The sequence below is a fragment of the Vanessa atalanta genome, chromosome 20, assembly GCF_905147765.1.
Source record: "Vanessa atalanta chromosome 20, ilVanAtal1.2, whole genome shotgun sequence".
Lineage (NCBI taxonomy): Eukaryota > Metazoa > Arthropoda > Insecta > Lepidoptera > Nymphalidae > Vanessa > Vanessa atalanta.
Genome location: NC_061890.1, coordinates 25,001 through 77,527, shown reverse-complemented (window position 1 = coordinate 77,527; position 52,527 = coordinate 25,001). Strand labels below are relative to the sequence as shown.

General features: G+C 39.0%; 2 protein-coding genes across 4 annotated transcripts; both read left to right on the top strand.

Annotated features, from left to right (window-relative positions):
* The first annotated feature begins 7,084 nt into the window (after positions 1-7,084).
* LOC125072138 lies at positions 7,085-39,710 on the top strand. Of its 3 annotated transcripts, none has more exons than XM_047682656.1 (2): positions 7,085-7,348; positions 38,000-39,710. In XM_047682656.1, exon 2 carries the CDS (start codon positions 38,003-38,005, stop codon positions 39,644-39,646), a length of 1,644 nt encoding a protein of 547 aa, XP_047538612.1. In that variant the 5' UTR covers positions 7,085-7,348; positions 38,000-38,002; the 3' UTR covers positions 39,647-39,710. The 3 variants fall into 3 exon arrangements, with proteins under 3 accessions (XP_047538612.1, XP_047538611.1, XP_047538613.1); XM_047682655.1 differs by lacking the exon at positions 7,085-7,348 and adding an exon at positions 13,454-13,656; XM_047682657.1 differs by lacking the exon at positions 7,085-7,348 and adding an exon at positions 37,819-37,918.
* Positions 39,711-49,133: 9,423 nt separating this feature from the next.
* Positions 49,134-50,653, top strand: LOC125072143 (apolipophorin-3-like). The gene is made up of 4 exons (XM_047682665.1): positions 49,134-49,293; positions 49,386-49,592; positions 49,981-50,139; positions 50,435-50,653. The coding sequence occupies exons 1-4, from the start codon at positions 49,252-49,254 to the stop codon at positions 50,582-50,584; spliced, it is 558 nt and encodes a 185-aa protein (XP_047538621.1). The 5' UTR covers positions 49,134-49,251; the 3' UTR covers positions 50,585-50,653.
* Positions 50,654-52,527: the final 1,874 nt, after the last annotated feature.

The following is a 52,527-nucleotide window of genomic DNA, read 5'->3' as shown; positions in this document are numbered from 1 at the left end:
TATGTATATTTGAGTCCCTAGGTAACCATCCAGGGACTCAAATATACATAAAAAAATCATCAAATCAAATTTAGTTACCTACGTGTGTATGTAACTAAATTTGATTATATAGACAGATTATACAGAACATTTGTATATATAAAGAGCTTAAGTGCAACTCATATCTTAACTGAAGATGGGTGCGGTTCAAGTTGGAACCAGCACTACTTAGTTTTTATGCACATTATTTGTGTTTTGTACAAGAGGAGAGGACTCGGCCCTACAATGGGACATTACTTAGGTAGAAGGTTGAAAGTGGGTTACCTGAGTTGAGGTATCTGCGAAATTTGAATTTAAAAGCTACTGATGTTATTCTTGGACCAGTACCAGTACCTATAAACCATCTGTATTCATGACTTCTGTGTCTATATAAAGATGAACATTAAAAAGTGACTTCTTCTTTGAACAATGTATAAGACAAAATTGGAAGCTAAAAGTATTACAGGAATTAAAAGTAGTTTGAGAAAATAGTCAGAAACGACTTCTCATCAACCTTTTTGTCGACTTACTAGTTTTATAAACATTAAACGAAGACACGACATCAAGCCGTGACTATGCGCGGTACAAACGCACGGTGGTATTTCTTATAGTGCTAATATCTGTAAGCGGTACCACTTACCACCAGGTGGCTCATTTTAACATCTGCATTCCAATTATGAATTTGAAATCTGTTTCATATTCATAATTGGAATTTAAATTTAAGATAGTAGCTTAACGGCGTAACGATTATCACGTAAAGTTTTCCTCAACAAGCGGATAGGAAGTCAGAATATGAATAATTTCGAAGGGAATTTAGGTCAAGTTTCATGTTAGACGCACACTCGCACACACGTACCGAGAATAAGGTACAGTACACTCCTGTGTACTCGGAATAGTGGTGCCCCTACTCGCGGAAGGAGGACACGTCTCCCTCCGATGTTTGCTGACCAGATTAGCGTTCTTCCGGAACATCTGCGCATGCGCACGCATCTTGCACGCGATGCGTACTAATATTAGAGAACGCTACCGGTTAACGATTCTGTTTTAATGTAAAATGTTAATACTATGTTATTGACATAGTTTTGCGGTATTTTATAATTGGATTTGACGTATATTTGGTGATTATTCAAATAACTAGTCAATAAACATTATTTAAATCATTAAATGTTTGATTTGTATAAATGGTATAAATTCATTATTATGTGCCGGTCGGACCGTCTGCGCTGGACGCATGTCATCATAATTATAATACCGCCTGCCTATCTATATGTCTTACGCTATTTGTATCGTAATAGTTCCGTTTGAATCGGAACTCAGTAAAATAAAATATTGCCACTAAGTGATTATTAAGTCTCTATATCAAAAAGCAACGTGTACTTGGTAAACCTCCTACAATATGACTGTGAACTCGAATACATTGAGCCTATTATTGTATATATACAATTATTTATTAATAACAAATGCGAATGAAAGTTCATCTATTTATATGAGTATTCGCGTAGGCCTGTGACAAGGCCGGGGAATAATAATGAAGACAGACTGATATCTTCCGCTGAGCGACGGCGCCACCTCCTACGAGACCGATTCTTGGCACACGACTCGTAAGCCTCGCCGTCCACCGAGACTATCTCATACATCCTTACACACCGATATAAAAAGGCAAAGACGAAACAGTTCACGTTTTTAACCAGTATTTACTAACAATATAGATATTAGGACTACTACTAGTAGACTGATATTTAAATCAAACTACCCACATACTATTCGTTTGCCTGTCCTTTGAAGATGTTACTCATTCAGTGGTTTCTGCATGATATGCGTTTCAATATAAGTATTATAAGTTTAGATTAAGTGAAAAGTAATATTTAATTGCGATTTTTTTATTTGTCGCTAAATTGAATTTGAAAGTAATTTTATGTAGAGTTGACAGACGGCAGGGGCTCACGTTAAGGTGGAGTGAGATGAGACCTAAGGAGAACAAAGGTGTAGATACATATATCTATATTATGTACTCGTATAAAAATAAGTTCATGGTTTATTTGAACTACAATATAACAAACGTGATTTATTCTATTATTAATAGTTTGAATTAGAAAAATAACATTTCCCTCATCTATAACAACATTATAAATGCGAACGTAACTCTGTCTGTCTGTGGTTCTTTCACCAAACCACTGAGCGAGTTTAATGAAATTTAGTAAGAAGCAGGCTTCAAGGAAGGTCATATGCTACTTTTTTATGCCTAATGTCGGACGAACGACCGCAACCGCGGGCGACAACTAGCAGCTTATTTATTTAACAGTTAATGTTGATAAAAATATTTATAACTATAAATAAGACCCTGTTGGTAGCAGTATCAATCTTTATACCTTTGAAAGTTTCGGTAGCTTGCGTGGTCGCTGCACCGAAACGATTTAAACTTCGCATTTGTTTTAAATTTTAATGAAATCCTTCTTCAAATATTTATATCGCTGTTTTTATTCTCAGCTGTTGAAAGCACTACGTCGCCAGCTATCACTCGTATACTCGTGACACGATGATTTAATTGTAGATTTTGAAATAAAACTTACCACGCACTTGGTTTCAATAATCTTAACCACTAAATTTTTATTTAATTTTGACATTAAATGTGACTAAATGTTTAAAACCACTTCACAGTCAATACTCTGGGCGTAGTTTTGTGTTATTTTATTGATTTGTGTAACTTTGTAGGCACAATAACCAGAAATAACTTCTAAGCCAGAGACGTGATTGTTCCGGCCGGCCCTTCTTGTTAATGTTGAAGTAGACTCGTTAAACCAGCTTTATGCTCAACAGTCGCCCGTTAACCGGTTCCCGGCGCTGCACAGCCCGACGCTGCTATGTTTAGTTTAATCGCCAACTTGCACATGCGCAGTGCGTCCATTTATGAAAATGAATCTTCCATCATTTACTAATTTATTAAACAAAGTCCCTGTAGTAGAAAAAAAGAATCCCACTGAGGAGGAGGTTTGGATCTTATACGTTATCCGCCGCGCCACTTCAATGGGTTGGTGGTTACACATTTGCTACTTTTTTTATCCAAAACACGCAGGTTTCCTCGATGTTTTCTTTCACCGTCAAGCCTGAGAGAGGTTACAAAACTATGAAAGTTAGTTGATCTTACTAATTTTGGATAAAAAAATAATTATAAAATCGATAAGAACTAACGAGCATTTAACGAGAGGAATGTTGGCAACTAGAAGATGGATGCTTTGTGAAATACGTGACTAATGCCTATGGGATTTGACAACAGACCGCCCGTTACACATTTCGTGTTATATTAGTGCATATCTACATAAGTCTAGCGTCCCTTAGACACCATATCACAACTATATAGGTAAATTAAACACAGTCCACAGACATCGGAGTTTTAAGAAATAATTTCCATTCTTACATAGGCAATGCGCCTCTCACCTTGGGCACGAACATGTGTGCCTGTAGTTAAACACACACATACCAACACGTGAAGTTGAAAATATAGCTGACGAACACAACAAATAAAGCTATTATAATAAGATGATGGCGCCAATATCATGATTGATGGCATTAACAGATCTTGATTATTATCTTCTTCGCTCGTTATAACTCTCGCAGGCTATTCACCTTGTATGTTTTTGTATAGCTCAAGTAGCCGTGGTTCCCGAGGTCTTGGATTCAAGCCCCAATCGGAAAATCCATTTTATTTTATTGGAGTTTCTGGCAAGTAATTCACAGCATGCGCCTCTCATCTAGAAATCGGTCCTACGCATGAACTCTTCCGGTCGAGTCAGATTTTGAGTTTCTTCGTGATGGAAAAGAAAAAAGACAATGGCCTTATGTTTGCGCATGTGCCTGTGCACTATTGTATATTCTCTGCAGATGACTGGTTTCGCTTGACAACGGCCGCCTTGTGCTAATATATTTCTAATGTATATAAGAGAATTCTTACCACCATCACACGCGGTCATTTTCGACCGTAGCGTTTCCAAGTTTTGATTTGTATAGGTTTATTTATATCAATACAAACAATTATTATGTAAATAAACGCAGTGGGTGTCGGCTTAATGGCAGAGTCCGCGAATGTGCCTTTCTATTTGATTAGCTATTTATAAATGACGCCATCTTGTCTCCGTTCCTATGACAACAACATATAAAAACTTTGGCTGGTAATACCTGAACTAAAGTAAAATATTTATGTCTGTCTATAATATATTTTGGTAACAATTCGTAAAACGACATAATCTCATATGTTTGTCTGTGAGAAAGTAGTTTCAAATAGTGCACTATTTCAGACTTGAGCACTTTTGTCCAGGATACACGATAATAGTTCACAAGATTTCTTGTTTTACAGAACGTTGGGTACTTGATATCTTAACTTCTCATTTACTCTTTTATAAACGGGTGTTTCACACTGCGCAGCCGTCATTATACGCTTGTTGTTACAGCCAACGGGGGACGAAGGCAAATAGCGAGCTCATATAGATAGCTGCTAGAGATAAAAAATAGTTAATACAATGCTCATATTGTGATAATATAAAGTGGAGAATCCCGCTTCGATTAACGTAATTGAGCCCCGACGCGACGCAGCGTGTATAAAAAGTTTATAAAAGGTTAATTTGTATCAAAGCCATTACAGACGCCGATAGAACAATATCCGGTCAAACGAATTATTATCGCTGAGCCTACGAGAACATAAAACATATTTTTTTGATTTTACATATTTGACAATAGGAAACAAAAATTATTTCAATACACAATCAATACATGAGACAAACTATTTGTAATTTTGATTTGGTACGTTGCACTGATCCTCATATTAATCAGCTTAAATTATTTTTCCTTTCAACACATTCAGTGTTGGAATAATCAACAAACCTCTTCAAGATGAACATGGCTTTTATTCTTAGTTCCCTTTAAACATTTTTACCTGCTGTATTTATTATATGAACTCGCATAATAAGAAGTATTAAACAAATAAAACAGTTTTATATGACCAACCTATTGAAGATATATCCCGAGCCGGGCCATCAAAATTTACCAGGTTTTTTGTCAATAAGTACCATCTCAGTTCCTGGTTATCGAAACTTGGATAATGTTAATTTTTTAGTGAATAAATTGTTACCACCTCCGCGGTAATTTCGTCATCACTACAACAATTGCAAATACAATAATTAGCGTAATTTCCTCATTTACGTAGTAAATATGTGTGCGCGATAATGACAACCATGTAATTATATTTTACTTTCTTCATTAGTTTATGAGTACATTTTTGTTTATACAAGAAACACATTACGCAAGGCAACGAAAATCGTCAACATAAAGTAAGTAACGTATTCTCTAAAATCGAAAATGTGTTACAACGAGCCAGTAGTAAACAGTTTTTTCTCTATCAAGTACCTAATCGCTCGTATAAATCGAAATTAGATTTCAATACGTATTAGTTGTAATTTGTAGTTTCCGGCAATGTCTAAGCGCTAATTACTGAAGATTATAGATCGCAATGCTCGGCATCACTCTACAAACGCTTGAGCTTTGATTCCACTTATTAAATTTATAAAACTCCTTATGTACTTACTAAGTATCTCGTAGTTTTCTAACATCAATTAACACATAGAAAAACAGCAATAACAAAAATGACGTTCATTTGAATTGAATAATAAGTAGGTCTCACTGTCAATAAACTCTGTTGTATTCTTTCCGTATATCTACATTTAGGATTGTTTGGTTAAAAATCAATAAAATTATTCAGTATAAGAATTTAACCGAAATTAAACCTTACTGTGTTCTTCATTTTCAGTATTTATTCTAATGCGATTATATAATTACACTTAAGCGTAAATAAGATTCATAATGGCTTGAATTTGTTTTAGTTTTAATACATAGTGTTCTTGCGTGGATGTAATTGAAAACGTGGCTAATTTCTTGTTTCGTGTTTCTCAGAATAATTTGAGAAGTGGTGGCGTTATATGTTAATCATTGTTCAGCTTTACATAAATTACATTTTAGAAAATGTTTAAAGGACGATGATTATTAGTTTTTGTAGTGCATGTGGTGTAGATGAATCTATCACGTATATTTAATCTCTAGAGAACGATTTAACTCCTCATCGGTTGCTCACACGCTTTGCTGGTTTATGTTTCGCTGAACCTAGAACAGTTCCTCAGAAGTAAAATAAACGAAATAAAAAGTTTTCTGTTCTCACAATACACGCGTCACTCAGTTTCATAAAATGGCAAAGCTGCGCTACTCTTCTGGTTTTTTATACAGTATCGGGTGAATGTTTTAGGGACGCATAGAGGCCAAACATACAACAACATCGTTCATCTTTATTTATTACGACGCCTACCACTGCCTACCGTCGACACATAATGCTTATGTACTTCTTTGAGCGACTACAAAATAAAAATGCATGAAAACCCGTAATTCCAAAATAATTATTATTCGCCCAAAATGTTTTTTTTTTGGTAAATGTCAACATTTCGTAATTTCTTTTAAAATTTTAGTAATCAGGAAATATAATATATTTTGTGCTGTTTACTATTGGTATTAATAAATATTCTATTATTTAAAAGAATATTCTTTTAAGTAAGTCTAGATTTGAATCCCAATATTCTTTGTTCAAAATTAGTCAACAGTTGAAGAGAGATATTAACCGAAACACTGAGTCAATTACTAGCTATATATATACTTGTTCCTTGTAGCGCTTCAATCTCCTTATTCCATCAATATTAACTCTCTAAAACTCTCTTAAACTCTTAAATCGTTAATTCTTACAATATGTAATGCATAAGACTATAAGATAATGCTCGTCCAATTGATTATTTTAAATAAAGATGGCACTAACGTTGTTGGCACTAATGTTCCAACGTTAGGAATATTTGCAGACTGCAAATTGCAGTTGAGCGAGTGCTTTATAATTTATATTATCCTGATTCAAGTTGACATTTACATAAACAGTAACGAATTATTGTAATTCAACTGTGGGATCGACACACGCTACCTGACTTAAAAGAACCCGAGGGTCTCCGATGTTTGCATGCGGACGCGCCGCGCCGGGACCCGACCGTCTCGGTCCTCGCCGGCGCAGGAGCGGTGAGGGTGTGGGCGCGCGGGGGGCGGTCAAGGCCGCGGGCGCACGCGGCGCTGGCGACGACGGCCGTCGCGCGACTAGTCCGCTCCGCACTCTCGCAACCATCGCTCGTGTTCAGTGGTGTCAGTGTGTGCCGTGCTTCCTTGCTTGCTAAACAGTTAGCCGCCAGGTCGTCGACCGCGCTAGCATGAGCGCGAGCCCACCGTCTGCCCTCAAACAGCTTTGACCAAAACCCACCAGGTGAGTCCCTGTTGCACTCCTAATACTTAATGGGACAGCAGATACGGCCCCGCATTAGATTGGCTCTTCCATCAATTGACTTAAAAGCGCAATTTGCTAATAAGCAAGTCTGTTTGATCGCAGTGATGGATTGTACTTGTCAGGAATATAAAACATGGAAACATTAAAAGCGGGTCAAAATCGTGTATTAGGAATACATTTCTAGCTAACTAATGTCATTTTCTCGAAGTTCAATTTCAAAGTCATTAATAACTATTTAAAGAGCAGGTTACCTTAGCAGATATTAATAGGTCAGTCAACAGATATTTCGACATCATAACAAGACACTGGTTGAGTCATTACGTGCCTGAAAGACACTTGTATTAAATTTTTTATTAATCTAAATAACGTCGCAGCCAAAACGATATTTTCATTTATGATTAAAATATCAAAAATTTGATAAAATTTTATAATTACATTAATGTTAATAAGACAACACGTTCAATGAAAACGGGTTTTAGTATAAACTCGTTGATACAGAAAGGAACTAAACTTGATTTCGAATGCATAAAAGGAATTTATTTATTTTATAGACTTAATTTAAACATCTATATTTCGCTTGGACTTGCACAACAATTAGCTTTGACAGCGAACGATAGTATCGTAAGTGATGATGTAAGGCAGCGAGCAACGAAAGCGATGGGCGAAGGCTTTGAGATGCGCGGCGATTGTGAGATCCGTTCGGAGATGAAGTGTATCGTCACACTCTTCACAGCAGATATAATGATATAACATTAATTGGGGTCAAATTTTTAAGCTTTGTTGACAATAAAAATAACAATTTAACAAATAATTCCGTAATAAGTAGCCAGGAAGGGAAAGGATAAGGAACTAAGCGTTTATTTTGCTTCCTTCTCTCTCTTTGATCTCTCTTCTTCATGAAGCTTTGTTCATTCATTTACTCATAAGTTTTCTTATTTTTCAATATACGAGAGCTTCAATTATATTTGACACGAAACATTACAAATATTTTATGTATAACCGTTGCACTTTAATGTTGTTCCACAATGCGCGTGCGGTTAAACTTATCTCATTTCAAACGTGTGGATGAATCACACAACTTCCTTAAGAGTATAATTCGTATTTGTTAAAATATCCGAACAACACACTAGAATAACAAACACCAATATTCAATTACATGCGACGGCATTATACAGATGTTATAGAAACAGTTTGACGGTTCATTGTAAAAAATAAACATTAGAAGTCGCTTCGAAGGGAATAGATACGAGGTTACAATAAATGGAGACATCTTGGAATGCGACTTAAAGTCGGGATTGCGTCTGTTGTCATTCGTTAGGAAATAATTAAGCGCTGTGCGAAACGCGTATCAAGATAGAATTAACATTTGCGTCGTGCTATTAACAATACGCCGGCCTCAGCTAATGAATTGACAACAATCTCTCCCCCACGTCGGAGCCGCGCAGACAATACATTATGTATTACGCGCTGCCCCGGCTCTCGCTCGAGGACGCTCTTCCAGTGAAAATATTAATAATCACCGATCGTGAGAACTATTAGCGATAACTCTGTTAAGAAATCTACGCAAGCTAGGATTAAAAAACAAAAGTCGATCATCAATTTCGGTCACAAGTATATCTAATATATAATTCGTTAATTTGCATACAGAGGGCTGGCCAGCAGCGGCAGCGGTCGCGTATTTCCGCGGTACGTCGATATGCGTAACGAACGCGCGGCGCCGCGGCCGCCGCCGGTGCGTGACCTGCTGATGTGTCCAATAACGATCAAACTGCACTGTTGTTACGATACCGCTGTTCGGTTTAATCGTTGTATCGATTCTATTAGAAACGTACTAAGCGTATGCTTCATTAGGCTTTTTCGCACTACCTGCGTATTAGCCTCCATTAAAATCTTATTCTTTCTTACTTTGTATTATATTTTACACATTATTGACGTGTAATTAGCCATAAAATTTAAATGAAGCAAGCAAAACCGCAAAGCTTGAACAAATGAAACAATAATAATATTAACATGGATTAAATTGCCGCGAGCGCCTCTAACGCGCCGCGGCCGTAGCGATAGCGACCAAACAATGGCGTGCGATGGTGAGATTATATTTGCCTTTCGTTCCTTACATTAAAAGTAAATGAAACAACAAAGATCAATTTATGGGTATTAATATATTCATTTGAAAACAACAAGCAAAAATGAAGATATATTTTTCGAGAAAATTATCATCGACACAAAAAACTCATTTAATAGGTACATAAATTAAATCTGAGCGTGTAAATATGTAAAAACTCGAAATATAGATTTCCAATTAGAAATCGGAGAGACCTCATGAAGTGGCAAGTTTTATAACTTAGATATTAGCGATACATTACCGATAACCAAAATCAACGCGAGTGCGGAGTGGTGACGTTCGATCGAGTTTTCGAAGAAACGGTGATTGATAACGATCGTGTCAAGCACGATTTGCGGTGATAAGTAACAAAGGGCAAAGCGTCTTTGACGTTTCTATCTACGGCGTCTTAATACACAAATAAATTTGTTGCAATTATTGTTTCCGTTCTACATTCGGAAAAAGAAATATTGTATAGCATTGATCCTCGTGTGTTTATTGAAATGTCACATGATATTACATTACGCAAGTAGTACCTGCTGTATCGGCGGCACCAACGTTATAGGTCACGGACATTTTAGACATACACACTCGTGTAATGGTCAGTACTCAAGTTGACGGGCGAGGCGGTGCTGGGTGCACACAAAGCAGCGCGTCCTGCCAGGATCGGATAACTCTTCAACCTGACACCGTCATGATGTAGGATCGCTCTATGAATGGTAGAATTGTTTTCGTTTTAAGTGATCAAATAATGTTAAAACGAGTTATGCCGCGAGATGCTCAGGCGCAGGCAGTGAAATGTTTGTTTTCTCTGCGGGAGAAACTGCACGCGCTCGGCGACGACTGTCCGTATTGAGTCTGCAATTGGATACCTCTATTACGTTACGTTCACAGTTGTTACTGCATTTCCACATTTGTATAATACCGAGTGCAAGCTGACAGGCGATACGCAAACGTCATGACGCGAACAGTCTCCATTTGCATCCATTTGTAAATATGAATTAATAGCACTTTCAAAGCGATACGATTGCCTGATTCGAAAGTTTCGCGCATCACTTTATTCTCATATTATGTACAAATTCGACTGAAATAAATTAAGATTGTGTTGGGGGCCAAGTGCGCTTTCTCTAAGAATTATAAGAATTTAAACAGCTTGAAAATAAATCACAAAGGAAGCGACACAATGAAAGAGCCGTAGAACAACAGTGTTGGTTGAAACAATAGTGGTCGCCACGAGGCCGCGCCGCTGTTGCGATGTGCGTGGCGTCTCAACTGGAGACGTGCCTTCTACAAGACTAGCAGACGCAGCATCCTCGGCGTGTGCGGTTTTAGATCAGATCCATCCGAGATATATTACCTCTTCTATCAGTGAAATGTACGGACAATACTCTTAAAATTTTATACAAATTAACTTCAATTCTTGAATATGTATACATTTAAAGTCGTTCAGTCTTTGCGACGACATATGTTTTAAAAATGATTCCTTGTACAAACAAGTCTCTGATTAATGATGAATTAAACAATGATGATGGGAGCTAGTAATTTAGATTTCATAAAAATTTAGTTAGAGCAACTTTAATAGTTGTATATTTTAAAAATATCTTTAACAATAATAGTGCGCGTGCTCCTTGTGAAGTAAATGGAGGAGATAAAAGAATTGTTATGAGGTGTAGTGGCCTTTCTCGATCGAGGCCTTCGCAGAGAGGATTGTTACCGCCCGCCGGCCACAGACAGACACCGCGGCCGATCTCTGTATTAGGGTTGATAATCATTACACTATTTCTGAGACATCTGTATCTATTCTATAAAAGCATTTTTATGTGCAGGAAACTGTATTCTTAAATAACAATGTCAACTTCTTGTCTTCAATTAGTATTAGTATTTTCTTATTCGCGTAAGTTTGCGTAAAAACCAAAGCCAAGAAACGCTCACACATTCCGAAATACTTCGATAAATAATATATCGCCTACTGCGAAATTAGATTATGATTTATTGATTGTCATCGTATGTACATTAAATGTGTCAGCCCTAGGCGTGTGTAAGTGTGCCGCTGTCGGTGCGCCCGCGCAGCTCGCTAGCCGCTCTACATCCAGTGTCGAGTTTCAGTCATTTAATTAAACCTCGTAACTGTTATACTTCACTCACCGCAGTGGTCTGCGGCGACCGGGGCTCGTGTGACTCACGATTGCATGCATCTATCGATCGTTTATTTATCTAAATATATGTATTTTTATTTTAATGGAAGTATACACAATTTTTGAAAAATCTCAAGAAACCATTGTTAAATATAAAGTGCGATAATGAGCTTGCCTCAGAGACATCAGTAGGAACAAGATAAGCTAACATCACAAAATCATGTAAAGTACATGATTTTGATGATGATGATGAAAAAGAGATGGACAGAAGCGAAAGGCCATTAATTATGTTACCTATATACATAAAATGCATGAAACGACACAAAACGGCTCAATCTGAATTGAAATTGTATGGTGTAGCATTTGTCGACGCCCGTTGTTTACAAGTACAAGATTTATAGTCACTTTTACATATACATACAAAAACAATCTTCCGTCCGTTTACTTAACGCTTTCTCCGAGTCCCGCTCAACCTTTGACTTTTTGCTATTTGAGATCGCAAGCGATAATGACCCGTCAACCGTCGGGTTACCGACGAAATTCGAATATTCGCAAACGTCGTGGTGGCATTTCTAACGCGTCTTCCGGGACATATCACGATTAACGCTTCGATCGGCGCTACACAAGTGTATATCGATCTATCTATCGACGCGCTTGAGAAATGTTGAAATATTAGTTAATGCTCTCCTCACACACGAGCCGGCATTTCATTATAGCCTTTGCTTCTTAAAGCGACCTATTCCCAGAATGCTTGTTCTCGATAAGTTCTAAAGAGTCACTTTCGTTTTTATTCGTAATGTCTTGTGCATAAATTGAATCCATAGTGTGACTATCTGGGATCGGCGCAGGAAACCACCAAAATTTTACATGTCTGCAAACACAAACACCAGCTGATAACGGATCCCGCGTCGCTGTGTGCGGGCGTGTAGTGCGGGCATAGTGTGTTAAACAAATGTTATCACAGTTTCATTAATTCTACTATCAAATGTTTTCACGAGTGCATTAGAGGTGATAGGCGCTGACAACGTGTCGTACATTTTCGGATAACATCCGTTGATAACGGTGACAAGATTTTTTACTTAAGTAACGTGTTATGATGTTTGATATAGAAGAATGTTATTGATCGAGCAAACTCCGAAATTAAAAATGACCGACTTAAACACGCGGCTTCGCCGGCATGACGTCTCGTCAGTGCCAGACATTGTTTCAAGTGGACCACGACATTATCTCGACAATGCAATCATTAAAATAACCTCCTATTTCATCTTCTTAGGCTTTAAATTTTAAAATATTGTCTGGAGTTCATTTCCGTAATCCAGCTCCATACAATCAGAGCGGCTATACGAAACCTTTTCGCCGGTCTAGTGACAAGCGTGCACGGCCTCAGGTCTTAAGATCCCGTATTTGGATCGCAGCACAGGATGGGATTGTTTCCAAAAATTATCAGCTTCTATTCAGTCCAGAGGTAGAAAAGGCTGGTTGTTACAATCCGCATCACGGAAAGCACATTAGAGTAGAAATCCTGAGATGAGTAACTGACTAACAGGGCGGCAACAAAGAGTGCGCCATTGTTTGTCCGCACGCTTGTGTTAGGTTTGGTTAAGAGAATATAAAAATAGTTTATAAATTCGTCAAAAGTGTTATTTCGTCGAATAATAGTAATAATTTTATATATGTCATTTAAAATGAACGAGCGAGGACGAATAATGAAAGTCATAATGTCGCGAAGCCATTCTCGAGCATCGTATATGTTAGACACACTAATTTGTTTCATTAGCAAACCAAATTACATTCACGATAAGCGCTGATAATACATCTGATAAAGATAAAACGTAACGCTCTGCGCCGGCTCAGTCGGAGTCCGGTGCTGAATATGTGCAGAAGACTGCCGTGCAGACGACCGACGTGCAGAATACTGCCGCGCGCAAAAGTTTCGGGGAAGCGGTCTGACAAGCAAGCTACCTGAGCAAACAAGTAGAAAAATATCCTTACATTCTCGTTTACCCGGTGTGTGTTCGTTCGTGATGGAGCCTGTCAACCCCGGCGCCCCCGTAAGTTGCACTCTAACATACTTTACGTTTTCAATAGCATTGTGCTGTTCCTGTTCCGCAGCGGATTCCTCGTTAAGTTCTAATTAGTTCGGTATGTTTATTTTATCTGATGTCCATGTTTTTCAATTTATTACTTTTATCTGATTAAATGTGAAGGTTACTTTTGTAATTAAAATGTTTTTTGTTCATTTCTGTGTGTCGGCGTTGGCGAAATAAACACATATTTGAATTTAGTTAAATATTTTAAATAACCAATTTGAGCCATAGATTATAAACTCCAAGTCCACGTGGAACAGTGACTAATGACTTACACCGACCGACATGCAGCCGACGACAGCCGCGGGTGCTGTCCCTGATAACATTGATGAGAATCGCTCCATCCGTTATTGTTTTTATCGGAGTACTTAATTTAGAATCATAATGAAAGTAGAAATATATGTGAAAATTACTGATTTGGCCCTCGTGTTACTTTGACCTGGCATGGTGACGTCGACGTCGACAGGTGGCCCGCGAGTCGTTACGGATAATGATTTAAAAAAAAGCAAGACCTCGAGACGAGTAGTAATTAAATAAAATTGTGCATCCATTGTAACTTAGGCCTCGTAGTTGCAGATAGTTCGTAATTGGCGAATATAGTTATTAATGTGTTATAAAAATTTCATTGTATTTGGTTTCTTTTAAGTCCAAAATTTCCAGTTAGATTTTCTTGATTGCGGTTCGTATATAGTGATGATTATCAAACATACTTTTCGTTCAGTCGTCTGAAGTGTAAGTCGCTGTGAGCGCGCGCTACTTTTCTCAATATATGTATTAACATAACTAGTTCGCCGGTAAGTGCCGGCAGCGATTAGAGCGCTCGTGTTAAGCGGGTTCAGCTACGAATGAGCGCGAAGCCTACTTCCGCGGAACTGGAACGCAGTTAGTCTTCACTGCGCGAGCGCATCTCACATTTCTAATTTTTTTTATTATATAATGACTAAAAATAAACCTCGACGAATACATTACTAGGATGAATTTAGATCGCTACGTCAATTTTCTGGAAAACCATCTCTAGTAAATCTCGGCTCAATGAATGCGACGACAAACTGTTAAAGATTGGTTCAGCGCCGCACGCTCAGTGCACGTAAATATATGCACTTACATATTTGCTATCACTCTGAGCTGTTTAATGACATTTTAATGAAATGCCTCGTAAATTCCTAATTGCTATTTGCTCGCATGAACTGGACGCCGACGTGAAGGCCGCGGCGTTTCCAAGTAACGCGCATCACTCACCTATAGTAAGATCTACGTCTTTATCGGTCGATTTGTAGAATTGTTTGTCTGTGTGCGCGCCGTTATCGACGATTTAATCGTTTAATCGTGTTAAATAAATTGTCGATAGCGGAAATAAAAATAAACAGCAATAAAACTATATACCTAGACTACCTAATGTTTATTTCATATTCAAGAACAAAAATCGTCATTCATTTTATCGATATATTGTATGAACTTAATGAGATTAAAAGCGAACCAAACAATAATTTCATCAGTAAAATTGTTAAGCTAACGATCGCTGAGGAAACGGCTAGTTAAATATTCTGTGATATTTAAAAAAACATGTGTCTAATAGTATACAATACTTTTGAAATCACTTTACGATTATAACAAATAGAGTTTTATTGGTGAATGTTCATTGAACGTCGTCGCGATGTGGTTTACTTTGTGTTCGTGTAATTAATACGATATAAACTTGAGTGTAGGTACAATCTCATAGTTGTTGCAAGTGCTCGCGTATCTCGTGGGTTATTTTGTGATGAATCACCAACCGGTCCGACTCACACGAAGTGTCGATGTCGACGAGGAACACGTGAACAACCGAATTCCAACCTCACTGATAGGAAGTGTAGGAAACGAATTCCTGCTCTACAGCAAAACTATGACCGTAACATCGGTCGTTTGTGCTCTCGCTCGGCACGACTGACGATTTTTTTAAACAAAGGTCGCGTCCAAGTTTTTATTTGTCGAACAAAAGACTCTGGCCTGACTGACTGAATATCAACAAACAGCTCAACTTACACTTGAAACTTGGCCTTCGGGTAGATTTCGGTATGGACACTATTAAACAGTATATAATTGATAATGGTCGCTGCTTGCTCGAAATATTCGTTATATTTATAGCGACCACCGACCGCTATTAACGAACTAACGAAGGACTAATGTCAAGTTTTAAGTATCATGTAAGAATTGACATTGACGCTCTCGACTGTGTGACGTGCGCTCGGCGCAGTTGATACGTTGGAAGATAAAAGATAAGGTGTAGTCTCAAATATAGAAATAGACGACATAACAAAAAAGTCCGATAAAAACGCGAATCACACCACACACACACATGTAACGAAATCCGTGATAATTACAGTTTCGGTTTCAAATCTCACCAACCATCGATATGTACACATGGCAAAGCTGGCTACATTCATCTACATATATATAATACATAGAGGATTAAATACAGTATATTTGTTCTTTTTTTACTGTATAACTCTTGACCGCGTGGAATGGTGGCAAGAATGTCACTTGTCAATTGAATCGCTGTTCCATTCTCTGGACGCATAATGAATCAGCCCTCGTGTCACCAGAAAATAATACCACAGACAGAGAAGCGCCCGCCACCTACCACTGCGTGTCTAACTCGCAATGGAGTGCTGGTCATTGTCATTGTGGACCAAGTATATAAGCTAACAAGAGGAATGTCTTCGTCTGCTGTAGTAGTAGTATGATGGTATGGAATTACATACATACTAGTATTGAAGTTACATAATTCTCAAAGCAATGATAATAAAATTAACAAATGGTATATTCATCGTTAAAAGTTATCTTGTGTCGATACTCCGCGTTTACCGACAGCGATACACTATATTATGAGTGCCGATGTACGTAATGCTGTACGTGCGGTAACAAAGTATATTACGGGCTAGCCAGTCGATGCGAAATGTAATCACTATGAAGGTACAATCGTTAACAAACCGACAGCCGTGAACTCGCTGTCACATACTAGCGCCCCGTCCCCGGCGTCGCTCGCGGGTATAATATAAATGAAAGCAATATTCTGTAACCTTGCAATTTATTTAATCATCAACAGTTCAGAGATTTATTAACGTTTCATTTAAACATACAATGTGTAAGTTTTAAAAATATTTTTCTATGCTAACGTATCTTCTGCAATTCATGTTTTTAAGAAGCGTTGTATGTCCGGGTGTCGTTTGTATGTGTATGTGTTAGTTATTTAAATGTTTTAAAGCAACAGCAAATAAGGTAAAACGGGTATAGGCAAAAAAGTATCGCTTAGTTCGGTAGTTTCGTACAAAAAGTAAGTCAGACCAAAGACGTAAAGGAATATGTCGATAAACGTTAGAAGGTGGTTTTTTATAATGAGTCAGAACACCGTCTCAGCCCGCGCCGCGCCGCGCCGGCACTTGGGAGTAGACTCAGACGAGCGCAGGGCTACGACAACCGGGACAGCACGCCTTGTTTGTAGGTTATGAATTATTTAGTTAATACAAAAAATATATACTCAAATCTATAAAAATTAGAAAGTTTTATGTTTGTTGATAGTTATAAAAGTGCCAACAAGGTCTTAATAAAAATATAAATTGCTATATTTAAGTAGACTCTTTCAAAAGGTTTTAAACTGACATTTAAAAAATTTAAAAGGTAAAATGTAGGTAAATCTACAATCTGTCCGAAATGTACATTATACCGAGATGACATGAAATAACACGAAAGTCAAATATTTCATCTCTTTCTCTCAGTAGGTTACAAAAGGAGATGCAAATATTAAAATGTTATTTTGTTTTGTAGACGGCAACCCTAAGCGAGCGGCTCTCGTGACGCGTCGTTGGCGAGTGTCCTAAACTAAGGTCATTGATTTTAGCAAATATTTAACAAACTTAACCGTACACTCGACTCGGAAGTCTTGGTTTCATTTTCACTAATAGAGATAAATAAGTTAAAACAAATGCGATGGATTACCTTGATTGAAAATGACTGTTTTTATAATAATTTACTCGTAATACATTAACAACAAACCAGAGAACGTCATAGAGATTAGGATGATGGAAACCAAACAAAATCGTAGTTTTATTCTTGAATGTTGGTTATTTTTTATATTTTATTTCCTCTTGTTATAAGACATTATTACTTATATTTTAAGCAATTAATCACGTCTATAGATCATACGGCAATACGCATGAGATACATACATATCTCACGTACTAGTAATCACTCATATCATTTCTGAGTAAAGTTGTTCGGTACGTATTATGCTGGTGAACTTTATATTTTCGGTTTCAATGAAGTATGAACGATGTATTTCAAATATTGAGCTTTTGTTCAGTAACGCCCGCCTGGAGCGAGAGGTCGCGTTACCGACAAGCGAGAGGGGCGCATGGTGTAAGGGGGAGGGACGAGGACAGATGGAGGTCTATTTGCGGCCGCTGCAGCTTCACGGCCACGACATGACAGTCAGCGTTAGGGGTGATGCGGTTTATACCGAAATTGTTCAAATAATATATTTAAAAGCCCATGAGCACAAATTGTAACTACACGCGGAATATAATTATATACGTAGTAAAAGCCATTTTGTCTCCGGTAAAAACGAATTGTTGCAATTATTTTCCAAATATAAAATGAAGTTCAATTACCTTTCATAAATCAGGTTACAATGTTCAGTGTTTACAATTCCGTTACATTTACTAATGTTTATCTCTTGTGGTATTACCGCACGCCGGCGCCGCCAGCCCTGCGCTACTCCCGCGCAAGCGCAGGCGCAGCCATAGCGACTGCAATGCGATCTGTTGTATAGACTCGACGCTCAGCAGTCGAACATAAAATATTCTTTGATCACCCACTACGAGAACGGTAGGGATACTTCGTCTTCCGTGTGATGTTGTGGCGTATGATTCTTTTACATGTCGATAGTTTTTGATTGAAGTTCTGCTTCGATGATTTACATCATTATAATTTCAAACAATAAAAAATAATAATAATAATAAACTACCAAAACAAGTATTATTCGTGTAAATCGACTTTTAAACTTTCTCTTGACAAAACGAATTAAATTTTAAGCTAGGCCTGATTAGAGTGTAGACTCCAGTGAGAACAACCAGCAAGCAACTCGGTGGCTACTTTTGGTAATACGAGTACAATTATTAAATCGACCCTTTCGTTTGAGATGAGTTCGGTATATACGTATTAGATATACATACTTATATGAACTAAATCTGGTCTCGATCAACTGCTTTTTATGTCGGAAACCTGATCGAAATTCCTTCATACACGTTTAGAGTGGTGTTTTTTTCTGCCTAGCGAGCAAAAATCAAAGGAATTGCAATCGTCTGACGAACACGTCACATCCGGTCGTTCACTGCTCATTAGATATAATAAATGTCGTGTCGTGGTAGCTGTCCGCAATTACACTGCAAATTAAATAATTTCGCATTTGCATCATTGTGTACGTACATGAAACCAGATATGTAAACGTTTAATATATATTTAAGTATATAAGCAAAGTAACACACACACACTTAGGTCCATAGACCGCCCGCTACTGTAAATCCGGGCCCGGTCCCTTTCAATTTTATTTTCGGTACAACGTGAGTAAATGTTGTACACCTTGTGTCGATTGACAAGCCGATATTCAACTAAAACTACAACTTAAGCCGAGTGTTTAAATTAGTGTTTGAAAATAAGTATCAACACAATAACTTGTCTCGAACGATAACGATGTAATTGTACACGCGGGCTGAGGTTCTGAGCCGGTCGGGTGAACGTTAAACGTCATTTATTGGTTTTGGCGTCACAGCGGTGTGTCATTTGACGGAGTGGCTCTGCTTGCGTTTAAATATAAACCGTTCGCTGTTTAATTTCCTTTACGAGTACACGGTTACAAAAGCCGCAAGAACTCTTCCCGCCCGCTCGCGGTTACTGCAGTCTCGAACCTGCTAACAATGTATGAGAACTGTTTCATGCTCTTAACGATAACAATTATTATTGTAAAGTTTCAGTTAAGTTTCATGTTATTTACCTTACAAACTGAAGCGCTGTTTTGTTATGAATTCGCTGTGAGCGCGCGTAGGCCCGGATTACGTTGTAAATAACTCTAATATTTATTAGACGCACACGCGTCCTACTCGCTGAATTTGATAACAATGCTATGGACCTGCGGACTGCAGTGCTGTTGCTGCAGTGCTGTACGAACTCGTTCGCGTATCATTCGTGAAATGTTAAAAGCGACTAACGCTGAGCCGCCTTTTGAATTGCGAATCTATATGAAGCCTTCAAATGGTAACATTTGTTATAAATATGGACAGCGGCATATTTTAATTAATGTCCAAACACTCGCCGTTCGTCGTTTGGACTTAAAATGTATTAATGTATGATTCTCACATCTGACTTTTGCATGAATTATATTTAATGTGCCTCGGACGGATCGTGACCTTACTGGACGAGAACGGGTCCAACTATTTAAATATATTTTTCCACCTTTGGCAAATACTTTCCATTCTCATAAAATGTATCTCTTCCGGGTAAATAAATGTATTTAACAAAAACAAAACAATTTGTCTTAAACTTTTAGGTCACTAATTGGTTTTAATAGATTTCAGTTTTATTAACCACACAGACCTTCGATAGACTTTATCACGAACGAAAAACTTGGATCACACTCGTAGGATGCGCAAGACTAACACTTAATGCTGTTATCAGACATTAAAAAATAAAAACAAAACAAAAATACCAGGAAGTAGGTCCACTTGTTCTTATTGTAAGACCTGCCGACGTTTCGTCTTGAATATCAACGACTTGTATCAAATGTCAACGCGTGACTTATTACAACGAGTCGCTGCCTACTTACGTTATTAGTCAATCAAATATTCAAATTTTGTCTTTTATGTCAAGACAGCTTTTGAATTTTACGTTCCTTAACCTTTGATGTTAGATTAATGAATATCGATATATTAATTATTTAAAACGATATAAAAAATGATCCCCTATTAAGAGTGGTCGCTTCTTCATTTGACATTTAATTAAAATGCTAAACATGCGCCAATACGCATCGTCGTAATGTTATCCTTTGCGACGGAATGTAACGGCTATAAATTAAAATTGCGTCGTGGAAGTGAAATAAATTGTAGACTGTCTAATATTGCGCGCGCATAGTAAGCAAACCGGCGTGCGCGTGCGCCATGTGCGAAGCGTGTAACACCGATGATACTTCTAAACCTTCCAATTTTGCGTCAGAGTTTTTTTCTGCTCACTGTACTTAAGTGTACTTTAATTAAAAATATAAATGAGAATGTGTTCCGAGGTAGGGATAACAGTGGTATCAATATACTTTATCAAGATAAGTTACAATTTTTTAATCAACGATTGTGGCTTTCGAGGAATTAGGTTTCGGTTACTTTATTGACGCAATTAATATTTAATGTAGAATGTTTCGAATATCGGCGTGTGACGTTCTCTGAGATCGTCTTCAATATGAAATTCCCCTGTATAATTACAGATGGCCTCAGTACCCGAGTACAATGGCGGACAAAAGATCCAATACAGAAGTATATTGTTACAGTTAGTGGATGTCGCAAGCGCATGCGCCCGCGCCGCCGGCGCCGCCGTCCAGCGAGAGGCAACGATCGGCCTCTCATCTTCATTGTTCTACATCTCGATTCGCGATACATTCGTCCATCCATCTCGCGGACGTAGTTCGGTTCGTAAAACATCAAAAACGCAAACATCGTGCAACACTTGCTTTCATAAGTCTGTATGCTCTAGACAGTATCTAACTTCCCGATTGAGCAATCATCCTTACGCCGTCAAAGTGTCGCTAACCATAGAATCTGAGATCTTTGATACTGAACTGGTTCACTCACTTTTAAAACTGGACTACAATGACACAAAATATTGATGTTTGGCGGTAGTATTGCGGAGTTGGGGTTGTGGCCTGGCGGCCATCTGGCCACTACCACCGGCGACCGATGTTTTAACAGATGCGTATTAAACGACACATGTCACAGACGTGTCTGGCTCGGCGCCGGCGTCGGCGTCGTCCCTCTGTATTGTCAAGTTGTTTGTAAACATAATTGTGATGTTTACTCAACATTATCAGTACATATGAATTTAAAATAATTAATTAAAATAAATAAAATAAACTAATTAATTAGACATTTACTGAATTACACTTTCATGTTAAATATTTATTTAAATGTTAGACGATGAAATACCTACATACCTGTTATAAATGTGTTAATAGTACTATAATTCAAACGTGTTTGAGCTTTGATTTAATTTGAGTATTATAATTAATTTAATTTCAGTATATTTTTGCAAGATTACCCCCCGGTACAATGAAATTTTTTTGCTAAAACGACAACTTCTTGTTTGTATTCACTGGAAAAACATAATTGCTCGTGTCGCCGAATACTTTTGCGTTCGGTCCTTTCGAAGTGCTCCTCGGGACCGCTTGTGTATACTCGTACAACCATATCACCCCGAGGGAAAACGACAACCTCCTCTAACCAATACCGATCCCGATCGCTGATTCCCTGCGCTTTGCATCCTGCCTAGTGCCTACTGAACGTACTCAGTTACATGATTACGGTCACTTCTTTGATACCCTATCAAGGTAACAAGATCGTTTTTTTTCTCAGAACTCCTCGCCGACCGGACCCCACCGGTTCCACCGGTTACGGTAAGAAAACCTAGAGCGAAGTAGACGATGCGACTACGTTATAGTAGTTACATCTTTTTAAATTGTTGACTTTTAGGTTAATTTCACATTTAACCGACTTTTTTATAAATGATGTGTTGTCGCCTCGATTCTAAAAAAAACGAATATATTTATAACTAATTTCTAGAAATAACAATCGGTTTAGTTTCAGATAAGACCCAAAATAAATTGTCGACACTCTTAAAATAGTTCTGTATTTGTTATTAACGTGTCTGATAAGAGATAACGAGATAACACCATATCGAGCTTTAAATGTTTTATTGCACGTTTGTTATTATAACTCAGTAGTAGATAAGATTATTTGATTAACTGCCTCGCTGGTCTAATGGCTAGCTCAATAGGCATATATAATGCAGATCCCGGGTTCGGTCCCTAGATTTTGTCATTCAAAAATCGGTCAGTCAGTCAGTCAGTTGAAAGCATTTACGAGTGCACGATCTAACACAAACATGTAATTGCTTTTTTCTAATAATGGTTATTCAATATGAATAGTATAGTTATTCTTTAGTATTTTAGTCGGTATATAATTTATTTTGTATGTTAGACTGCGGAACTCGCCTGTAACTGTTATTGTATCAGGCGATCGTTAAGTAACGGTGACAGTAACCGTCTCCGAAGTCGCCAAGACTAATCACAGATGCCACAGATGAACTCAGTGCGAGTATATTGGCATTGGATCAAAATTTCAGGGGATTGGTTACATGTTTGGCCCAAAATTTACTCACCAATAGTGAAGAAACATATTTAAATTATGGAAGTAATTGTCAGTTAACAACAACAATAGTAAAACAAATAACAAACCTTACATGTCCCGCTTCTGGTCGAAGGCCTTCTCCTCTCCTAAGGAGAGCTGTTACACACTGCGGGGAGATTATTTCGTCACACATGACAGTCTTATTTATATATTTGTTATTTATATTCACGTGAAAACTCTTTGGTGTTGGATCGTAGCTCGGGATCGTGTCCACGGTCGGTTACGACTTACGATCCATGTGCTCGCCCTGTGGATCACCTCGTTGATGTTTATAGATGACGCATAAATATAATTGTATTTGACATTACATGTAAAACGTTTTAGATTAAAAATGGGTAAGTAACGAGATTTTGCCGTTTCTTCTCGGTAGAATCAATATTCCGAATAAAATTAATTTTGTCAAATAACGATTTAAAAGTGCTTGTAGGAGCCTACCTAAATAAAATATATTTTGATTTAAATTTGCCTAAATTCCAAAAAGGACGACTGTAAACGGGTCGATTGGATGGAGGTTCAGATGGGGAGGTCAGTGCCCTCTTAAAACAAAAAAATCGTAAATATGTCGCTCAGATCACTTCTGCGCTACGAAACGTAGTTTTGACATGTTTGATCTCGGTAATTGTAAAGGCTTATGCAATAAGTAAAAGGACAACTATATTTAACTGCCAATAACCTACATTATATTTGTGTGACGTTGTGTAAGGAGTAGAGCTCATGCCGTTGGGAAACAGTATCAAACTGATGTGAGCGATGCCGACAGAGTCGATGTTATCTAACGGAAGCAATCACTCCTGGGCTGCAACACCGCTCGCACTCTGCTGAAGTGCTCTCGCATAACACAACCGATGAGGAGAGAACCTATGAAGCTAATGTTGTTTAATAAATTAAAATTCTGAACCATACACCGGGTGATTTTATCAATGACTGACAATAACATTAAATTTACGTTTAAATAATTAATCGATACGAACCAAAAAAAACACTTATTATTTGTATAAGACTAGCGAGTCCCTGCAGACGTTGCTCAGCCTGTGTATATAGCGCTTATATTGATTGTGAAGGCAATCGTTTCAAAAGGATATAAAAGTTGATTTGCTGCAGCGCCTACAAGTGACGCGCCAAAACAAAATACATATTAGGAAAGCCTTCAACACGAAAAAGTATAATATATCAGACGACTTTATACATGGTGATGGTCTGATGACCTCGAGCACACGCCCTACCCTACTACTACTCTGAGGGTGTCGCTTCCACACCTTCAATCAGATGTATTTCCTTTGATAGAATTTACTCGACAATCGTATGGCGCCGTGAATATTGTCAATACTGGTTGTGTGGCGGTTGTCTGACCGTGGCGCTCGTTGAGTTAGAACTTACCGTTGTGGCCGGCGGCGGCCGATGTGGGCCGCTAACTGTACCGTTTGAATATATCTGACGTCGAATAATCGCCTTTACCGGCATCACAATAAGATTTATATGCATTACATTGCTTGTTATTAAAATTGATTATAGAATATACAGTTGTTTCGCTCCGAGACTCGGAGGAAGGTTGCGAGTTGAAAAACCAAATAATACGAATACAGGAAATAGACCAAAGTACGATTAGAAGGGCTTTGTGACACACGCACAACCGAACGATTAACGTAGTACGTAACAAAATACGCTAAGTACTTGTATATAAAACGATAACAGAGGAAAACTGGAGAAATAAATACTGACTAAAGCTTTTATCACTGATTTCCCTTAGGTTGTACTCAAAACCTCAGGATCTGCATCCCTAAAAGGTAACCTTAGACCAAAGAAGCAGTCGAATCACTTAAACTAGTGATAAATATTATTCGCATCAGTTGCACGAAATAATAGTTTTAAACGAAGATTATGGGAAAACCGATTCCATTTGAATGGTAACTTATTTTATTTCATTAGTAACGTATATGTATATGACTTCATCGTCGGTCTACTGCCGATGAAACATCGCCGACAGCGTCGACGTCACGCCTGTTGGGAATCGCCACGCGCGTAGACAATAGGTGCAAGTGTTTCCCGCGACTTCGCCCGCGTCAAATTTATTTATTTCGTAATTCGTATGTCCAGTAATTTACACACATAGACTCGGTGGTGTAGCCGTAGATAGGTAACATACGCACAGAGTAACTTTCGAATTTATATTTACACAGCAAATTCAGCTTAGTTTGTGTTCTTCTATATAATAGTGCATATAGCCTTTAATGCACTTGGAAGTTATGTGTGTCAAAACATCATCGAGCTCGACGATGCAGCCTAGCGTCAAGCTTTCAAGTTACATAAGCGCTGCGCATGCGCCGCAATGAGCTTCGTGAAAGTTCGCACAGAACTTCGTATCTACGAGTCATATTGCTAAATAAACAATCTTATCTGAAAGGTTATTTTATTACAGTTCACGCAATTTAATGTTTTTGTGACGAAATATGTATTAATAAGGAGTACAACATTTGACAGAAGGTAGCGATACAAAATATAATTTTTAACATTCAACACCAACGTGTGCTCGAGTTGATTATTTTTTGTTTTAAACATTGGTACAAACGTTCGCCACGACTCGGATGCGCCGAGATACGATTACATGTTTCGTTAACGATATATTGTTGCAGTGCGATACTATCTACACCGCGATTGTGTCGTCTTGTGTGACCCGCGAGCGCGGCCGCCGCCCGAAGCGGAAGTTTATTTTTTCTCACGTTGGTTCTTTTTGTTAGGCGATGTTACACATAATTAAATCACTATCGAAACAAGCTCAGCTTTAGTAATTAATTCATTGAAGTATTGTTAAATTTATACGTAATATGATGATGCGCGACGGTCAAAAGATCGACTTCTGTCGCGCAACGGAGATTGGCCGACTTGGAGGTATTCAGTGGATACTTGTGCGCGCAGACGTATAACAAAGCAAAGTCTTGTGCAAGTTGGCTAAAATTTGACGGTGACTGTTGAAGAGGTCGATCACGTTGAGTTGGGAGTGGACTTAAAGGTACCTAGTGGTTATGTATATAAATGTCCCACTGCTTTGCATGCCTCTTCGAACAGATAACCGCGAGGGTCGTCTTCTTGCCGAAAACAAATTAAACAAAGGACAATCTTATTCAATGTATCGGACATTAGGTTAATCGGGTCCGCTGAATGCAAATCCGCGCTCCGGCGTATCGTGTGTAATAGCGAGAGACCAGGGACGCGGTAGAGCGGGGTGCTTGGCTGATATGGATAACATGGCTAATTGGTTGAGCGACGTAGCGTGTAGTCGGTGGAGGGTCAGCAAACACGGTTATGTGTTACGCTGAATATTGAGCTCCATTCATCATCGAACTCAACAAACGCTGCCGATGCGCGTGCGCGGACTCGCTGTGTACTACGCAATGGGGCGACAGCGGCCATCACCCCTCCACTCGATACATCACCACCTATCGATTTGAAAACTTATCTTATCTTCCTGCTGTTTGTTCAGCTCGACTATGTAAACCCACCTCGCGATTCTTATTAAACCTACATTACTGTAGGTAGCTATTGTTCCAGCTAACATTATAACCATTTTATATTGAATTAATTAATTAAAGAAAAATATATTTTAGTTAACTGGAAAACTATAAATCCTCATAAGAATAAATAACATTAGTATTTTATATTTCAGAACTTTAAATATTTGATACACTACGTTTTATGTACATAAATATTGCCTACACTTTGCGATTCGAACCAGTTTAATAAACGTTACGAGATATTTAAATAAACTTGTAAAAGTTACTCAGTGCGTGTTGTACGTTGCAATAAATAGCAGAGCGCGGCACACAGACCGCTCGGCGAGTGCTTACATCTCTTTGTTTGAAAAATGGCACGGGATGAAATCGTCGTTATAACCGCGCGATGTCGCGTCCGCTAACTAGAGTAGAGTTTATCACCGGGCGCACTGTCCGTTCGTACGTCATGCACAATAGCAACATCGACCGGTTGAACTAACTTCTGATGATTATGTTTTAACTCGTTATCTAAGTACGAAGTACGGCTGAAATAAAAACAGGAACGTGTGTAGTTTGGGCTTATGTAACTGATTTCGAGTTCGGTAGCCGTGGGAGTCGAGAATTCAGTTGCATTTCGATTATTTCATCGTCAGCATTATATCACTTATAGAGAGAGCTGTTGAAACACGTTGAGCGCAAAGCAAATACCAGATACCCCGAATAGAACTATCGCGCTCCGGATTGACGCAGTTTGAGTATTATTTTTAGTATTTGCATATTTTTTGTATCGTGTGGGCTCATTAAAATTAGGTCAACACTGAGTACATTCAAGGGATAGAGGCAGATCCAAAAATTTTTTAAGGGACCCTTCGGTTTTACGTATACCTGGAGGCTAACCGCTCAAGCTAAATTAATTCTCATTCCGAATTTTGTATTGTAGAGTCTGGCAACCATGAAACCACGAGTTTCTCACACATCGGGCAATTGTCTCTATAGTCTCACACAATAAGTAAAATCTTCGCGTTTGACCGACGTGGCCGCGACCCTGACCACTGTCTCGCGAGGTGGAGGCTCAGGTCTGAGTGCGGACTACGGACTGTACGGAGCACAAGGAGCGTCTACACACCGCAGTTGAACGTTCGCGCACGCTTGTATTTATCTCGAATAGAACGCGATTTCAGCGCGATTATCTATCGCACAAACGACATTGCCTGTTGTGTTTACATATTCGGTTACCCAGGCAACAAACACTAACAAACGAGATAACTGTATCCTGATATTTTCTATATTTTGTCAATTTGTATGACGCAAGGCGACCGGCAAATAGGTCACGTGACAACAATTGGTACCTCCTTGGACGCCGGCGCTGTCGCTTAGGAGTTCGTATACAGACCATTATTTACACCGTGGACGTGTCATCAACCACGGAATCTATGTTGTTGTACCCCTTATGCCTCTAATAAAACTGACTCTCAACTCTCGGTTTTAATAAAGTAACATAAAATTATTTTAATTAAAATACTCATACACACACGCGTTGCATTCTAAAGTAATCAAATCCGGCTGGTACGAACTAATTGCAACTACAGAGAACTAACAAGAGCTAACTAATTCTATTTAGAAATTTGCGGCTTTCATTGTCAGCAAATAAATAGTTGTTAAAAAATGCAAGAGTTGGCGCGTGTTATAGTCACGTCATATTATCCCACTGACACAGTTGGCGCGATCTTCCATATTGCAACATCCGCTCCGACTGCAGCCGACACGCATCACAACTTCTCATCTTCGATATTCTCTAATTCCTAACTGCAACAGTCGGTACGATTGATGCTCGGCTGTTTGATCGCGGCCCACAAGAGTCTAGCTGAACTATACGAAATAAATATATAAAGATGTATAAAATCTGCCAAACACTGATAATACAACCGTCAGACAGGATTGTGCAACGCGCCGGCCAGTATCGAGGAGTACACACGACCACTGTATAGAACTTAAATGCGCTTATAATATTTGTCAATACTGCGTCATCTTTGTGTACTCAGCGGAACCCGCGGTGCGCGGTAATGGCGTTTATCGTAAATCATTCGCAGACGTTCGCCTATTTCGCAAACCGTTGCGCACTTCAAACATCGCGTTATACTGCAAATTGTTCCTCAAAGGACATGTGCGGCTTGACTGAAGTCGACGATCGATAAGTAGACTGTTTATTAATTTTTATTAATAAAACGGCACCGGCGTGTCTGATCCACAGCGCCTCTACTAAGAGAGACACAGATGCGATGCCAGTCGTATTTTCTTAGGCTTTTTGCGATTGTTGTCAGCACTGAAAGCAATCCTTTAAACACGTCGGACTACCCCATGTTTGTGTTACTACGCGCTGTTGAGTTTAACTGCGCTGGTCTAGCAAGCTGACAGCACTGACACTTATTCTTGAGATAAGTAGATTAGTTACTACGATTTTTAGTTTTCTAAATAATGTTATTTATGATAAAAATTATTTTCTCCGAATCGTTGTAAATATTGGATTAACATGATTTTTGAATTGATGTTCTCTGAAGCTGTTAGTTTAACAGCCTGGGTTACGCTATTGCGGGAAACTGAATCTGGTGGACTTTATTGGTGGTTCGACCGATACCCGTAAGTTTCTTCGCGATGTTTTTCTACATCAATGCGAGTGGCATGGAATTCAAGTCCGTCGGCCATTCTGAAGTCATTATTATTATCGCTATCTCACTGCAAGTCACTTGTCTCTGTACGCTGGAATTGTCGATTGCCTTGCGCGGGCGCGGACTTCGTACACGTCTATATATTTTGACTACTTTCTGTACAGTACCTGCATTAGCGTACATGCGTTATGCGACGCAAGGTATAACTCGTTTAGCAAAATATCGCGGGTTTCACAACGGCCAGTTCGAACGGCGCAGAGTCGAAGGCTACCGCTGGTCCACTGTATTTTCTTTTGTTCTATATTTAGCCACGATCGACCTCCTTTCAGACGCAATAGATGACTTTGGTAATGTCGATTGTCGAGTGAACGCGTGTCTAGCGTCTCATGAACGAAACCTATCTGTTTTCTTCTTAAAATCTTTATCATAATTTGAAGAAAGCTTAATTTTCAATTAAAGGACTTTTAGTAACTGACAAATTGTCAATTATGATATTTTTATTTCACAAGAAATTACCTGAAAAAACGTAATTGTTAGAATAACGGTCAATCCGCTTTTGCCCATGGGAGGGGGGGGGACAAGTTCAGTGACAAAATCGCCCCGAGGCCGAACAATTGATCACACGAGGTGCGCGGACGCAGAAAAACAGACGTAACTGTCTGCGGCCGTTCGGAATGAGGACGATCAACTGGACGCATTGTAACTAAATGACAATGTAACGAATTGATTCCCCGACTTCGATCGAGTCGACAATGAAAGATCGCGGATGCTTTCGGCGTCGCTACAAACGCCGTGTTTTTATCGATCGATTTAGAATACCGATAGCGCGAAATATCTCATTTTGGTGTCGTCTTCTATACTTAATATCAAAAAGTTACTACTTATAGAATTGTATTTGGCGTAAGCTGAGAATGTTTATTCCAGTAACGACAAACACCTACACATTCATAAATAAAGTTATATAAAGTATTTCTTCACTTCAATTTTTTACACTAGAATAGAATAACGAAATACTTTAATTCATATCGATATTTCTTTCAATTACTAGTAAATAAAACGGATGGCCATTTTCTTGACATTCAAGTCGAACAATGACGGTGCCGGGTGTGGAGTGGAGTTGCATTCGCTTCGCTGCCTCTGCTCACCCGACGCTCGACGACGCTCGCGGGAGTTCCGCTCTTAGTGTCGTTGCCATCTGACCTTTCCTCCCCGACTAGCTCGAGTCGCTCCTTAAAAGGAATGTCAAAGGTCGAGAGCGTACCTTCCTCGCGTTCCCGGTAACTAGTTCAGGCTGTTTAGTACACGTAGTTTAGAAACGAGCCGTTAGCAGTGTAATGTTTCAGGTTTCTGTAAAGCACAAACGACATACGACATAATATGTTATAGAGTAATAGATATGGCACGTGCAGTAGAATTATTTAATTTATAATGATGTGCTTATCGTCAAAGATAATAGTTTAAGTACTGAATTAATTAAACTGCAGGATTACGCTTTTCAGTAGATTAGTCATCTCACTTCAAAACAACTTAAAGACCTTCGAGGAGACGGGTAGAGACTTTTATTTATACGGTAAGTTGCTAATCTATCTTTATATGCTATTAAAATACGTGATGATTATGTGGCCTGAGTTACCTGTGAAAAAATTAATTAAAGTAATTTGTTGGGAAAAACGAATTGACTTTCCGAACAATCGAATAAGTAATGAGTATCAAGTGGTCACGCAAAGACTACGTACTATATAACCGGACAGCGGTGCAGTACAGTGGATGGACACCCACAGCCGAGTTTGAAAGCGATAGGCTCAGGTCACGGTGCGTTCATGTTTTATATTGAGCCTTTATTTCTTTACGATATAAACAAGTCGTGGTCGGAGGGGAGACGCGGAATTTCTCTAAAGAATTCTTGCAATTCCGTTTCTCGGTCGTCATCGTCAATCTCTCGTTAATGGCATGTTTGCGAGCGCACTATAGACGTCACAGAGCTCAACGCCCACCGAAACATAGCGCCACACATCAAAGTCACCAACCACGTTATTGTTCACGAAAACTACTCATGTTTCAAAGTTTAAAAATTATAAAAGTCAGCCACGCTAACCAGAATTTATTTAATAAAAACAAGACAGCACGAGGCGCCCTCACAAAGCGCATCGTTTATCGCTTGGTATAGAACAGGTATCGCACTGTAAGTGGACATCTGGTGTTACAATCTCGGCGTTGGCCCCGATCACCGCCTTCTCGCCAGCGTGTCTGCGAGCTCGGCGGTTCCTAGGTTCACGTTCTTATGATGATAATCACAAATATGTCATGACGCTAGATTTAGTTGGTACAGTAACTAGCTAATGCCCGGACTGCGTTGCTACTCTCAACCACCTGTTGTATGGCGGTGGTATTGTGTCAGCTAGCTTACTTTACCTTATCTTGTGCCTGCAACGACTGGCCAAAGTTTCAACACAATCGAATTAACGCATAGAATACGCATAAAGTAAAATCAAGCAAGTTATATGTATGTAATATACATTTTCTGGAAAGCCTAAACTTATTTCTGTATACTGAGGCTGCAGTTAATAGACGTAGGAATGTGATTATTTTTCACGCTATGGTCGAGTAGTTCGCCGTTACCGCTGCGCCGGCGCAGTGGATTCCTTTGTGTGTACATTAACAGCATTGACATGGTGCGCCACGTGCGATAGCGATCTGAGGGAGTGATTGAAGAATTGGTCATTACCGACGCGCGCGCGGCATCCGCTGCGGCTCCGGCTCCCCTCGTTGGCTCTTTAGTCATTCGATGCGATTTTAATTCCATTGGCCCGTCGCCAATCTGTTTGATGCGCGTCTCTCAGTTGATCCTTAACACTCAGGATATGCGTCAGTTGATGTTTTTTTGGTCCTGCGAATGCGTCACCCTAGGGTGCTATTTCGGTTGAAGAGCTTGTTGGTTTTATTTTAGTTCGGACGCGCACGTTTGCGTAACGTTGCATCACTGCGCAAACGCCAGCGCAGTTTTGGCAGGTTTTTAGGACAGCGCCTTGCAGTCGAAAAAATATTTGCATACTTACGATTGTATTATATATAATCGTGTCAATTTTGTCTTTAATTCTACAACATTGTATAATAATTTAAAATGCCACTTAAATATTCTTTAATAGTGCGGTTTTATAAATATAAGGGGACGATATTGTTTTGTAACAAGCAATAAACCCGAACGAGTCGCCGGAGGGAGCGCGGCCGCAAGCTGTTCCCGGCAAATCTTAACAAAACCGCGAAGTTGTTTTCCGCCGTCTCCTCGACGCCCGTTCTTGTATTTCCAGTCTGACGTGTTTTGTTTTAGGAAAAGGCTTAGGGTGAAGGGAAAGGTGGTTAGACGCGGAGACGCGGACCGGTTCAGAGCTGCCAACGTTTCACACGACGGCTTGGATTCGATATCGCGAAGGGTCTCATATGTACGTCTTTCGGTTTTAATGTTTCGAAATTTCACATTCACCTAGCAATTATTACAACAGTAAGCAATATTTTCCTGTTGTATGTCATAAAAATGCAGAATCCGTTACGTCACGTCACGTCACGTCACGTCAATATAACTGAGAAAACCTATCACAATGTCTCTCTTTGTTGCGTTTTATATAAAGTATTCAGGGCATCTTCAAATCAGCACATTTTGAAGAGTACGTCGAATGTTTGTTGAATGTTGTTAAAATAAATGTATTATGTTTCTAAATTAAGATAAACTAACCACTGAAATGTTACGAACTAACGCAGCCACGTTCACATTAAATGAAAATCAACTGATGAATTAATTCTAATTACGGGTAAAGTCTAACTACCGTGTTTCAGACCCGGCTGACAATGAGCTTTCACGCGTCTAATTAATGCTTATAATTCACGTCCTCGTTTGGCGGAGTAAGTGCCAAACCGTCTCGACAAGAGGGGGCGGGAGGGGGGCTGTTGCTCAGCTGTGGGACAGCTGCCGTTGCAACGAGCTGTTAGTTTATAACAAAACAAATACAAATTATATAAGATAATGATAATAATGCTTTTCTCTTTGTGGATATTCAGTATTAACGCGTCTCCGTTTAAACAAATACAAACGATATGCAAACATTTGCGTGTAAAAGTGAAAACGATATTAATATCGATGTCGTGACGTAAGCATGACGTCGACATCACGCTTTAGTTTGGTGAATTAACAAAACACAATCTCTCCTTCTGTGTAAGAGTAGGAATTCATTGTTGAAAGGTTTAAGTGATGAAAATCGAAATATATTTCAAGTAGGCTGTTGCGGACGCTTTTGAATCGTTATGCGAAAGAATTAAATATCAAAATCGATATATTATTTATTCAAGGAGGCCCATAGAGGCACTCATGAATCATGAAAATAAATTAGAATCGTCATGTTACAGTGTTGAATAAAATTTTACATTTACCGTCGGTTCGGAAAGTAGATTCTACCGAGAAGAACCGGCAAGTAAGTAGTTACTCTTTGAAGGTAAAGCCTCCGCTGCTTCGGAATGCAGATGTCACCGAGGATAACCGACCAGAAAGTTAGCCGCCATTATTTTGCTTCAATTAAATACCTAAAATTTAATTAAATTTACATTGCCTGTATAGAATATCAACAAATACTTCTTTTGATGTTGTTTTGAACATAACGCACATCATATCGTCACAGTATTTAATTAACGTAAATATATAATGAAATTATAATATCTGATAAGCTACAAATAGCTACAAATTGAGTAATAATTCCACGTAATTGCGCTGTGCAGCGCGCAGGCGCATGCGACTTGCATAATGAAAACGAGCCCCCGCGGGTACATCGACCCCGCCAGAGCCTCCTCTTTGTCCTCTCGCATAGTCCATAATGCATAATATACTATAGTATATACAATACATGGTCAAGACCTCCCCGCGCCTCGCTTTAGTTCAGTTATTTCAAATAACTGCCGGAATGTTATGCACACATCTCTCTTTAATAGCATGATGGCAAATAATACGTGTTGGGATATTATATACGTATATAAATGTTTGTTGTAAAATATAATACCGGTAACAAAAAAGGTTCAATAAATAAGTTTTGAAGTAAAATTCTGAGATGCATGTTTTCGAGTAGATTGTTACGAAAGACGCAACAAGGATATGATATCACTGCCCGTAGCGGCTCCACCTGTCTCGGCATCACGGTAATCGTGACGCGACGAGCTGCTGTGCGGAGCCATTAGCGCTCCTTCACGATCATCACGAGGCATGTGATCATCGTCTACTAATTGCGATCGATCCGACAAAACGTCCGTAATTCAAGGTTTCCGGGTCGTTAAGTTGCGCCCAAACTTCGGAGTTTTACCGAACAAAAACTTTAATGCGTCTCCGAGGCGGATAAAGTATCCAAATTGCCTTTGAACTTGTTTTGGTAATTCTTAATCGGGTTTTCCTAGAATTTTTTATCGCTTTCTTTAATATATCATTGACATGATCACGATTGTGTTTTTGTTCGTTTATAAGGATCGATATCGACGGCGATGAGCATTTATATATTTTTTGTAAAGGAATTGCTCAGTTTAGTACTACGATGTATGCATTATTGCGTTTTTGTAACGAGCGTTCCTCCGAGCAGTTTTCCGTTTGAAGTTCACTCGAACGTGTTCATGTAGCCGTCTTCGAAGGCGACGTGTGTCATCTTGGCACGTAAAAGGTATTAAGGAGTTAAAGATTATTTCAATAAATATTGTTAAGAGCCCATGAACATTATTCGCATATTTTATTAGTCGTTTAGTCTTTATCGAGATGTCCAAACTTCGCACACGTAAAAATACTTCACTTCGCGCTGTATAATCTGAGATATATAAACATAATCCTACCGATTTATTCTTCCGTATTTCCGTACTGCGCTCACTGCTCGCTCATCTGTACGTTTTATTTAAGTATTTCATAATATTTTTAAATCGGGTTCGAATTGAAAAGTCTAAATGGCAAATATATATAAACATAGATATGCCGCCGCTGAGTGTTCCGAAGATATTTTAGACACTGCCAAAAGTCTCCTGCTTTTTTGTATCTGTTTTAGTAGCGATCGCTTCAAAAGCGCCGGCCGAGCTGAATCTGTGGAGCAAGAGCAGAAAATAAGAAGAAATCCAATTATATATATATCTGTATCAATGTCATGTATGTTTGTATATACAGCAACGTAGACTGTTTGTATTTTGATGGTATTCACATGAACGTGATAACAGTCGATCTAACGTTAGGCTTCGCGTCGCGCGTGCAGGTTGATGTGTCGGCGAGAGTTACGTAGGCGCGTTAGTAAATATGTTATTCATTTATTAAGTAGTTTTATGTAGTAAGTATAATCGATGGCGCGGCGATAATCTCGTGTCTTTTACCGGCTGCGGGATATTTACGACTGTTTTTGTTTTTTTTTTTGCAGAATCGACTATTTTTAACAAACATCGACGCTTAAGCTTACTGATACGTGTAAACGACGCAAATTACAAACACACTTAGAAATAAAGCGCGCCGTCTTTGTAAGCGGTACGAATGCAACTCCGTAATATGATAGTGTTATGTCCTCGTCGCGACCGGGGCCACTTCGCTTACTTAGAATTCTAACTAGATAATTTACAAACTATTATAGACGCTGTGTCCTACATAAAACGGAACATAATCGCCTGTGTCATAAATCACTTGATTCAATTTCGCCGCGTGTACGCCACCGACCGTGACCGTTCCGTGTGAGCTGTTCGACGTGAGGCCGAAACATCTTTAAATCATAACCAAATTATCCTTCAGTCATTTTTAAACGAAATTACGTACATTGGCTCGAATACAGTCGTCAATCGCAACAGAGTGGTCGTGTTCATTATACGGCTAAGGTAAAAAAAAAAAGAAATATATGGCGTCGACGCAAATATACTCATCATAAAAACACAATGGGACGTTAGGCCGCTGACGTCGCGACGCCGGCGCACGGAGCAGATCGTGTAGTCTTTAAAAGTCGATGGTTACATCCAGTGCTCCAGCGACGCGTACGTATGTTTTGCAGCTATAGAAGTCTCTAATATAATTTAATGAAGCGTGTCATTACTTGTTCTTTGCTTTTATCTGATTATTATTCCGAAAGTAAGTATGTGTGTGTGTGTGTGTGTGTGTAGTAAATCGACGAATTGATACATTCATTGTAATAAATGAGTTGATACATTCTTCGCAATAAGACCCACTATAAACTCTGTAGTACTCTTAGTTCTCACCATTTTAATTACAAAGTATGTCGGTAAAATTCAATTATATTTTAATTTAATTTAACTAGAAATCAATAAATACGGACTTGAGCTTTAATTTTTTAATAGGCAAATTAAAAGTAATTGTGCCCGAAAATACCTTTTCAGCTCGGGCGTTCAGCACTAGCGACCTTTGATTAGGCATTTGCTACAAGTGATGCAAGAACCATAGTTACGTGCCCGGCGAGCTTTATGAGCGACCTCGAACGACGCACGCGCTTCCGAAAATTACTTCCGATACGGATCTTGTGCCATGAGCTCGGCCCCGCGCGCCACGCGCTGCTCTGCGCTTTGTGTTCTGCATTATACTTAAGATTTCAGTTCCGATTTTTACTAATATATACCGTAGTTATACTTCAGATTTTTGAGAATTTTTGAGAGACAGTTTATTCAAACTCAAACTCAAATTCCTTTATTCAATATAGGAGCATTATACTTTCGGTTCGGAAAAGGAAACACCCTGACCTGAGAAGAACCGGCGAAAGAAACTCAGCGGGTCTTTTTTTTTTCGTCAAGTTAATTAAATTAATTATGATGACCGAACGCGGTCCCGGCGGCTTCAGGAGATATTATAGTGTTTGCGCGAAAACAATTGCGCTCTATGTTCCCTCACTCGACGAGGGCGAGGGAGAGGGCCCAGAGCTTAAGCGCAGAACTAGAGACCCGGCAGTGATACTATCGACTTTTAATCGACTGTTTTTCTCATCGAATTATATTCTTATTGGTCCAGTCCGACCTGAATTTGTTCCCAGGACATCAGATACTTCTGGTTTAAATGCGAACTAATTACAATGAGGACGTTCGATTAACATTTATTTTTGCAAATACTTAATAAAATCTGTCACCAGCGATTGCGCACTTCCAATAACTTAGCAAACACTTCTACGAAAAATTATTTATTTCGAATTTTAAGCGACAAGCTATTTTCTTGTTATTGTATGTTTAACATTCGAGGAGATTTCGAGCTCGCTACCAGCTCGTGGATTTAAATATAAGTATATATTAAGAAAGCAACTCAGTATCGGTGATACAATAACCATAGTTCGTTCTTGTTTGATAACAACTAAAAACTTGACATCCGCGTCACACTGACATCCGGCGACAGCTAACTTCTGATATGTCCTTCTTTATAAAATATTGTAATATACAAAGATTTATTGTTCTGTAATGAGTCGGCTAGAATTCAAAATTTATTAGTGACGGGATTTAAATTATAGAGACAAATGAAAAACAAATTAACAAAACAAGATGTTTGATATCCGAGATAATTTGCCGCACGCATGTAGACACTGAGAGCGAGCGAGCCGCCGCCGCCTTCGACCATGTAAAGCTCGTCATAGAATCGTTTAACGTTACGTTTCAGTGTATTAAACATATTTAAAGATATGATGTTTATTGCTTTCAGGCCATGCGGGGGTGGTGCGCGCGGTGGAGCGGGTCGGGGCGCGCGAGGCTACGGTGGCTGGCAGCGCTGGTGTGCTGGGGCGCGCTGGCGGCGCTGGCGTTGCCGCGGCTTCAGCCCGCGCCGCCGCGCGCCCACCCCGCGCCCCCAGCGCGTCTCCTGCTGCAGTCCGAGGCGGCCAGCACGCCTGCGCCGATGCCCTCCACGCCTCCGTCCGCGCCGCGCATCGCCACCGACACGCGCGTGCTCACCGAGGACGAGTTGCGGGCCGACGCCGAGCGTCGCCTGCCTTCGCTGCCGCTCGCCTACTGGCACAAGCATCGGAATGACAAGAACAAATTCTACAAGAAGAAGGATTGCGCGCCCTTCCCCTCTATATATGATCTCGAATTCCACAATACATACTGGCAAACTCTTCGCGTCAAGACCGACGTATTCCACTTTTACGGCGCTTACATGGACGCGCGTAACACGTCACGCATCGGGCCAGCTGTTCGCGTGCTCGCCGTGCACGATCGTATCAAGCCCACGATGACGACGCACTGCCAGCTGTGGTTCGAGGAACGCGAGGCGCCCGTGGTGGTGCGCAATCTCGAGTACAAGTATGTGTGGAACAGCAAGTGGGGCAACTACAGGGACGGCGTGTTGCAGCCTTATCTGCTGGCGTGCGTGCTGCCGGCCGAGGTGCGTCACTTGGTGCCCGCCTCCGTGTCCATCGTGGTCGATCCCTGCGATCGCGCCACGAATAACCTGCGCGTCCATTACGATCGTCCCAAGCCGCCCCTCGCTCAAAAGGAGTTCGCCGTCTGCGTGAAGGGGCTGGACTTTCTACACGAGGACCTGTCGGTTCGTCTAGTGGAATGGATCGAGTTAATACGGCTCATGGGTGCGGACAAAATATTCTTTTACGAACTTCAGGTGCACCCGAATATTACGAAAGTGTTGAATTATTACAATGAACTCGGTGTAACCGAAGTGACACCGATAACCCTGCCCGGGGGCCAACCGAACCTTCCCGGCCTGCAACATATGTATCTAAAGAAGAAAACGACACACAAGCGACAAATGGAACTGATTCCGTACAACGACTGTCTGTATCGTCATATGTACCAGTACCGGTGGCTCGCGCTGCTCGACATAGACGAGGTGATCGTGCCGTTGGAGGACGGCGACTGGAGCTCGCTCATGAAGCGCGTGCTGCCGCTCTCGCAGCCGGCGCCGGGCAAGCCGCCGCGCTCGTCCTACCACGCCTCCAACCTCTACTACCTGGACTCGCTGCGGCACGAGCACGGCTGGGAGGAGGGGGTGCCGCGATACCTCCACATGCTGCAACACGTGTACCGAACGCGCAACTTCACCAAGCCCGGCCAATACGTGAAGGCGTTCCACGAGACGGAGCGCGTGCTGGCGCTGCACAACCACTTCCCGCTGGCGTGCCTGGGCGGCTCGTGCTCGTCGTACGCGCTGGAGACGCGGCACGCGCGGCTGCAGCACTACCGCGCCGACTGCGTGACGGCGCTCAGCAAGTCGTGCGCGGAGCTGCGCGCGCAGCCCGTGCGCGACACGGCGCTGTGGCGCTGGCGCGGCGCGCTGGTGGCGGCCGCCGACGCCGCGCTCACGGCGCTGGCCTTCCTGCCGCCGCACCGGTGACGCCGCCCGCATGGCTTAGTCTTATACCCTATTCAATGCTAGTATTAAACGTATTTTTATAGTTTACTTGCGTTTTTTTTCCTATTTCATGTAATAAGCAGTTGTCGCTGATGTAAATGGATATTTGATGACAATACAATTCTTATGTATATCACTACTGGCCTGGACTGTTTTCCACAGAACAATTACAAAAAATAATGTAGTGTAGTGTAGAGATATGGAGACGCATTTTTGTATATAAAGAAACTCTGATATTAAGATGACGCTTACGGCGCTCGGGGGTGAAAATTGCAGGATTGTCCTGATATTGGGCAAAATGGAGTTAGAGAAAGTTAAACATTCACCTTTGAAGGTGAATGTTTAACTTTCTCTAACTCCATTTACGCTGTTAACTATTTATTCTGTTATTCAAAATTAAAAATTCCATTTAATAAACACAAGTCGTATTTTTTTATTAAACGTGCATTAGCATGTATTATGAGTAAGTGTTGTTTATTTATTTTATTTAAAAATTAAATTTAACGTGAAGGGCGCGCCTTCGTTCACGAGTAGACTATACTTGTTATTTCTACATCCCATAGATACTTCCAATGGGAAGAGATCAATAGTCATTAAATACGAACACTGAATAAGATCGTACTTTACAAAATGAAACAAAATAACTGACATTCAATTTTGAGTTCGTATCTATAGGCATTACACGAGGGTGAAGGTGATTGCAACAATTATACTTCAGTGGAACATTAGTACAATTTCAGTGCAGGCGCTTTTCAAAACTACATAATTCCCTTTGATTATTATTATTACTTTCAATCAATGCGTATACAGTATTAATACAAATTGTCATAAAAATATTTATACTTTAGATAAAAACAAAATTAAGTCCAAACAAATAAAATGTTATTCCGTGAATTGTGTACATTGCAGCGCCATCTATGACAAATTTGTTAACAGCAATAAAGCTGCAATAGATGGCGTTGATACAAAAGTTTGTGTATACTGTATGCAACAAATAGGTGTTATTGAAAAACTAAAGTGATAAAAATACTAATTAGACTTAAATGGGCTATTAAATGCACTTAAAAGTCCTAAGATCGTCGTTTATGTATCAAGTTAACAGCAGCAGAAATAAATAATTTATTTGATACAAGTCAAACAGGAAAGTTTGTTGTTATTTTTGTTCCTATTTAACTTTACTTACTCTTCATAGAATGACTACTATTAACACACTACTAGTGATGATTAATGTCCGCCCTCAACGGAAATCAGTAACTGCGCAGATATTGGAGTGCGTTGCGTGTCTCACGCGGGACGTCAGGCGCTCTTTCATAATCTGATGAAGCGATACGACCAGTGAGAGTTTTGGGCTCCGGCGGAGGACTGATGGCTCTACGTACCCTGAGTGGGTACAAAGCAATGGAGATATCGCTTCTGAGAATATCTTCAAAGAAAACCTTATTACTTTTTATTGTTTCACCATGGATGTCAACCCCAGCTCTCGGGATCTGCAGCCTTATGGACTAGCCACTTGGCCATCGTAAAGCTAAACGTAACATTACAAGTAATATATATTAACTATTAATGTAATGATGAAGTTAACCATTTAAAAGTATTGGGTAAAGACAAAACAGTTATGTATATTTTTCTTCTCTGTTATCAATAAAATTTGTCAATTACTTAATAATCATTACGAAGGAATCTCGATGACTAGTAATAATAAAAAGTCCCTCGGCTTGCCTTTTCCGAGAAATTGATAAACAATAGGTTTAGCCTCTGACTATCTGAATCCGTTATCTGTTCCAATCAATGCAACGTCGGGACTCAGGGACCATTTGTCAGTTGTTATTAATTAGTTTCTTTGATTCGGAAATGAAATATACCCAGTCATAGTTATCTCACCATTATGTACCTGTTTCTATTTATTGTTACATGTGTCAGGAAGTACTTGTATATATCAAAAAGGAACATACGACTTAACTTTTTACAAATAATTTAAGGTTCTGAAAAAAATAAAATTTGGTACACACGCTGCACTTAAGTTACTTAAGTTTTGTAGTCAATGGCCTACACGAACGATCTTAAAATGTTAATTTAATTACAAAGGTTTTTTTACTGAGTCCAAAAGTTGTTATGTGAACATAAGGTTTACAAGAGATATGCAAAAGTTTACGAGAAATACATCAATGAATGCAAACAAGGGCTGCGTAGTTAAAAAGCATACACGTCAAACAGCTTCAAGTAAATGCAGACTGTCCCCTAACGAGCGCCCCGAGTTCTCCGCCACAGTTAATATAAACGATTTTTTATGTTCTCATCATCCTTTCCATGTTCTCCCAGGCAACTGTCGACTTCAACAAGGTCACTGGACTATCGTCACATATCCTGTTGACTCTCAAATTAATGACCGCCGTACAGGGTCAAGTCTAAATAGAAATCTTTATCGGCCGTTAAATTATCTCATTCAACGAGCACAGGTTCGAATGTAATAAACGTCTTAAATTTTATGAAAGCTGTCCATTCCTCTATTTTTATGGCTAAAATTGCGTAACAATCGTTTGAAAAATTTAGTTCTAGATAATAATAGTAACACAAAAAAATGACTATATTTTTTTATTTATATTGAATGTCTTAAGCGACCACTTTTAATTTTACTGTTATCATGTAAAGTTATTTTGAAGAAATGATGACATTTCTGGTTAAACTAGCGACACACTAACTGCACAGTCTTTTAATTTATTAATAATAACTTAGTTATTTTTGACAATACAGAAGCGTAAACCTTCGAATTAGTTCATGTTTGTTATTCGATAACATTATTATATAACGATTCACGCATTATAGAATATACATATGTATACTTGTGATGTATAAGATAATCTTACTATATACTTAGTATATTCTAAGAAATAAAAGGTTCAGAACCGGTATCCAGTTTGGAAATCATAATATAAGTTAATTTATATAAAAGTAATATGTATGTTTTTCTAAACTAGACGAAAATATAATAAGGCCGGACCGTATCTGCGAAGAGGCTCTGACTCAGCATATGTCACCATGTGACATATGCTGAGTCAGAAGTGCCATTTCACGGAACCTCAGCAGAGATAGACGCACTTTAAATATGTATAAACTAATACGATATTTTATATTAAGTATTAATAGTAGCATTTTGTATAATGTATAAGTATTACACCTCGCGTGCCTGTGATAATAAATGTGTTGTATTAAAATGAGTTTAAATTAGAAACAAAATTAACTCCAGTCACGGAGCCTACAATAATACTCGCCAACAAACCATAACAAAGCACCAGGATAATAGCAACCGAAATATTATCATCGCAATAACGATCAGGTAGGTATGCGACACAATAGGCGATGAAGGCACGGCGAGTATTTAGTACGTGAATAGTGAATAGGTACCGGTCGGTCCGAGCCGGACCGGTCCGGGCCGCACAGGGCTGGCAAGGCGATAAGTTGCCCGTCGGGTGCATACAATGAAATAATTATTTTGCTCGTTATCACTGATAAATAATTAGCAACCGACTGCAGCCATTCGTGAGTCGGTTTTTAAGAAATGTATATTTCCGAGTACAAGATAATTATGTAGTTTTGTTTAATTATTGGTATTTTTTAAATGAAATGTAAACAAGAATAAGTGCAGTGATTCAGGGTAGTTGAAGACACAAAGGACAAACAATTTAGGATCAGGATGGGTCCGAGAAAGGCATTCAGAGATCTTTAGCCATACAACTCTATTCGGGATGTATTTAACAAAGCAGCTATACAATTATGTCTCAACATATTTACGACAATATTGTGTACGTTCACAATAGCATCGATCATTGTGACAGAACCATCATTCATTAATTTATAAACACGAGTAGTAAGGATAACTTAAAACGCCAAGTTTTCAAGGCATGGCAAGGTTCGTTTATTCGTTTTTGTAATAAAGGTCCGCAGATATTTCATAATTCATATTCATTCATTGTGGGTATGAGGCAGATAAGCTGTTAATGTTTCAACTTTCAATAGTAAGCTTATATGCTTGAAATACCAACTATTCACTCTTTTGTTTAATTCAATTATAATTAGTATAAACCTAGTCGATCATCGTGATTGCACTCTCTAAGGTACATTTGCAATCGTCTCGTTTGTCCTAGAGTCGGGCTGGTCAACTAGCACCAATACCGCATGCTAGTCCTGCTCGTGTATTTGCCGAGTCGCGATAACAATATCAGCTGCCCTCGATGCCTCCTTCGTGTCCGGGTGCATTCATTAGTTTAATTTAATTTGAAAACACATCATTGAGATAAACTGCTTAAATAATATAAGATATTTTTTGTTGAAATTCTTAAAGGTGAAGGCCATAGGTACAAGATTTTAGAGCAGCTAAGCAAGAAAAGTATTATATAGGAGGTTCGAGTAACACCGGATCAGTAAAAAAAACGGTTTTTCAAAATGCTTAAGATGCGGCTTATCTACCCGGAGTATTTACGAACAGAACGATTACTCTGCTAAAGATACAATGTGAACTTTAATCTGATTTTAATCAACGTCTGCTGATAATAAACACGAATTAAGGTGTTTTTAAAATATGAATTAACTTCATTCTTACAAAATCATTCACAAGACAATTTTATCCCACAGCGACATATTTTTTTATAGCAGTTCTTCGAATAGAAATAAAATTTCTTATAGCTTAGCAAAAATGCAGGATTTGGTAACAATTGCAAGTCGACGTAGAGGCAGCCCTGTCCGCGGGCACGGCTCGAGGCCGAGTATGGTGGTCAACGAGGAAGTCGTGGGGCGCGGCCGCAGTCGGCTCGCTTCTTCCCACCAGTTGTCGTCGTCGTGACTGCTGCAGTTAGTTCATCTACAACTCGTAAGATACGTAAGTTCTAGATTTTAATTTATAATTAAGACGTACCTCTACCCTTCAGTCTCATCTAAACATATTGTCAATAGCGACCATATTTATATTTGCATAAATAAAGTATTGTAGAGCTGCTAAGCATCTCTATAATATGTTCAGCTTAGTTCTAATGCCATATCCTCCATATTACAATATTTTAGCGTAAGATTTCCGTAGAGTTAGCTTTTTTGGGTAATGTCTATTAGCTCGAGGATATTAGCGTTGGTCCCGTTGGTTCTCGTTTCCTTTCTTATGACGGGTTCGCTTTTTAGCTCTTTGTGCTATATGAATGAAAATAAATGTTACGCAACAAGATAAGTCGCACCGAGTCGCGGGCGCTACTCGCTATGTAATCATAAATCGCTGACGCTCGCCTTTTGCGTAAAACTAAACATTATTCTGTTTACAGACAACAAAGCTAAATTGCTAATTATTATTGGTTTAATTACGCGTGACCTTATCATCATCTAGATTACTCACGCTATCGTGAACAGTCATGGCGATGGCAAAGTCCAGCGCTTGGCACTGATACCGATGCGGTGCGGGGGCCTTTCATGATCATAACAAATCTAACAGTTCAAAGTCATTTCAGTCTTACTCTAACACATCCGCACTTTTGTAACCATCGACGTTTCAATGATCTTAAAATGACTGATAACAACGCACCTATTTTGCTGTAGGGTGGACTCAAATGGATGTATAGATTCTTGAAAATTCACCGTCACCTAAGAGGGTGAATTGGGCATGAAAGTGTGTACGGAAGTTCGTCATTTTTAATTTAGAGATATGAAAATCAGTACTAATGCTTCTTTTCTGTCGATGTTTTCGATATCTCATCGGACACGAAGTGTACCGACTGTATGTGTTGAAGTACTTGAACTAATATGTGTGTACCGAAGCTTCATGGCTCGTCGCTCGGTCGTAGGGCTTAACTACCAAGTACCAGAGTTTATAGAGATATTTGGCAGAGAACGATGGGTACATTCCTCGCTCTGACAGCAACCACATGCACAACCTACATTCAGCCGGTCCAATTGCGCGCCAGCTTGACTAAAACACATAAAAAAGAAAACACTTTCAAAAGGAACATTTTCGACAGAATACAATTCCGTTGAAAAAACTAATTTTATATACTTTGATTTTATCTATTGATTATTATCATATTATCTTATTAGATTCACTCCAAGTTTTAATGTAACAGTGGAAACTTTGCTTGGCTTATGTAAGACTTTTGTGTGTTAGGTATACTATGCTGTATGTTTCCCGAAAATAAAAATCAATAAATAAGAACATGACGGAGTACCTACATGTAAAAGTCTGTTCCGCTTGAATATAATAAAGCAAATACTTAATTATATGTTTATTCCAATTCAAAAGTGTTTCTTTGAGTCTACTCGATTCACAGAATATTTTTATTTTTATGCAAAGTTTTGCTTATAATTTTTTCAAGATCCATTTGAAAGAAATCACGTCGCTATTATGAATTAATTATTAGTATTTATTTCTGACATTAGACATTACGAACGTATTTTTTATCGATGGGAATGATTAATTCTTAAAAGTTATATAAATCTAAAATTTTAAGGATATTTTATTTGAGTCAGTGAGAGAGTGCTTTATTTCGATAAGCGCTGTAAACGCCCTCAGTACTCCTATTCGTAAAACCTAACTCACTAATTCCAATCCAGTAGTTTTCTTCCATGCTCTTAGGAGAGGTGGAATTAAATAGAGGACATCAAAAATAAAAAAAATGTGTGAAGTATTCATACTTACATTCCTATGAGATATAGACCGCGGTGAGGAATGTAAATATAGCATTACGCGTAAACCGCGCTGAATGCGATATTTCTGATTTACACTTTATCTCGCTTGCTGACAACTGCGCGCGTCCTTGACCGCCAGGGGTCGGACTTGGCGAATGTTATGATTAGCAGAATAATTAAATGTGTACCTACTGTCGCCTACTGGCTGCGCACTCGTAGCGTCGCCAATCGCGCGTCGCGCTGAGTCGCTAAGGATGGAGCAATATCTCGCTATTAACTGATATGACTGATTTTTAAATCTTCATACAGAGAGACGTTTGTTGATCTGTTTGTATGTCAGATTCGCGCTAAAACAACCGTTTCGTTTCAAGGCTTTCTTTAAGATCCGGTATAGACTTCATGATATGTATTATTTTAATTCGATTCTAAGGCGGCGGTAGCGCCGCCTACCAACCTAGTTTCCGCTAATTCATAGCGAAGTATTCGCTCGGAAAGGAAAACATGTTTATATTGTGACGAATAAAGTCACTGGACACGAAACACCCACTTACAAGAGTTAGTACCAACCTAGCAACGCATCCATCGACATATGCCACGACGTGACGCCAGTGGGCAGCTGGCCGTGTTCGTCGCTCGCGAGTCTCTCTGTTCAGACGGAACATTCCAAAGTAAAGATATACAAATATTGTTAGAGAACCGTAAGAATAATCCAGCCGTCTGATTTTATTCCGGTCGCTGTTCGATTTGGTGTCTCAATCACTTAGCGAATGATATGCTTCTACAGAATGAGGATTATGATTTTGACTCAAAACTCGATACCTGCGCCTCGACTCGACTCACAAATTATGAGCGATCATTCTCGTTTTAGTGGCATATATCACGTATGTGTCACTTGGAGTACGGAGGGTCAGCGTTCAGCGCGGAGGGCTCTCTGTTATCGCTGACCTCCGACCGCTCGACCCGCGGGCGTGACCGGCTGACCGATCACATTGGTGATTACAGCTGCTCTTATGTCACGTTTAAAAGTAACTTTATGCCTGTAATGAAGAGGTTTTGTCGCCCCTAGAGCTTGTTCGTCGTCGAGGCTTCCGCCGCATATTTTTTATTAGGGTATAGCCCACGAGAGTATCTGTACGCATCGCTGTTCCTTTATACTGCACGGCCTGAGCCAAGTTCTATTAATGAATAACTATTAAGTATGTTCCAAATACTAATGCTTTTCAGGCTATTTAAAATATATGTGAAGCATAAGTTAAATAATAGAATTATAAATCGAAAGGAAACCACTGAAAATATTGGTATTATTAATAAGGTACCGCCGAGTCTGCAGCACAACAAGCGCCAGCAGTATGCTGGTAATCTCCCTTAAACACCAGAAAATATATGATATAATATATAAACATTTTTTATTTTGTTTAGTTCAAAAGTTTTATTACAATTCCCTTTTAAACTTTTCCCCTTCGTGCTAGAAAGTAGAACTCGTTTTGGAAAAGAAATGATCCGAATAAATAATAAAAGTTGAGTACGGCGAGTCCGCCCTCCTCAACGCACTTCCGATCCGATCAAAGGATTCATCTTGTACTATTTGTTGTGTAATCAGTGTGGATATATTGGACCACTCTATTCACCGATTCAATTGGGAATATTGTTTTAATTATATTTTCGATTAATAACTTAGAGGTTATTTCAACATTGGCTTGTAAATTGGACAGTCACTTCTGGGAGCACTGGAATGGTGTACATGTGAAGCGGGTCTAATTCTAGGATTAAGTACTAACATAGTTTAAGCGTTCGTTACTAATCTATTTAATTTTAATTATTTATTTTAATTTATTTGTTATTATTTTTTAATTTAATTTGAATTTAATGTTAATTTTAATTTAATATGGATTGTTTAATCTGAAATAAAGTATTATTATTATAATTAATTAGTATATCAGTGATGATATTGTCTATGCTGGTAATTACCGAATCACGAAACCTTTGACGAGGATCGCACACTACAAGTGACAGTATCTAAAAATTTTGAACGAAGTCAAATAAACAGTATCTCATCTCGTACCTACGAGTACGAGTACGTGATTCGGCTCAGCTGACAGCAGCCCGTTTCGCGTCGTGCGCTTACTCCGAGCCGACGTTATCGCACGCAAGTTCAAACACCCAAAACTTGACATTAGGCTAGTATTGAATGATTCAACATTTGCAAAACTGAGTAAGAAATTACTTAAGAATAAAATAGAGTAAGAAATTAATTAATTAAGAAGACACATATTTCGGTTCTTTCGTACTTCATTCAACCCGACAATCAGTATGTTCTGTTATTATTAAATTGTACAAATAATACTTAAATGTAAGTATTCGTCCAGTCGGTTATTCGGGGTCGATATTCGTCCATATTTATTACCTATCTTTTTAAATTTTATTTTTACATAAAAGTTTACATTTACAATAAAAGTTGTCGTAAATTAGTTTTAACCAATGATCGGTCGTATAAGTACATGGATACAACTTACGAAACATTGCCTTCTCTCGCGTGACAGTTTAAGCGAATACTCGACGTACTTACAATAATAAGATCGATCGAGTCTTCCGTCTCGCCGAGCCGTGATCTATCGACGGTCGCATCTGTAGGAGGATGTTAGGTCAGGGCCGTTGTTATCTACTGCAAATTACAGGCCATTAGATAGCAAGTGCACATTACCTAATTATTGCTAATGTGTTTGTACTGTGTAAACAGGGCACAGGGCAGCCGGACCGTGTTTACCGTGTGCAGGAAAATTTCTCCCCAGAGACCCGCTATCAGTTGCGCCCCCCGCGACCCTCGCCCCTCGGCCGCCGCACCGCGACTTAAATAGCGTGGTAACTCCCGGAGCCAGCATACTGTCCTCGGCTCTCCAGATACCAACATTACCCTGCACCACATCTTCAAAATGGCCAAGTTCGTTGTTCTTTTCTTCGCCTGCTTGGCATTTGTAAGTTATAGTCGATTTTTATTCTCGTGTTTTTGTTTATTTCTGCAGTCCTTATAAATTTGTAATATTTCTAACATTGTTTTTATCTTTAGGCATCAGCAAGACAAGTCCGCCGCGAAGCTCCCACTCTCCTCCAGGATGTCGAGAAGAATGCTGCTGAGTTCCAGAAAACTATCACTGAGCAATTCAATGCAATCACCAACTCGAAGAATACCCAGGAATTTAACAAGGTGCTGAAAGAAGGTTCGGACTCCGTACTGAAGTCGCTCTCGTCGTTCTCCAGCACCTTACAGGGCGCGGTAAGTGGCCTCCGCTAACCTAACTACTCTTATCGCACGGCTGCGGCTCAGAGGCTGGAACTTGTTATCGCTCGCTCGCCGATCCCAATGTCAAGATTATTACACAGGCGATTGAGATACTCTGCTATTTTATTCCAGTGATAAGAATATTAAACACTAAAAAGTATTACAAATTATGCGTATTATACGGAACAGGGTTGTATAAATGATATAAATTAACCGTTTCTCGAAAACTCGAAACGGTTCATTTTAATACATAGCTAGTTAACTTAATATTCAAATTGACTTTACAAAGTAAAAGTGTTTTTAAATTTCTAATCGGGCGCGCCAGGTGTTGTCCAGCTCTTTAGTGATCATGTTGTAAAGTAGACCGTTTGTTGTGAATCAGATTCAAGACGCCAGTGGAAAGGCTAAAGAGGCTTTGGAACAATCGAAGGCCAACTTGGAACACACAGCGGAGGAGTTACGTAAAGCGCATCCCGACGTGGAGCAGCAAGCCAACGAACTGGTGCAGAAATTCCGAAACGCCTTATCGAAAACCGCAGAGGTCAGTATGAGGAACATTGTAGTGTGTGTTAGCATTATTAACTTTAGCAGTGATCGTTAATAGTCCACCACAGTCAGCGACCAACACGCAGGCAAAAAAAAAAGATATTATATATCAAATCAAATCACAATATACTTCATTCAAGTAGGCTTTTACAAGCACTTTTGAGTCGTCATTTAACAAACAATTTAAAGTAAAGCTACCACCGGTTCACTATACTATTCACAACTTACGTACATAAACATTGCATAAGAATTCGTACATCTGATACAAATACAGCAATTGTCGTTCACAGGAATCCCAAAAGTTGGCCAAGGAAATCGGTGCTAACATGGAGCAGACCAACCAGAAGCTGGCGCCTCAGATCAAGCAGGCCTACGAAGATTTCGTCAAGCAAGCCGAGGCGGTACAGAAGAAGCTGCACGAAGTCGCCAACAAGCAGTGAGCGCGCGCGATGCGTCCATCCCTTTTGTGATAAACATAATATGTCTTTAATAAAATAGTTATATTATTATGAGGAAGTTATTTACCAGAGCAGTCAGCCAGGAGAAAAAGGACCTAACGGTTAAACTAACGACCTACACATCAAAATTATTATTAGATTTTCTGAAGAACACTAAACAATTTTTTTTAATAATAAGAAATTTTATAATTTTTTTTTTCAAATAAGTACATGTTATTAAATAGTTTTCTATCAATATCGGGATTTTTCTATTAATCCTTTAATTCCATTACAGTGTGTTGCTTAAATATAAACATACTAGTAGGTGCTATAAGGCTAGTTTGTTTTTGTATACATTCCCAAAATGGACACTAATAGCTTAGTCTAAATAAATCTAAGCGCAGTCATGTTTTATAAACGCCATACAGTTATGACTACTGGATGATTACTTTGCACGCGTATTTAGTTAGGTCGAAATTACAAACTTTAGCGTAAACGTAACGAAATTAACTCATAAAAATTAAAACGAATTATTCTCTACGTAAGAGAAGTTACACAAATCTTTTTTTTCATACCAGGGATGCTATCGTTGAAGATGTATGCTTTCTCGAAAACTGTTGTCAAGAAAATGAATTTGGTAACATGGGCTATACTGAGTAGGTACCGACATTACTTTGTATTTTACGTGAACGAAACATCTTTCGATTTATTAGTCGACTACGAGGCACTGCAGATCGTAAGCGCTCAACTAATTCGGGCCTACTACAACTAAGTGTGGCCTTTCATTCGTTTTATCAGAAATGCCATGTCTGTCATCTTTCCATCCGTAGTGAGTGATGTTATATGATGTTTACATTTGCAGTCCGTAAAAGTAAGTTTATATAAAATTCGTTTTCGCATTATATTCTCTCATCTACACTGGAATCAAACTACTTATTAAACACAAGAATTGATAAAAAGGAACCTTTGAGTATCTAAATTTGTCTACAGGCAAAGAACGATAATTTGTTTGTTTTAGATGTAATGTGAACTATACGTGTTTACAGACTTTATATACAATATTAGCACATACATCTGGTTGCGGGATAAATCTTTCCAAGTCTAGAAACTGCTCAGTACCAGCAACTTTTACGTGGCGAGACATGTATTAGTTATCTTAAAGACATAGCGCAAATTTTGTGAGTTAGTGGCCTTCCGGTAAGTAAACTCCGGGGCCAGAGTGCACTAAGCTAAGACCATCTGGAAAAATGTACCTTTAGGTGAGATCTATATAAGATAAGGAATACAATAATCAGCTAAGCGGAGCGGCCGGTGCCTCATTATTTTTGTTATACCACAGTTATATTCCTTACTTTTTATTTTGCAAGCATGTCTTTTCGTTTTTATTATTTAAGAATTGAATACATACGTAGATTACAAATAACCCTTTTGAAAAAAACAAATATTAGTAAAAAATATATAATGAAATGGTTAATTAAGCAAATCCTAAGGTTGTTGTGTCGATTGTGCAACAGGCACAGTAAACCAAATCATAATCATTACAACCGCATCCATCAGAACGTCGTCAAAACTCAAAAATGTATAAACTTATACATGCAGTGGTATCGTATTAAAGGTGCTGCCATCTGTCTTCAATGTTAGTAACAAATCAAATCAAAACATATTTGTGAAGCCGAATCTAGCAACTAATTCGGAACTTAAATAACACACAGGAAATTTATTACTATCGACTTTTTGCTATAAAATAAGTGAAATGTTGAATAATAAATTACAGTACATCATAATTTAGAATCAATTAAGATAATACCGATATTAGTTGTCTTATTTAAATCGTTTTGGTATGCGGAATGAATTGAAGGGCAATCAATTTTATTGTACTTATTTTGTTAAGACTAGGATTTCCGGACGGATGATTATAATAAGTAACAACAAATTAAATTAATTAG

What these genes read in the sequence shown, in the direction of transcription:
- LOC125072138 (XM_047682655.1), top strand. Translation starts at nt 13,630, where the DNA reads ATGGAGCCTGTCAACCCCGGCGCCCCC. An exon ending in CTGTCAACCCCGGCGCCCCC is followed by an intron (nt 13,657 to 37,999) that starts GTAAGTTGCACT and finishes TATTGCTTTCAG; the next exon opens with GCCATGCGGGGGTGGTGCGC.
- LOC125072143 (XM_047682665.1), top strand. Translation starts at nt 49,252, where the DNA reads ATGGCCAAGTTCGTTGTTCTTTTCTTCGCCTGCTTGGCATTT. An exon ending in TCTTCGCCTGCTTGGCATTT is followed by an intron (nt 49,294 to 49,385) that starts GTAAGTTATAGT and finishes TTTTATCTTTAG; the next exon opens with GCATCAGCAAGACAAGTCCG. An exon ending in CCAGCACCTTACAGGGCGCG is followed by an intron (nt 49,593 to 49,980) that starts GTAAGTGGCCTC and finishes GTTGTGAATCAG; the next exon opens with ATTCAAGACGCCAGTGGAAA.